The sequence below is a fragment of the Strix aluco genome, chromosome Z, assembly GCF_031877795.1.
Source record: "Strix aluco isolate bStrAlu1 chromosome Z, bStrAlu1.hap1, whole genome shotgun sequence".
Lineage (NCBI taxonomy): Eukaryota > Metazoa > Chordata > Aves > Strigiformes > Strigidae > Strix > Strix aluco.
In genome coordinates, this window is record NC_133971.1 from 12,012,836 (window position 1) to 12,084,924 (window position 72,089).

Below are 72,089 nucleotides of genomic sequence, written 5' to 3' on the forward strand. Positions count from 1 at the left end.
TCACTGAAAAGTGCATTGAACATTAAACTCCTACTAGGACACTAACATAACTTCTCTGAATCTTGCCAATGAGATTTGAATTTGTAATTTATACCATGAAATTTCACTGTATACCAATTTCAACTAGTTCCAGTTGTGCATCTTCAGCAAATGCCATTTGCACGTGTCTGTGAAACAGCTGCCAGCAGCAATCTCTCACAGGGCTGATCTTTGAAGAAATCCAGAGGTGACATGTCAAGGCTAGCACTCCATTTTCTGTAAGATTCACTCATATTTAGACATCCTCACATTCCAGCTTTTTATACTTCTAATCTCCTTCAGCTGAATAGTTTCTATTTATTGCATTGTATAAAATGCCACAGTTAAGTCCTTGGATACATAAATAGAAAATTATAGAATTCCCAAGCTGTCAATGTAAATAGAATTGAGAAAAATACTTTAGTGAATCACACATGCACACAGACATTACACCTAATTATCACACTCACTCTGAATTCTTATTTTGCTGTGCGAAGCAACTGGTGAATAACATGTTTTGCATTTTTTTTAATACCTAAACATATCCTTCTCTGTCAAATGATAAAATACAAAATGGATTATAATTTAAAAATAGGACATGAATTTTTAATGCAAAGAAGGAATTTAGTCAAACAGCTTTAGTTTCCAGTTATAGTGACTCTGTCATTTTTTATATTGTAAAAGGAATTATTTATAAGGGACTTCAAGACTCCTTTGCCAGAATGCACTCTTCTTTTCAGTGAACGCAGAACACTATAAAGCTCAAAAAAATGCATTTCTAATTCATACCACATGTCCCATGGACAAAGTATTGTGATACTGAAAGTTACTTCTGCATGGTATGCTTAGCTTCCTGAACAAAAAATAGTGTGTAATTTCATTATGGAGAAAGTTTTATGAGCACTTGATCACTGCAGTGATGTATTTGACAATAAGTTCAAATTCTGTTCTTCTCGCATGAAAATCTTCATAGGGTTTGATCTCAGTAGTGAGATGGAACAGTCTATTACTGTGGGTCTTTCTGAAATTGTTCATCTCCTGCTGCTAGGCTGTGGAAGCTCTAAATGGTTGGGACTGAAACTGACCAGATAGTTTAGGGAACAGTTTATTTCTCAGTATTTGTCCAGATTCTAAATAGAGTTGCAAAGTTTGCCACTGGCTCATGCTGATGCTTAATTCTAGTTTATTTTACTGTAGTGAAGTTGCAAATACATTGTTTCTTTTAAAGCATGTCTAAAATTTCCATGTCTATGTAATAATAAATACAAATTATTTCAGGCAGTAAAAAAAGGGACCCCTAGTGACGAGATTATGTTGCCTTTTATAAAATTTATGTTCTAAACCCAAGCTTTTCTTCAATAAGAGCAGGATGAGAGTACAACATTCCCAACATCATAGATTAATGCTTTTCTCTTGCACATTAAATAATTTCCATTTAAATTATTTTAGGTATGACATACGCATATTTGAGTTTATGTAAAAGATACTGTAAATATTTGCAGGGGAGTAGTTTGCAGCAAATTTTCTTTGTTACAGGGTTTTTTCCCTCAGTGTTGCTCTGCTAGCAACCCGGGCTCTCTAAACCAGTAAAGAATTAAAATTATTAAATCTACTGTAAATTATTCCAGATAAATAAATATCATGGTGAGTCTTGATTATATTTTCCATCTGTTGCCTAAACATTTGCTGGAGCAATGTACAAATAAACTAGTACCTGGGATGTTCAAGCCCCTATTCAAGTTGATAAAAGCCATCCTTACAAAGATGAACTAGGCAGGAAAGTAAGTGTGACCATTTTGTAAGTGGGTTAATTTTCCCTTTTGATGGAAATAGCTCAGCAGACTTTTTGTCTTTCTTGTCCCCCATTTCACAGAATCACAGAATCAGAATCCTTCAGGTTGGAAAAGACCCTTGGGATCATCGAGTCCAACCATCAGCCCTACTCTACAAAGTTCTCCCCTACACCATATCCCCCAGCATCTCATCTAAACGACCCTTAAACACATCCAGGGATGGTGACTCCACCACCTCCCTGGGCAGCCTGTTCCACTGTCTGACCACTCTTTCTGTGAAAAAATTTTTCCTAATAAATTTCCTTCTCAGTTGTGGCTTTCAGCTGGAAGATTTCTTCCTATCCTTGATTCTTTTACAAAAAGCACAAAAAACCCCCCTAGAGCCCCTGACTCTAACTGTAGTGCAAGTGAGAAATCCCAGTTTTGCAGTGTTCCCATATAAAACATCATCGCTGTAAGCCTGTTTCCAAATTGGAACCCGAAAGGATTTTTCTGGGAGTATGGCTGCATAGCAAGACATTTCCCTGCATAGGAATAGTCTTTAACAATTATTCCACATTTTCTAGATACCCTTCCTTGCTGATGTAAATTTATGGATGCTGTTGTTTATGAACTTGGTTACCAGTTGCTTCAAGTCAGCTAATGTATCATTCTTTGTTAATTCCAAGTTTTGTTTATCCAGTTACTAGGAGCCATTGTGGAGGGTCTTGGGTGTTTAATACTGACAGCTACATAGGCAGATCTATTTGAGTCCAGTGAAGTTAGGGTAAGTTAAGTAACCTAAAGCCCGTCCCGCCAATCTTTCCTTCAGCTCTTCAGATTGGTGGGTTTTGTGACACTGTTTTACAACCATGAGTAGGAGAACATAATTCTTTCTCTCTGATGTCCCATTATGTAAAATGCAAATAATTTAAAGTAAGAAAACAAATAACCTTTATAAATCTGGTTCATTATCTTTTTTTTTTTTTTTCAACAGGAAAAAAAGGCATTTACCAGTATGTTTTTGCACACAGCTCTTGGCAGCGAAGAACTGTTTTCCCTGTCTGCCATGTACCTCAGTCACTCTTGTTTAAAAGAACCCACAATAGAAAGGTAAGAGAAGACAGAGAAGCTACTCTGATTTGCTGGGAATGAAGCATGAAGCAGAAATAGTAACTTTTTTTCATATCTGTATTCATGCTGCAGGGGTGAGCACAGTAAAAGGTTACCTATTATTAAACTGAATAAATGCAGAAGTCACACACTCAATATATTTATGTCACAGAAAAATTCCATTTGTATTTAAAATTAAAAATACTTGCATACATAGAGTATCATTTAAGATAAATAGATTTAATATTTATGCAAATGCACTTCAAATGCTGGTGGTGATATATAATATATATCTTTAATATGAAAAAGCTTTTTGTTTTGTTGCCACTCTAAGGCAAAAAAAGCCTTTCACAGTGTTTTAGCTTTTTTTCTACGATTGGAGAATGATGACTGTGTTAAACCTGAACATCACTAATAAGCTAAGAGCAGACAAAATCAAGTATGTTTCCCAAAAACACCTTTTGGGGAAGATTTTGTACTGTAGCCAAATGCCCCTCCCCTTTTTTTCCTGCTCTTCAGTTTCCGCCTCAGTTCATGCCTGTGGCTCCTACAGGCATCTGTGTTTATTTCTGCTGGTTATTCAGGCTCTTGTTTTTGGGGTGTTTTTTGCTATACTTTCCAGAGGCCAGAAGGTAAGCACAAGAATAAAGCAAGCTGAAAAATCAGTTGTGGGTTAAAAAGAAAAGGAGAATTTTAAGTGAGAATAGGTGAGGGTAGATAAAACAGCAAAAGGGCAGTAAAAGAGCAAGGCAGATGGTGAACAGCAAGGAGAGCCAGGCTGGGTGGGCAGCAAGTGAGGTGTGACCAAGAGACGGATTTTTGGACTGCTCTTGCCTCACCAAACTGTGGGGAAGGGATTGCTGATCCGTGTGTTAATCCTAGAGATGTTTCACCAGTGGGTGCTCCCCTGAATGAAGAGGGAGGAAATTATGTCCTCCTCAGTTTTATCCACTTGGAAAAATAACCGAAATCGACTCCCCATCTAAATGCTGTTTATCTGTTTCTCCTCTTATACCACAAGTAAACTCAAGATGCAAATGAGAATGTCACATTTCTTCTGACCATAAAAATGAATCAATGGCAAAATCTAAAAGGACAGAGGAAGAAGAGAAGATAATGGCAGTAGAAAGGAGAAATAAAATAATGCTCTTGGGAGTGGGGTATTTGCACACTGATGGAAAGCTAGGGGCACATACTACTTACGTGGTCCCTGCTTTTCATTCCTGTATTTATGGCAAACAAGCAGGGATATTTGGTTAAATCAGCATGTTTTATGAGGTCTCTCTTTAGAAAAAAGTGTGCGAAGCCATGTCTACTCTAATTATGTGCCTTTATGTGGTTTTTCTATGGTTAAAGTAATACCACCTTGTGTTGTGGAAGAGCTTCCAGAAGAATGAAACCTTATCATTACATCTATTTTTATACAGAAAGAGAAACACAAGTTACTTCTAGTGCACTTCATACTAATGCATAGAGTGACTCTAGCTTTGTAACTGTTTATTGTCGTTTTTTAAGAAGTTCTGATGCAAGCCAATGCAGTTACATTGCCACAAAACTGGTTTGTTCCTTATGCTCAAGAACCTTCTCTTTCATTATTTGTGCCATTGAGTGCCGTAAAAAGAGCAGAGACTTGCAGCAAACTATGGTGTTCAGCAGAGATGCACTGGCTTGCTGAAGCTGTTTGACATTTAGGAAGATCATAATGTGGTAATATATGAGCTAGGAGAACTTGTACCTAGGAGAAGTGTTGTGAGTCACACGCCTCACCACAAAAGAAAAATAAAAAATAGCTCACTGTTACTGATCTAAGATTCTGCTGTTCTCTTGCTGCTAGAACAAAGCATAATTGTCTTGGGATTTGCTGACTTTACTGGTCAGTCTTGACTCTATACGAGTGCTGTGAGGAGCAAAGCAGTTTTGTTGGGACTCTTTTCCTCCTCTGTTTGTTTAGGATTTATGTGGTCTTTGCAGTAGAAGCCTGTACTACCTTATAGTGTCTGTAAGGCTGAAATGATACTCCCATTTCAAAATGAATTTATGACAAAAATGCTTATAGAATTCTATGAGAAACTGTGAAAATCTATAGGTGCCTGTTAATTTACTGAGTGTATTCAACTTGGCATGTGATATAAATAGTTACTACAAGTCAGTACCTTCTAAACTTCATGCCAGGTAGCACACGGGGAGAAACATTCAGAAAGTTTCTTGTGAGCCAAGTAGAAGAATTGCTAAACTGGAAAGCTGTTGGTTGCCCAAAGTTTCCTGAGTGTGGGGAAAATAAATGGGATTCTCAATTTAGCATGGAAGTGTGTCCTGAAACTAGCTAGCTTTGCCCTCCAAATCGAGCAGACCACTGCCTTGTAAAACTGCTGGCATCACTTTTTTGTCATAGTGGGTAGTCCTTGAAATATGCTCCAGTGTAGCCACAGGGCCTCCTCAGTTCTACTGTCAGAAGGTTTTACATGGCAATATGGATTCCCCTTTTTGTAGTCATTTATGTCAACACTGTAACAAAGACTAAATAATGCCTAACAAACACATTGTTCAATTTCCAGAAGAATATTACATGTCACTTTTTCTATTTTTTGTGTCTGTGTCCAGCAGCCTGCGCAAATTGTGATCACATGTAGCAAAGCATGGCAGTTCACTCAGAGATAGAACCTACTGGAAATGCATTTCCTCTTCTGAATTTCTGTATTTTTTATATCTTTGTGCCTTTTGGGTTTTTGCATGCTCTGCTTGTATATTTTTAGAAGCTCTTTGAATCACTGGTTGGCTCTTCAAAAAAGTCATGAGAATAATTTGCCTGCTGGGACCTACCCAGAGTAAAAGAGCAATGGAGAAACAAGCATTAAAACCCACATCTAGAGATCTGTTCTCTACCCAGCTCCACAAAGGTGAACATTTCCCCTTGAGTTGCTAAGAATTTTTCTCCAAGCTTAGATTGAGCAGAAACTGAGTGAAAGCCGTCTTATATTGAGATCATACACTAATGGAACAATTATTTGGGGTCACCAACAACATAAGAAATTATTTTTTTTGGTCAAGCTTTATTTTCTCTGAGGTTAACATCACTGGAGTCTAAAAAGTGAAACCATGGCATCACAAAAGCACAGATCATCTGTGTGTTGAAATGTCCAAGTATCTTTAGCATTAGACATAAGTGGAGCCATTCCTCTGCTCTGCACACCAGCTGTTACCTTCTGCTGTATTTGAGTTTCAGAATCACAGAATCACAGAATCATCTAGGTTGGAAAAGACCTTGAAGATATCTAGTCTAACCATTAATCTAGCACTAACAGTTCCCAACTACACGGTATCTCTAAGCACTATGTTGACCCTACTCTTAAACACCTCCAGGGATGGGGACTCCGCCACCTCCCTGGGCAGCCCCTTACAACGCCTAACAACCCGTTCTGTAAAGAAATGCTTCCTAATATCCAGTCTAAACCTTCCCTGGTGCAGTTTGAGGCCGTTACCTCCTGTCCTATCACTTATTACTTGGTTAAAGAGACTCATCCCCAGCTCTCTGCAACCTCCTTTCAGGTAGCTGTAGAGGGTGATGAGGTCTCCCCTCAACCTCCTCTTCTCCAAACTAAACACCCCCAGTTCCCTCAGCAGCTCCTCATACGACATGTGCTCCAGACCCTTCACCAGCTTTGGTGCCCTTCTCTGGATACACTCGAGTAATTCAATGTCCTTTTTGTAGTGAGGGGCCCAAAACTCAACACAGTCATCGAGGTGCGGCCTCACCAGTGCAGAGTACAGGGATAAGATCACTTCCCTGTCCCTGCTGGTCACACTATTTTTGATACAAGCCAGGATGCCATTGGCCTTCTTGGCCACCTGGGCACACTGTTGGCTCCTGTTCAGCCGGCTGTCAATCAACACCCCCAGGTCCCTCTCTGACTGGCAGCTCTCCAGCCACTCCTCCCCAAGCCTGTAGCGCTGCTGGGGGTTGTTGTGGCCCAAGTGCAGCACCCAGCATTTGGCCTTATTGAAACTCCTACAGTTGGCCTCAGCCCATCGCTCCAGCCTGTCCAGGTCTCTCTGCAGAGCCTCCCTACCCTCGAGCAGATCAACACTCCCACCCAACTTGGTGTCATCTGCAAACTTACTGAGGGTGCACTCAATCCCCTCGTCTAGATCATCAATAAAGATGTTAAACAGGAGTGGCCCCAAAACCGAGCCCTGGGGGACACCACTCGTGACTGGCCGCCAACTGGATTTAACTCCATTCACCACAGCACTCTGGGCCCGGCCATCCAGCCAGTTTTTCACCCAGCAAAGTGCGTGCCCATCCAAGCAGTCAGTGTCAGTAGGAGAATGCTGTGGGAAACGGTGTCAAAGGCCTTACTAAAGTCAAGGTAGACAACATCCACAGCCTTTCCCTCATCCAATAAGCAGGTCGCACTGTCGTAGAAGGAGATCAGGTTTGTCAAGCAGGACCTGCCTTTCATAAACCCATGCTGACTGGGCCTGATCATCTGGTTGCCCCGCATGTGTTGTGTGATGGTACTCAGGATGAGCTGCTCCATTAGCTTCCCAGGCACCGACGTGAAGCTGACAGGACTGTAATTTCCCAGATCATCCTTCCGACCCTTCTTATAGATGGGCGTCACATTGGCCAGTTTCCAATCTGTTGGGACCTCCACAGTCAGCCAGGACTGCTGGTATATGATGGAAAGCGGCTTGGCGAGCACCCCAGCCAGCTCCTTCAGCACCCTCGGGTGTATCCCGTCTGGTCCCATAGACTTGTGTATGTCTATGTGATGCAGTAGGTCACTGACTGTCTCCTCCAGGATTCGTTCTCCCAGTCTCTGTCCTCTGGCTGAGGAGGCTGGATTCCCTCAATACATCTAGTCTTGTTATTAAAGACTGAGGAAAAGAAGGCATTAAGGACCTCAGCCTTCTCCTCATCACTCGTTGCCATGTTTTCTCCCATGTCTAGCAGGGGATGGAGACTCTCCCTGGTCTTTCTTTTGCTGTTGACATACTTGTAGAAACATTTCTTGTTGTGCTTGATTGCTGAAGTCAGGATAATTTCCAGCTGGGCTTTAGACCTCCTGATTTCTGCCCTGCATAGCCTCACAGCATCTTTGTAATCACTGTGAGTGGCTAGCCCCTTCTTCCAAAGGCTGTAAACTTTCCTTTTCTCCCTGAGTTCCAGCCAAAGCTCCCTGTTCATCCAAGGTGGTCCTCTCTGTCGCTGCCTTCTCTTACAGCACCTGGGGACAGCCTGCTCCTGAGCCATTAAGACTTCCTTCTTAAAGAGCGCCCAGACCTCCTGGACACCTATACCCTTCAGGATCATCTCCCAAGGGATCGTTTGAAGCAGGTGCCTAAACAATACAAAGTCAGCCCTTTTGATGTCCAGGATGTCAGTTCTGCTTCCCCCTCTCCTGGCCTCTCTAAGAATAGAGAACTCTATCATTTCATGATCGCTGTGCCCTAGTCGTCCTCCGACCGCCACATCATCCACCAGTCCTTCTCTGTTCACAAAGAGGAGATCCAGCAGGGCACCTTCTCTGGTTGGTTCTCTCACCAGTTGCGTCAGGAAGTTGTCTCCCACACATTCCAGGAATCTCCGGGACTGGTCCCACTCTGCTGTGTTGTATTTCCAGCAGATGTCTGGGAAGTTGAAGTCTCCCACAAGAACAAGGGCAAGTGATCGTGAGATTTCTCCTAAATGCCTATAGAATATTTCATCCACCTCGCTGTCCTGGGTGGGTGGCCTACAGTAGACTCCTACTACAACATCTGCCCTGTTGGCCTTCCCCCTGATTCTAACGCAAAGACACTGCACCCTGTCTTCACTACACTTGTACTCAAAGCAATCATAACAGTCCTTAACATACAGCGCCACCCCACCACCTCTCCTTCCTTGTCTGTGTCTCCTAAAGAGCTTGCAGCCATGAACTGGCGCACTCCAGTCATGGGAGACATCCCACCATGTTTCTGTAACAGCCACTACATCATAATTTTCCTGTTTCATCATGGCTTCAAGCTCCTCCTGTTTGTTACCCATGTTGTGTGCATTGGTATACATGCACTTCAGATGGGCTGATGTTTTGCCCCCTTTCTTATCTGAGTGCACCTGCAAACCCGAATTGACTAATTTTCAGTCAGTACATTCATCCAAAACAAAATACATAAAGAACCCAATACAAAGCAAAGATTTTACAAGAGATCAAATTCTGCAATCTTTATCTGTGCTTCAACCAGGGAGGTTCGCACATCAGGTAGAGAAACATTTCAGAGTAAATTATTAGTATATATAATATAGTAAAATAATATAGTAAAAATAATATAGTAAAAATAGTTTGTGGCTATAGACAGCAACAATCCCACATCCAAATTTTCATCTGTTTTTAGATTTAATGAAATGGGAGTGTTACTTGAGCAAGGACATAACGATATTTCTTTTGCTCTTCTTTTATGCTGCCTCTGAGAAATTTACAAATGAAAAGGCAATATTCTTTAGCCCTATATGCTTGCATTTATGCAATACTTATATTCAAAATAGCGTTAATTGCCTGGGAAGTATTTAGAGAAGCAGCTCTAACTATCAGGTAGAAAGAAAAATATTAATGCAATCAGTTGCTGATCTTGTGGCTCCATCAGGTCCATATTTCTTGTGCAGAATTGTTACTGAGGCTAGTGGGACTTAGGTGAGGAAAAAAATGGCACAGAGAGTACTCCCCATGTGAGGTAAGGACCACTGTAGCAGCCTTTCCAGACCCTGTGCCTTCATCTTCACTTTTGGTTGTGGTTAAGGATTCAGATATAGAAAATAAATGTATCAAGTTCCAGTATACAAAGGAAACATTTGTACTGTGTAAGTATTTCTGCAGAAAGAGTATTGGTAGAAGAAAAAAGTAATTGTAAATAAAATCGTAGCAGTTTGGAAAGAGACAGTAGCAGACGGCACTTAGAAGAGGAATTAATAAGCCATGGTGTGATTGAATCCTAAAATCCAGTCACATCCAAAGGAACACCAAGTGGTAAATTAGAAAGAAAGACCTTAGTTTCTAATATGGATGGACCTTATAGTATGTAATGAAGTGTGAAAACTCCAAGATGCACTGAAATGGAGAAAACCTGATGACAGCATGTCAGGGATTCCAGTGCTTTCTGATGTGGAGAGCAGTGCCTACAGATAGGGTGCATGGTGACTGAAGATGTAGCACATGGGTGTGATCAAGAGGTGCAGTTAAATATGATGTGGAACAGATGCAAGTAGCGATAAGAAGAAGAAATAATCAGCTGTAATAAACATGAGGGTCCATTGGATGTCTCCGTTGTTCTGTTTCAATGCAGCAGCTGCTCTGTCTTGCCGACTCAGCTCAGTAACTCTAGGATGTGTTCAGAGTTCTGCAGCAAAGAACTTATTTTATGGGATGACAGCAATGAGCACTGCACCAAAAACTGCCCAAATGGCTTCTAAAGGATTTCTCATTTTGGTCAGTGAGGTGATAGGATTCTGGACTTCCATCCAACCTCAATGATTCTGGGGTAATAAATATAGTAACATTGAAATATCATTAAAACTAAACGTTGGCAAATTTCTAAACAAACATCATTTTATAATGAAAAAATGTTTGATAAATAAAGGTCTCAACGGTTTAACTTATTTGAAACGGGTTTGGTTCTCAAAAGTCTGGTTTGCAGTGAATAAGTTATTAATGGAAAAAAAATAATTATGTTTGGGCAAGCTCCCAAATACAGAACTCCAGTGATCTTCTAGAGTGCTTCAGCTGATGTAACTCTTTAGGGAAGCATTGGAGAGAGAATCAGAAATTCAGCTGCCGTAGGGTTTAGCTATTATTTGTGCCAGAAGTACAAGTGAATAATGGTTTCTTTTGCCTTAGTACTATGAATTAAGAAACATCTTTAATAATGTAGTAGTGATGTGGACTGCTCCAACTGAGGAAAGGACAGCCATGATTCCCACAGCATTCACCTGGTGAAACTGGCTGCTCGTGGCTTCGATGGGCACGCGCTTTGCTGGGTAAAAAACTGGCTGGATGGCCGGGCCCAGAGTGTTGTGGTGAATGGAGTTAAATCCAGTTGGCGGCCAGTCACGAGTGGTGTCCCCCAGGGCTCGGTTTTGGGGCCACTCCTGTTTAACATCTTTATTGATGATCTAGACGAGGGGATCGAGTGCACCCTCAGTAAGTTTGCAGATGACACCAAGTTGGGTGGGAGTGTTGATCTGCTCGAGGGTAGGGAGGCTCTGCAGAGAGACCTGGACAGGCTGGAGCGATGGGCTGAGGCCAACTGTAGGAGTTTCAATAAGGCCAAATGCTGGGTGCTGCACTTGGGCCACAACAACCCCCAGCAGTGCTACAGGCTTGGGGAGGAGTGGCTGGAGAGCTGCCAGTCAGAGAGGGACCTGGGGGTGTTGATTGACAGCTGGCTGAACAGGAGCCAGCAGTGTGCCCAGGTGGCCAAGAAGGCCAATGGTATCCTGGCTTGCATCAGCAATAGCGTGACCAGCAGGGACAGGGGAGTGATCTTACCCCTGTACTCGGCCCTGGTGAGGCCGCACCTCGATGACTGTGTTGAGTTTTGGGCCCCTCACTACAAAAAGGACATTGAATTACTCGAGTGTGTCCAGAGAAGGGCACCGAAGCTGGTGAAGGGTCTGGAGCACATGTCGTATGAGGAGCTGCTGAGGGAACTGGGGGTGTTTAGCCTGGAGAAGAGGAGGTTGAGGGGAGACCTCATTGCCCTCTACAACTACCTGAAAGGAGGTTGCAGGGAGATGGGGATGAGCCTCTTTAACAAATAACAAGTGATAGGACAAGAGGTAACGGCCTCAAACTGCACCAGGGTAGGTTTAGACTGGATATTAGGAAGCATTTCTTTACAGAACGGGTTGTTAGGCGTTGGAATGGGCTGCCCAGGGAGGTGGTGGAGTCCCCATCCCTGGAGGTGTTTAAGAGTTGGGCTGACATAGCGCTTAGGGATATGGTGTAGTTGGGAACTGTCAATGTTAGGTTAATGGTTGGACTAGATGATCTTCAAGGTCTTTTCCAACCTAGATGATTCTGTGATTCTGTGATTACTTGCAACTTTGTTGCATAAAAGACAACAGGAGGAGGGAGTGAAAACCAAGTTTGATCTATGGTTATGTTAGAAATCAGGTCTTCAGTCTGTAATCTTATGTCATCTCTTAGTGTTATGATTTCACTGATTTATTTTTCTCGTATTCTAAGTGATGTGCATAGTAGTGTCTGTTTCTGTATGTTTTGGCAGGAAACATCAGAGCTGTTTCAAATAGGAACTTGCTATAAACCCCTGGGATTTGTTTCAGAGAGACTCTCCTCCTGTGCAAGGTGGGAACGGTTGGAAGTTGGGAGTCACTCAGTTGGAAGCTGCAGCTGTGCCTTTGGCATATGCTCTAGCCTTTGTTTTGGTCTGTCCTCCTCCTAGATTTTCTTTTGATCCTCAGGGCACACTGAAGTCCTACAGGTACATACAGGTATTTGGGAAGCTGCAAAAGATGGGGGAACGAGAAAAATTCTCATAATATGTGTGTGAGCTGGACATAAATTGGGTTGCATTTTATTTTATAGATAAGTATTGTATTTTTAATCAAATGTAAATAGCCCAGAGCTTAAAATAGGTGTCTGATCTATTACAGTAAAATAAAAAAGGTAATCCTTCTGAAAAACTTGCATCTAAATTGCAAATTACTTCATGTTACCAGAGATCTGAAGCTCTTTTTTACTTCCATTTATTCTTTTAAACAAAGGACTTCCATTTATCTTTTTAAAACAAAAGACTACTTTTTCCACATTTGGGGGGGATTAAAAAAAGAAGAAGAGAGAACAAAGCAATTTTGAGCCTGCATTGTCCATTTGTTCTCATTAAAGAGAGCAAACTGGTCTTGTACCTTGTAAAAGGTGCAGGCAGTAGCTTAACAAGTGATGCAAACAATGTGCTCAGAGTCTGAAATTGTCAGCCTGGCCTGGATAAGCAACACTGTGGTAGGTGGGTATTTTTGAATAATACTGAATTATAGAAACAATAACAACAAAACAATTAAAAGCTTATGAGTGGTGATTTATCTAAAGCAACTACAACTGTAGTTTCTGTAGCAGAAAAATATATAAGGAATAGTTTTGCAGCACTTCTATTGCTCTCACATGCACGGCAGTATTTTTAAAGAGCGTTGGGGGATTTGAATACCCAAATCCTACTGAAATTACAGAGGAGTTGGCAGTTTAAGAATCTGTTTGAAATCTCAGACTTCTTTAACAGGTACTGAAACCCAAAAGGAAATTTTTAGTGAGAAAAAGTGAGTTTACCTGTTCTTGACAATGATCGAGAAGGAAGAGAGTTTGTAGCAGCCACTGCTCTAAATAGTTAATCAGTTTGTGTCTCTCCTGTTTGGCTGCAGTTTCTTCCATAAGAAATGTCAACTTTGAAATAAGTGGGAGTCCTTGTTCAGTAGCTCTCACCAGTAGTTTTAAAATAGGAAGAGAATTTATAACAGTGTTCAGCATTTCAGCCCTGTGCTGTGTGGATAACTGCTGACAGCACCAACCCCAAAGGACATAATTTGTTTAGACAGTGGTTTTGTGTAACCCCTAGAAAGAGCTGCAAGTTCTTCTGAAATTCCCAATCTTTTGATTATAAAAATGTCACTATACAGGCTGGGTGCTTAGTTATTAATGATAGTAACTTAAAAAAACCTCAGAACAAAGAAGCCATAGATTGCAAATATAGCAGTGGTTTTTTAAGGTGGCTAGGTTCTTGAAGCCATTCACTGCATGGTTTTGATAGAGAAATAAAAAGTAGATTATCTTTCACCTGTGAGACATTCATTGCGATTTCAAAATCATGTAAAGGAAGGGTAAGGACTGTCATGTTTCTGATGACTCTACCATCAAGAAATTCTGGGCAGAAAGGTAAGGGTGAACCACTTTGTACATTCAAGAGTAAGCCAAATGCATCCAGAACCTGACTAGGAATGAGCTGTTTGTGTGTGTGACCTCGTGTTGTGTCCTCTTTTCTTTCCCACAGACTTTCTGTTAAGAAGGCTCTTATGCCTGGATTTACTTTGGTAGAAACCAGACAAATGTAATGCATTCTCCCTTCTGCAGTAACCTCTGTTGACAGGCTTTGTGTAGCACAGAGCAGATGGAGGTATTTGGAGGAATGAAAATGAAAGATAAGGCAAGCTCTCAATTTAACCACTAAGATGATGTATCACTAGGCACTACAGATATTTCTGATGTTAAGTCGTGAATCCCCTTCTTATATCACCCTCCTAATCAGCCAAGCAGTTTTTGATGTATTTTCTTTTCACCTTGTATCCCTCATATTTTTGATCATGTAAACAAAACAGCTCTAAGTCCAGCCAGATTGCAGTCACTTAAAATGTTTCCAACACTTAACACAGATTTTATGAGATTTAAGTTAATTCCTTGTGCTTAAAATCCTGAACATTAACATAGCCTAGGAAAGACTTTGCAAGAACATTTCAAGAGCCCTGAATATATATTTACATGTTTGTCTCTGCACATTTCTAGTAACAACTAAACAAATTCCTATAAACCTCTGGGAAAATGGAAATTATTCTTACTGAATTATTGAGGACAAGCAGAGATAAAACAACATCCACTTTTCCTGTCTCCTCTGTCTTTAGCAACATAGGACAGAATGGTTTGCAATTCCTATTATTTCTGTGGATGAAGTTAGCCATTTGTCTTTTGTCTATAAAGTACTACACAGTTCCTGTAACAGAAAAGAATGACTTATAAAAATAATATACATTTCAAAGCAGTATGGAGTACAGTCCAGTCACCTTAACATGCACAGAAAGAAAGAAAATCCTCTAATGCTGAAACAACACTGCTGATTCCACACTGAATAAAGAAGAGCTGAATAGGATATTTGCACATGGACTCTATTTGAGAAGGTAGATGAATGAATTTCTGCTTTACATTGTAAATAATTTTTAATAAAGGAGGATTTCATAAATGTATGTGAACTCATCTGCCAAAATGTCACTGTAACATGGGGCAATAAATGAATGATACAAAGAGAGAAGATGAAAGAGGAATATTACCATAATCTATTGCTTAAAAGAATGATTTTTAACCCTCCCCTTGAAAGCCACCAGGACTGAGGCTGCTTCTCATAAGGATCCAAAGAGCATGTTGTCCCTGTTTCTAAGCTGCCATCAAATCTCAGTGGTTTTGTCCCAAATGCTGAACACTAGAAAAAAATTGACTTCTTTCTAGTTTTTTCCTTTTTGTTTTTTTGTTTGTTTTTTGTTTGTTTTTTGGTTTTGCCTAAGCAGCTTGTATAATCAATCATTTTGTTTAGTCTGTCAAATTTCACTGACAGCAGACCAAGTCAAGGCCTGTGCCTTTGCTTCCAAATACAAACCTCATCCTGTTGTCTGGCTGATGGTGGTTACCGTGGAAACGCAGACGCAGCATCTCCTCTCTTTTTCATGGCAGAGAGTTTAAACCCAGGTTTCTGGAGTGACAGTACAGAAAAAGAAGAAAAATGTCATTGAATAGTTGGCTATTAGTGGTTAACTGTGTTAAGTAGCTGGGGTTTTATTCTGCTAGAGTTTTTTCAATGGAAAACAACTAATTTCTATAGGACTTACTTATTCATCTTGAAAATCAAAACTGTGATCAGTTGCCATCTGGCCTGTGGTCTTACAGCAGTAAGAAACGATACTGCCAGAGGTGGCAGTAGGCTTTATTTTGGTACTCTGTATCACTGAACAGTCTTAAACTATGACAGATTGCTAGCAGCATTTGTTAGCCCATGGAGGCTACTGCGCTTTAGCTGGACTGTATGGTTTCCAGGCGCTCATCCATCATCCTGCTCAGAGATTAACGAGAACAATGCTTCCCTGTACACACAAGCCACTATACACACCTATATCTAAATCTATATCTATATATCTCCAACATAAACCTTAGTATTTCCAAGCTGAATAGACTGACTTAACAACATGAGGGTGCACGCTGTCCATAGCAGAACCTGTAAGAATTTAAGGTTTGGGCAGACATATGATGTCTCCAGAGAACTCTGGCTGGATGAGTTTCCCAGCACCAGTGTAAGAAGATATTTTCTTTCTCTCTCTCTCTCTATCTCTCTCTCCCCTGCCAGCTCTTTCCTATAGTATTTGTTTATTGTTTTTGTATTAATTCTCCCTTCAGTTATAATCTCTGTTGCAGATGTTACATTAAACTTCACTGATGGATGCAAAATGCGAAGAAATTGGGTGCATTTTGCCCTTTCCTCTCTCTTTCTGCCAGCAGTAGGTGTCTTTTATCCATGTCCAGAATCAAACAGCTGCTCCTGATCCACCAGCAGTCATCTGTGAAATTATGGTGTTGTGGCTTGGACCATCTCACTTTCTCTCCCAGTTACTTCAAGACATGCCAAATGACAAGTGGCGAGAAGCTGGAGTCTGAAGACATCCTGCAAAGGACTGCTCTAGAGAAGAAGAAACAGCAGGATGCCATGCCCACACCCAGGTAATGTCAGAAAGCGGGGGCAGAAGAGTTTTATGAACTCAAGGTGCTGAGAATATGGGCTGGTTTTGAGACCTTCCTGGGGAACGAAAAAACAGGAGAGCACAGGATATACAGACAGAGCACTAGCAATACTGGGATCATAGGTGTGTGAATTATGATTCATAAACTGTTAGGAAGCAAGGCTTCATTAGTTCTGCTCTAATTAAATTAATTGTTTTTAACCAGAAATGTATATTTCTGTTGTTAAGGAAGATGATTTTCTAGGTACACACTTCAATTGTTATGGGGACAAAAGAGGTTTGTAAATGAAGGAAGACAGTGCTTCACCAGGTAGGAAGCAGGAGACCTACACATCTGTGTCTGTCTTAACCTGAGCTAAGTAGGAGGGGAGAGGCAAAACCCTGTGGATGAATTTTCGTGCTTTGGCTAAGCTAGTTTGAAGAATATTTTTTTAATTGAAATGTGAATTACACCACTAACTATCAGGATTTTTGTAAGTACAATTGGCCATGGTGGTGACACTTTCTGGGAGCATGGGAGGCAAATGGGAGCAAGAGGCAAAGTTTTCTATACATTAAAAGAGATCTATTTGATCTTATTATGATTCAGTTGAACTCTGGATCATAGCTTGCTTTAGCAGTCAAAATCATAGGTCTGCAATGGATGAACACAATCTAAAATCCCCAGAGCCCAAAAAAAAGCTAACCACAATTGTACAAAACTCTGAATTCCTGTTCAAAATTCTGCTTTCCTGGGCTGGACAGCAGTGTACAGGAAAAGCAGTCAGTACATTTTGTTCAACCATACACAAGAGGAAAACTCTACAGCATGCCAGGCTTTGCAAAAAAATTAATCCAGCTTCATAGAATCATAGAACAGTTTGGATTGGAAGGGGCCTTAAAGGACATCCAGTTCCAAGCCCTGCCATGGACAGGGACAGCTTCCACTAAATCAGGTTGCTCAAAGACCCAACCAGCCTGGCCCTGAAGACTTCCAGGGAGGGGGCATCCACAGCTTCTCTGGGCAACCTCTTCCGGTGTCTCACCACTCTCACAGGAAGAATTTTTTCCTTATAATTAATCTGAATCCACCTTCTTTCAGTTTAAAACCGTTACCCCTTGTCCTATCACTACACTTGCTGATAAAGAGTCCCTCCCCATCTTTCCTGTAGTCCCCTTTAAGTATTAGAAGGCTGCTATAAGGTCTCCCTGTAGCCTTCTCTTCTCCAGGCTGAACAACCCCAACTCTCTCAGCCTGTCCTCATAAGGAAGATTTCTCCAGCCCCCCAATAATCTTTGTGGCTCTCCTCTGGACCCACTTGAACAGGTCCATATCCTTCTTACGTTGCGGGCCCCAGAGCTGAACACAGTACTCCACTGGGGTCTCAACAGAATGGAGTAGAGGAGCAGAATCACCTTCCTCAACCTGCTGGCCACCCTTCTCTTGATGCAGCCCAGGATACTGTTGGCTTTCTGGGCTTCAAGCAAACATTGCAGGCTTATAGTCAGTTTTCCATCCACTACTACTCCCATGTCCTTCTGCACAGGGCTGCTCTCAATTCACTCTTCACCCAGCCTGTATTTGTGCTTGGGATTGCCTAGACCCAGGTGCAGGACCTTGCACTTGGCCTTGTTGAACTTCATGAGGTTTGCATGGGCTCACCTCTCCAGCCTATCTGAGTCCCTCTGGATGGCACATCCCTTCCCTCCAATGTGTCAACTGCACCACACTGCTTGGGATTGTTGGCAAACTTGCTGAGGGTGCACTCAATGCCATTCTCCATGTTGCCAACAAAGATGTTAAACAGCACCGGTTCCAATACCAACCCCTGAGGAACCCCACTCGTCACTGCTCTCCACTTCGACACTGAGCCATTGACTATGACCATCCAGCTAGTTCCTTATCCACCAAGTGGTTCATCTGTCAAATCCATCTCTTTCCAATTTAGAGACAAGGATGTTGTGCAGGACAGTGTCAAAAGCTTTGCACAATTCCAGGTAGATGATGTCAGTTGCTCTTCCCTTATCCATCAATGCTGTAACCCTGTCATAGAAGGCCACCAAATTTGTCAGGCACGATTTACCCTTAGTGAAGTCATGTTGTCACCAATCACCTCCTTATCTTCCATGTGCCCTAGCAGTTTCCAGGAGGATCCATTCCATGATCTTGCTGGGAACAGAGGTGAGACTGACTGGCCTGTAGTTCCCCAGGTCTTCCTTTTTTCCCTTTTTAAAAATGGGAGTTATGCTTCCCCTTTTCCAGTCAGCAGGAACTTTGCCAAACTGCCACAACTTCTCAAATATGATGGATAGTGGCTTAGCCACTTCATCCGCCAGTTCTCTCAGGACCCACGGATGCATCTCCTCAGGTCCCATGGACTTGTACACCTTCAGGTTCCTTAGATGGTCTTGAACCTGATCTTCTCCTGCAGTGGGTGGTTCTTCATTCTCCCAGTCCCCACCTTTACCTTCTGCATCTTGGGCGGTGTGGTTGAAGCTCTTGCCCGTGAAGACTGGGGCAAAAAAGTTGAATACCTCTCAGCCTTCTCTATGTCCAAGGTGAACAGGTCTCCCTTTCTTCCCAGAGAGGGCCCACATTCTCCTTTGTCTTCCTTTTATCACTGACATACCTACAGAAGCTTTTTTTGTTGCCCTTGATATCCCCGGCCAGATTTAGTTCTTTGGCCTTCCTAACCTGATCTATGGCTACTCAGACAGTTTCTCTCTATTCCTCCCACGCTACCCATCCTTGCTTCCACCCTCTGGAGGCTTTCTTCTTCTGTTTCAACTTGTCCAGGAGCATCTTGTTCATCCATGCAGGCCTCCTGGCGTTCTTACCTGACTCCCTCTTTGTCAGGATGCATCACTCCTGAGCTTGGAGGAGGTGATCCTTGAATATTAACCAGCTTATTTGGGCCCCTATTCCCTCCAGGGCTTTATCCCATGCTACTCTACCAAGCAGATCCCTGAAGAGACCAGTGTCTGTTCTCCTGAAGTCCATTGTAGGGAGCTTGCTGCGTGCCCTTCTCACCACCCTCAGGATCTTGAACTCCACCATTTATATTTATGTTATAGATAATATATACATTTATGTTATATATAATATAAAGCTCCTGAGAGTTACTGGGATGCCCAGGAATTTTGATGGCAGCAGTGACTCCCATGGGCATAGCACACTAGGTTAAATCCAGCTTTTCTGCAGAATTCTTACCAGGTCAAAGTCAGCACTCCAGCAGCCTTGGGAGGAACTGAAACACTGTTATCTACTGCCCTACCTCATTCACTTTGTGGGGCAACAACAACTTGCACTTGCAGGAGAACACTGAGTCTTTGTTGTGTTCATTGTCTCACAAAGCTGATTCCTCTCAAGGGTGTGCTGTGAGGCACCTGAAAACCACAGAAGTATTCAGAAGGTGATTGCTGAAAAACTCCAGAAAAATACTCTTCCTCATTCTGTGCCAGAGAACAAAGCCACCTGTTATCCAGCCTTAGGAGATATGTAGGTAAACAGGCATGCTTGACCTCATGCATACAAGAAAACTTTAACAAATATGTTTTCCCTTGATTATAGCCATTTGAGGCAAAAACATGCACTAAATTCTTCTTACTTTCTTCATACTCTCCAATTTCAAACATGCAAATAAACTGTCTTCTGAGACTCTCATATCACTTTTCACCATCCACTAATTCAAACACAAGCACTTTTCTAGTCTCCTAGCTAAGCCTGGATCTAAGATGCATTTACCTGGGTTCCAGTCCTCCTGTTATGAAAGGTCCATGCTCTCTTCTTATCCTTGATGAATGCAGATCACATTTCTTAACGCGTCATTATAGAGCTTTAGACATACTGCTGTATATCCCACTTAAATATATAAATTTCTAACAAAGCTTTAAATGATGGCTTGTTGACAGTCGTATAAAAGCATGTAGATTGGATATCGATAGTCTGCCTAATACTTCATCTCTGCCCCAAAGAGATTAAGAGACTGTTTATTGGAGTATTTGCTTGGAGTGGAGCTCATACATTACCATTTGTGAGAGGATTTGCTAGATGATCTAGCACACCTTCCAGCACCACGTCACAGGAGTCTGAATTGATACTCAAACACGCACTTCTGTCTCTGCAGCAGAAGAGCATAACTGGTCCATCACAGAGCCACTGGTCATCACAACTGAGTACCAAGAGTCAGATTTTATCAAATGACTGCTTATATTTTCCCTTGGGTTGAAGAAACAAATATTTCAGACGAGCTGCTGCTGTGAATGTGGTCAGCAGCAAGTAATTACTCAAGCTGAAAAGCAAGCAAAACTCATTTGCATGAGTATTGCTAATATGTTCAGGATATTCTCATCTGGTAGAGCACTGTATCTTCAACTCTGAGTTTAATCAGCATTAAAATGCCTGGAAAAGAAAACCTGTAGCTCACAAAATTTCAGTGTCCTGGTTTCAGTGGGGTAGAGTTAATTTTCTTGAGCTGGGAGAGAGCATAGCTGGAGCACCCAACCTGGATTTCAGTCAGGATACAGTTAACATTCCTTGAGCTGGGAGGGAGCACAGCCGGAGTGCCGGGCCCAGATTGGCCATTGGAATATTCCATATCACATGATGTCATGCTTGGTATATAAAGGAGGCGAGTTCTCGTTCTCTCTTCATTCTGTCGGGATTGCTGATTGCTGCTGGGGCAGGCTGGGTGTCAGTCGGTGAGCAAGCACATTGCATGTTACCCATTTGGGCTTTCCGTTATTGTTTTGTTACATTACAATCACTTTTTTTTTTTTCTTTAATTTCAACCTGCAAGTTTTTCCTTTTCATCTCTCCCCTATTTTAACGGTCAGGGAAAAGGGTGAGCAACTGGCTGCGTGGTGATTGGCTGCCAGCCACATTCAAACAACGACATTCCGTCATCAGATTTCTGCAGGCTGTGCTACTGTTTTAATAATACGTATTTAGTCCATACCCAATAAATTTACAAGCAAATCAAAAACTCATGGAACATAAAATATAGTCTCAGTTTTCTCTGTCTTGACAGATATTAACTGCTAAATTAGTAGATTTGAAATGCAAGGTTTGGTTTGGAACACAAATTAACTGAATGTATCAGTCAGCAATTACACTCATATCTAAAATCAAATTATTTCCTAAGGAGTAAGCTAGTAGTTAATTTATTTCAAAACTCAAATTTGTCTGCAATCAACTTAAACAGAAAAGTGTTGGGAAATAGTTTAAGGACTATTTCAACAGGTCTTTATTTTTCTTATTAAATTTAAAGGCCTAAAAATCTCTAAAAAATCAGAAAAATTAAAATGATAACATGAAGGTAAAAAACAAGAAGCAATTAAAAATACATTGTTGCGACTCAGCAAAGCATGCTAATTCCTAAAGTAGACATTTCTCAAATTCAGAAACACACCTGAAGAAATACAATGCAAATGCTTTTTGTTCGCTTTGTGCGGAGAAAGAATACAATCACAAAATGCCTTTTTAAAAAAAAAAAAATTCTAACCAAATAAAAATGTTGGGGAGCACTACTATCATGATCTAGGTTGGATTGCAGTTACTGCAATCCAATACTTAACACACACTAGAAAGACGATGACTAGATTAAAAAATCTATTAAGTAATTTTACATTAGCTTTTTTGTCTCCTCCTTTTAAAGGATGAAGTTGTCATTCTGAAAATTTGCTCCATAGATTATGGATGCCATGGAGAAGTGAAACAACTGTAAAAGGAAGATGCCCATAAAAACAGATGAGTAGAAAAAGTGGTGTTGCAGCCTCTTACTGAATTTTCAAGAATATATTTCAGATAAAGAGTATGGAAGATGGCTAAAAATTCAAATATGGACCCACATTTTCTGGGTTGTTTATATCCAGTGTTTTGTCAGTTCTATTACAGAGACAGGAGTTACCTAGTAAAATTTGCATCTGCGTGGACATGCTTCAGCAAGGTTACTTAGTAAGTTTAATTTCGTCTGCTTCTGCTTCAAAAAGGCCAGTTTGTTCACATTCCTCCCTGTGTCAGTCATGGGCATAATTTACACTCTGTCTCATTTCTATTTTCTTCACATACCCCTGCCTAATGCAGTTATGTGATCTCTAATGAGGTGGAAATATTCATGCCAACTGAAGGAGGAAACAAGACATTAGGCTGCATATGAATAATGTGTGATGAATCAGGTACAGAAAAATAGTGATGTTAGAGCATAAAAGTAATGATGCATTCTCACTTAGTTTACTATTCACTGTTCTGGCCAGCTAACACAAAACCAGAAGGGTTCCAGGGAAACTTCATGGTCCCTATTTTCAGAAGGGTCTAAGTGATGCATGGGCTGAAACTCCATTTAGAAATGCGAGTTCGACATACAAGGTGCTTTAGTGTACTTAGATGCAGAAGCTTAATTGCACTGACATGTGCACCTGATTGGTTTCAATCACTTTCAAGAATGCAGACCTTAAATCTCTTTTGAAGCATGACTTAGGCTCCTAAATGATGTTTCAACAGTACCATGTAAAAACAGCTATTGGTTTGAAGAGGATTTTGTATTCGAAGACATGTAAGAGATTAAGAACAGGATTTTGGGTGTACTTCAGAGAAAGAAAATGGAGTAAGGGATGCAAGGCGAATTCATGAATTTTTAAGGATAAGGACACTGAGAATTATTAATTTGCCAGTGTCTTGTAATGCAGAAATGGATAGAAATATAGCAAACAACACACACAAGCAAAGTTTCACAACCTCTTCTAAAAGGTCCCATGCTCGCTCATGGTACTTGATATTCCAGGTAGTAAGGCAAGATTTGCTCACGTACAGAGGCAGTCACAGAATTACTACATTAATTAGCACAAAACCATGGGGTGGACTATGCCTGGGACCACAGAAGTCACTCTCTTGCTGTTGAGAAAACTGAAATGTGAAGAAACAGACTTCAAGAGATGATCATGATGACACACAATAAATTAAAAACCCCAGTGAAATGCTAGATGTCTGGCCACTGAAGTCTATTCCTCATAAAAATCCTTAGAAAATGCTTAAATCAGGTAAAGTAATCTTTGGTTAGGATTAAAATTCATGACTGTCAATACCTTATTATAATGATAGGTCACAAAATTCCATAAGAATCAATGAAAAAGCTATGTCACAGTGACAGTTATTAGCATGAAAAATGACAAAGGCAGTATGACAACTACAGATTGAACTATAAGCTCCTGGGATGCTAGAGATACATACAGGTATATAAAACCAACTTCAGATAATGTAACTAAAAGCTCTCTTCTTACCCCAAGGCTTGACTTTGAGGGGTTTTAAAAATAGTTTTTTAGTAGCAACTGGCCCCTTGTCAGTAAGTCAGTGATTACTGTATTCAAGAGAGATACTGACTGCATGAATAATTTAGTCAAAACCCATTACTTTTTATCACTCCACAGCTTTGCAAGGGCACAAAGAAATCCCACCAAGACTCATGCTAATACTTGTCCTTTGGATAAAAATCTGGACTCAGACTGTGAGTTTGTAAAAATCAATGTGCCTTTTTACAAGTGAAATTAAAGAGTTAAAATGCAATTCCTGAAATCTTGTTTACATAATGCCAAAATTTGAATGTGACAGAAATAGGCCTACCTGAAAAGTTAAACAATCCTGGGTAAAGGTGGTAACTACTAAACACTTCTGAGAGTTTTCTGCTGTTGTCTTCCTACAGCAAATCTGTATCCCTCTGTAAAACTTTTGGGTATTCTCTTTTTTTAAGTCATAATCAACAGGAACAACTATACCCTGCAGTTCTGGCTTCTCAGATCATCTGCAAGTTCAATTAGCTTGAGCTGCACCTACCAGCTTTCTCTGGAGATACTCAATAGTTCTAAAAAGCAGACCCAAGAACAGGCAAACGCAAACAGTGGATGCTTTTAACATGCAACCGTTTGTTTCACAAATATCATCAAGGTGTCCCTATAATTTGAGATTTTTGAGGAATCATTTCTTTATTTCCAGGAAGGACAGGTTGTTCCTAGGAATCTGCAGTTCTATGACATTTTTTTTTTTTTTTTACATTAGATAAACCTCTTTCATAACACTTTTTCTTTTTTTTAAGGTAGACTTGAATATTGCAACTAAACAGTTGCTAGATGCTGTCAAGATTATTTTTTGCCTTAATATAGAAACGAATGGGACTGCATCTTACAACTGAGTACTGATTAGAATAATTGAAGTATTTACACATGTGGTTTTATAGAAAAGTTTATATAGGACCTATTTTTGAGTTCTTCAAAAGGAGAGTTTTCCATAGACATGTGGTGCACATGTCTTGCAGAAGTGCCAAGCACTGGATCATTCAAAGACTGATTTTTTTTTTCCCTCAATTTTTCTTTTTCTCTTAGAAGCAATAAAAGGTTTAGATTTTTTGTAGTTCTTGTTAATTTGATTATTTGCTGCTTCCTACTGCTTCAATTACATTAGCTTTAAATTTGTTTTGTAATAGCACTGCTGTTATGGTCTAAGTCACTTACTTTAGGTTTAGTTGTGAGAACCTGAAACAGAAGACCGGTTTACCTGGTTGTGCTGCATTTGGCTCGGATAGCATTAATTTTTTTCATAGTAGTTTGTATGGTTCTGTATTTCGGATTAATGACCAAAACAGTGTTGATAACACATCTGTATTTTAGCTACTGCTGAGCAGTGCTTACACAGAGCCCAGGCCTCTTCTGCTTCTCACCCCACCCCACCAGTGACTACGCTGGGGCTGCACAAGAAGGTGGGAGGGGACACAGCTGGGACAGCTGACCCCAGCTGACCGCAGAGATATTCCACACCATATGGCATCATGCTCAGCATATAAAGCTGGGGAGAGAGGAAGAAGCATTTGTTTTTGCAAGTCACCATTATGGGTAATGGAGCTGTGCTTTCCTGGAAATGTTTAAACACCTGCCGACACTGGGAAGCAGTGAATTAATTTCTTATCATGCGCAGCTTTTGCTCTAACTATTCCACTGCCTTTCCCTCAATCCATGAGTTTTCTCACTTTACCCCTCCCCTGGGGCCGAGCTGTCCTACCAGGGTTAATGCACAGTGCTGGCTTTGCACTTGCTGCTTCCCGCAGAGTGGATCAGCCCCGGCGCAGGTGCATCCCAGAGCGGGGCGGGGGTGGCCGCGTGCAGCCGCCATTTCCTGAGCCGGGGGAGCCGCGGGGCGCGCGGAGCCCCACCAGCAGCCGGCAGCTCTCCCGGGAGCGCCCGCCTGAGGGGGCGTGGGCGGGGCCACGAGTAATAGCGGCCACGCCCCGTGCCCACCACAGGCCGCCCCGGGGAGCGCCGGCCGCCAGGGGCGCTGTGAACGGGGAGTGGCGCGGCAGCTCCTGCGGGAGGGCAGCACTTGGGAGGACGGAGATGCCACTGGCCGGGGCGGGGGGGGCTGAAATTCCTGGGACCCGGTAGTGAGGTACCATGCGGTGACCATGTCCCCAGCCAAGGGCGCTCATCGCACCTGACCCTCAGGGCAGGATGGCGGGCGCTCCTCTGAGAGCAAAGGCTGCAGCTCCGGCTGGGGGCCTGCACCACCCACCCCAGCAGTGGCCGATGCCGCCCCCCAGACGAGCGGCTGAAGGGAGAGGCTGCAGCGCAGGCCTCAGGCCGCAGGAAGGGCCTGGACCTCTCTGCCGGGGCAGGGACAGGCAGCAGGCTGCCTGCTGAAGGTGTGCCCGGGGGGGACCTCCTGCGGCAGGGGCTGAGCTGCAGGAGGCGGCGGGAAGGCTGCGTAGCCCGGTGAGAGAGCTGGTTCCAAGCGCAGTCTGCAGCGGACCCACAGCCCACAGCCACACAGACACAAACAGCTCCCCACCAACACACACAGAAGGGAGGGGAGCCGGTAATGCAGAAGAATGGAAGCTTGCAAAGGCAAGGACCTGCACGAGCAAGAGACTTCTCCTGAAGCCCGAAGTGCCCTTGCAGAGCTGCTTCACCGCTCTGCAGAGTGAAGAGCAGAGACCCGTCACATCAGGACTGACCTGGAGCTGAGTAAGGCAGGCTGGTCTGCTCCCTGTGTGACAGCCAGCACAACTAAGAAGAGGTGACAGGTGATAGTGGTAGGGGACTCTCTTCTGAGAGGTACGGAGGCACCCATCTGCCAACCTGACACACTCTCTAGAGAGGTGTGCTGCTTACCGGGGGCTCGAATCAGAGATGTCACCGACAGACTACCAAGATTCGTACAGTCCACTCACTGACTGTTATCCGCTGCTGTTGTTTCACGTGGGCACCAGTGATACAGCCAGGAGCAGTCTGAGGAGTACTGTCTATGTCAGTGACCAGCTGGGGATGGACAGAGAGCTTATGGGTCAGGATTAAAGGGAAGGCAGGGACAGGAGATGTTATAGTGGGGGTCTGGCACAGGCCACCTGACCAGGAAGACCAAGTGGATGAGGCCTCCTATAGACAGATAAGAGCAGCTTCACGTTCACAAGCCCCGGTCTTCATGGGGGACTTCAGCCACTGTGATCACTGTTGGAGGGACAACACTGCAGTGCATAAGCAGTCCATGAGGTTCCTGGAGTGTGTCGATGATAACTTCCTCCTCCAAGTGACAGAGGAGCCAACGAGGAGAGGTGCTATGCTGGACCTTGTTCTCACAACAAGGAGGGGCTGGTGGGGAGTGTAAAGCTCAAGGACAGCCTTGGCCGCAGTCACCATGAAATGATTGAGTTCAAGATCCTGAAGGTGGTGAGAAGGGCACGCAGCAAGCTCCCTACCCTGGCCTTCAGGAGAACAGACACTGGTCTCTTCAGGGATCTGCTTGGCAGAATAGCATGGGATAAAGCCCTGGCAGGAAGAGGGGCCCAAATATCACAGAGACGCTACCAACATTTCTGATGGGCTCATCTTTGGCCAGTGGCGGGTCCTCTTGGAGCCAGCTGAAACTGACTCCATCCAACCTGGGGACAGCTTCTGGCATCTCACAGAAGTCACTCCTGCAGCCCCCTTGCTACCAAAACCTTGCCATTCAAACCCAGGACAGTAAGTTTACTTGTGCTTCAGAGATGAAGAAAATAAAAAATCTAATATTTCTGTGGGTTAACTGTTATCATATGCAACAATTACAGTCATATCTAATACTGAAGAGCTAAACTGGTAACCTGTAGCCTGGTATTCAGGCTGAATCACCAGTTGTAACAAAGAATTGCTCGAGTGAAGCACAGAGATGCAGAGAGAAATGGCATTTCAGAATTATGTTATCAATATGAGGAGGTTTCCGAGGAGTGAAACATACCACTCAGGCTCTGACTGAAATGAAGCTGAAGGCGTTGAGCTTCAGGTGAACAAAAGAGAGAGATAGTAGTGCTTAGTGGGAGACTTGAAATGGTTGGGAAATTAGTCTTTAAATTACATTTTTAATTACTATGATGGTTTAATTATAATTGAAATACTCAAAGCATAATGATGACAGAGCATGGCCCAGTTGCAGATGATTTCTAACAGCACTCTCAGGAACAGTAACACTAAAACCTGGTGCGTCTATCTCTATTCTCCATTGCTTCTCAGACGTTTATCAGTATAGTTTATTTTGCACATATTTGAATCAGAAGGGAACATTGAGATAAAATGGTGTGTTCAGGAGTACTTGTCAGTCAGCTTCAGGCAGTGCAAAGCCATTAATGAAAAAAAAAGGTCACTCTGGAAACAAATAGACATACCTTTCACACTTAAGAAGAACAGCTTACATGATTTAGGCTCAATTTTGGTTTTTTTGTAAAGCAACTAGAGAGCAATCAGTGAAATGGGAGACAAATTTCAGTCCCAGGAAGTCTGCTTTTCAACAAAAAAGCAAGCATAGACATGTATGTATTGAGGATTTTTGGTAGTCTCTGTGTTGTGTGATCATATTTATGTATTTACTTGCAATCAGAGTAACTTCCATTTGTGAGTGTGCTGCTGTTTTATAATGTAGAGGGGGTGTTTTGTGCTTTATATTATATATAATAGTGGCTGTTGCCATCCGTGAGCGCTTTTTGGATTAATCTCAACAGTTCTTCCTGAAACATATAGTTACACTAAAACAAATACATCAGATAATACAACGTATTGTCACAAAATATACCACTGTAACATGGCCTACTGCCTGTATTAACATAAGGTGAAACACGACTTTTTTCTTGGCTTTTTAAAAATGCGAATTATTTGAAAACCTATGACTCCTCTACATTGCAAACCTAATATCCTGCATTTCTGTAGAGTAACTGAGGATGAGGAGAGATTATTTTTCACATTAAATTGTTTTTTGTTGAAATATTTGCAAAAAGTATCAGTTGCTAAATGTAACATAACAATTTAATCTGTGATTTCACTATCATACCCATCTTGAAGCAAAACTTCTGAACTTAAAGGAATGCTTTTCAGGAAGATATCTTAGCACAAAAAATAGCTCTACTATCAAAAAAATCTGGCATTAAATGAGCGAAACAAAATTAGCAAGGCCCTGGAGATTTTCAGAGAAATGACTCAAGATAAATACCCTTAAGAACAGTGATCAGCAATACAGAGAGATAAAGAAAGCATTCATGATCGATGTGCAGTGCATCTATTTGGGTTGAAACAAAAAATACTAGTTTGGCAGCAGCCTGTTTGTTTAATAATGTGGAATATTCTGGTGTTGCTCAGTAGTCCAGAGTAACAGAAAAGGACCTTACTATTACACAAGTGGGATGTAGAATATTATTTTGTGTCCTGCTGCAGTGCCCTGATAAGAAATTCAGGCACAAATGTGTACTGGCATCCCGCTCCTGCAAACCGTATAGACCATGTTTGCACTACAGACTTGAACGCAGCTTGAACCAGTCCTCCAGGCAGTTCTCTGCTAGGCTGGAGTAATTTCTGAAGTAAGAAAAAAAAAAAAGGCAGATCAGAAAAATACTGCTTTTTAGCAATAGTTCCATACAGTGTTCATCCTGCAGTGATTCAGGGACAACAAAAATGGAATATTTCATCTCTATAATAACATCACAGTGACTTATCCCCAAATACATTCTGAAATGCAAAAATATAAATAATAATATTTAGAAATATATTAATGCAGATATTTTAAGATACTTTAAGTATGCTCTTTTGTATAAACAAAATTAGATGTCCATTATTCTGGCAGTGTATTTATTCTTTTAAAGTCATTGCCATAATTAAATATGGGTGTCAGTGAAGAAAAAGAGAAATATTCCCATTAAATGTATTAACATTACAAGAGGATTTTTATCCAATAAATTTCAAAAGTGGGTTGCAGGTGTATAAATGAGGTTATATCAAGAGAAACAATTAAGTTATCCAAATATGCAAAGTTTAATAAAAGCCATGTCGGGTGATGGTGTGGTCAAAATGAATCAACAGGTCTGAAAATATTATTCCCAACTTTTCCCACTTGCGCAGAGACAAATACAACAATGACTTGCAGCACTTTTTTTCCCAAGCTACCCAGCTGTGTTATTTCAGTGGAAGCTGGTACAGGCACACAAGAGGTTTACAATATTTATTGATGGTAAATGGATTCCTGCTGTTAGCTCCAGAACATTTGGCTTTCACTGCTGGTCCACAGAAGTTCAGGGCACAGTTTGTGAACGGGGGTGTGTATTCCAGAGAAAGACCACTCCAGAGAAAACCTTCAATGGTTTTCCATTTGATATTTGTTGCCTTAATAAATATCACAAAGCTTCCAACCCTTAGAACATATAATTTTTGTAGGTGTTTTTTATTACTGAACAATGTAACAGCATTGTAGAAACGAATTCAGCATCTTTCTCTTACCATAGGCACAAATATTTGGCTGAAAGCAAAATGCTGAGTGAGAAGTTTAGCATAGCAAAGGTCTGCCAAATGAGGGATGTGTCTCTTTGTCTTTTTCTGAGCACTTACACTGACCTTTGTAATATTCTTGATGAAACTATATTAAACTCATGAGCTTCAGAGTTACATCAGAATCTGCACAATATGTATCTGAGGAAATATAACCCTAAAATCTATTTTTTTCCAGTGTTCATAGAGGGACATAGCGAGATCCCTGACAGGAATCTTACATGGATGCTGTTTTTTCCTTGGACTGATCTACCTCTTTCAAATAGTAACATCATTAGCAGCAGAGGCACTAAGAATGTGGGACTGCAAAAAGAAAAAAAAGATCAGATCAGGCCTAAATTTTCTGAGCTCTGTACAGGCTTATTTTGTACAGTATATTCAACTGTATCTGAAGGGATAGACAAGGATGAAAATACACGAGTTTCTTCTGGGGCCTTCTGAAAAAGAGCATTGAGAAGTTTAAACAATCACTTTGCTCCAGTTCTTTGATCTCCTTTGGGCTGGTCTCCATACTCCAATACTGCACTTCTCTCCCTTCCTCCTCTACCTTATAACTTTCTGCCCTTCTACCATCTCCTTTTTCATGGGACAGTTTTGCATTTGATGATCCAGTAGCCCAGGCTTCAGCTGGCTTCTGTTCAGCTCACATGGCTTAAGACTTTGCTGAATGGATGAAATGTTAAAAAATAAGATTTTTGTCCTTTTCTCTTCCTACTCTTATTTTGGGGACTCTGAAGAATGTGTAGGTTAATAATATGGGAAAAGGTCCTGTGTAACACTTGAAAACCCATCACATTTGGGCACTGAGAGAAGAGAAGGTCATGGCAATCAATCCTGTAAGAAACTTGTTTTAATGGATGAGACACAATGATTATGAAAGGTCATATATCAAGCATGGCATGAAAAGGTTACCTGTTTGAATTCAGAAGTTAAAAACATACCCAAAATGTACTCTCAGAGCCTGTATGTGGGAGGGGGAGGGATTTTCTGGATGGAAGACAATGGGACATTTGCCCATTGACAAATTATGGGACATTTGAAAGTGATGGAAGGTATAAAGCAATAATCCCTCCACCAGGAACTAAAGAGGAGTGTGTGCACACATGAGTGTATGTTTCAGTTGTGGTTTAGGCCTGTCTGGCAAGTAAGCACCATGTGGCTGCTCATTCACTCCTTCCCCTGGTGGGATGGGGAGAAAATACAGCAAAAGGCTTGTTGGTTGAGACAAGGACAGGAAGGGCTCACTCACCATTTGTTGTCATGGACAAAAGGCAGACTTGACTTGGACAAAACCTCATCAATTTACTTTGAACAACACCACCACTATTAATACACCAACCAAATCAGGGTAGGATAGTGAGAAATACAACCACATCTTAAAAGCACCTTCCCCCCACCTCTCCCATCTTCCTGGGCTCAGCTTTGCTCCCAGTTTCTCTACCTCCTCTTCCTGAGTGGCACAGGGGGGCAGAGGATGTGGGTTGTGTGTGGTCAGTTCATCACTCATTGTCTCTGCCGCTCCTTCCTCCCCTGTTCCAGCGTGGGGTCCCTCCCACGGCAGACAGTCCTCCATGAACTCTCCATGTGAGTCCTTCCCACAGGGCTGCAGCTCCTCATGAACTGCTCCAGTGTGGGTCCCTTTTGTGGGCTGCAGTCCTCCCAGAAACAGACTGATCCAGCATGGGCTTCCCTCAGAGACCCGGCCTTCCTCAGGTGCTGAGTGGGGTCCTCCATGGGCTGCAGGTGGACACCTGCTCCCCCATGGACCTCCATGGGCTTGGTGTTTGCATAGGTATTTCTCTCACATCTCACTCCTCACTCCACTGCTCTGCTTTGTCCAGCAGGTTCTTCCCTCTTAAATGTGTTATCACAGAGGCACTACTACCATCATTGATTGATTCAGCCTTGGCCAGAGGTGGGTTAGACTTGGTGCTGGGGGAGCTTCTAGCAGCTTCTCACAGGAGCCACCCATGTAGCCCCTCCCCTGCTACCAAAACCCAGCCACACACAAACCCTTCACAGTTTTGTGTGGTTGGAAAGGGCAAGGGGGTCTATGTGTGCCTGTAAGAGTGAAAGAGAGCAAGTGATATGGTAAGAGTTGGCCATATTCATGCTCATTCTCCCATTCTTACTTTCTTTTTGCCGATCAGGGAGTGCCAGGAACATTCCCAGCAAGGAAGCATGTTTTTGGGATGGGCAGACCATCTGGTTCTGTCATATGTCCAGATTCCTGAGACAGGACCCAGGTGGTATAACAGAAAAAGTGATGGTTTTCCTTCAGGAAGTTTTCCCAAAGGCTGGGGCGGTCTCCCCCATGGGACTCTCTGTCCACAGTACCTAGCACAGTGGATTGCAGAAGGCTCACCAAATGAGTAAAAAATTTTCCTTGGTGCTCTTTGGTGTAAAGAAAGGTTCTCTGACAGGTGCTTCAGGTGGGATTTTGAGCTTATTTACAGGTGGTGTAAGATTGATCAATTGGGTAACCCAGCCATTAGTGCCAAGACAAGCCTGAGCATCAGTAATACTAAAGGAGTAGGAGAGGGGGATGTTTCCAGTTGAGCCATTATAAATCACCTTAACATATTGCTTTTGTTTTACTTTGATCATGGGAACAGAATGTAACAGGGAAGGAAGTTTCAGTGGCAATAGCAAGACATTGTTTTTAAGGCTGCCCAAGCCATATGGGCTCTCTTGGTTCAGGCTGGGTGGATGATGCCTATAGAGCAGTTTGCAACAGGACCACAACAGGTGAGGTCTTAAGGAGTTAGTTACTGAGGAAGATAAAGGAGGGATTAAAAATCACTAAATTCAGTACCCAAGGAGCTATTAACTGAAGTTCAGAGAACAGCTTGTGGGACCTGCTGTGTCTTTGCCTCCTGGGTGAATGGTTGGTCATTTCTCTGCAGGTTCACTGGTGGGTCTCAGACTGCAATGTGGATGAAGGACTGTCTGTGTACAAACTACAAGAGCCACTGTTAGCCTTTGCGGGTACAGGCTTGTCTCACGGAAGAAGAGGTGGGGGCAGACAGCTCCTCTGGGGACTCACAGCAGTGTCCCAGAGATGAGACAGAGCTGAGGTATGTTGCCCAAAGAATCAACGTCCCAGGCACTCTTCAGAAAACAGACCAGAAAATATGACTGCAGGGAAGCAAGGGATGAAGGGCAGAGCAGGTACCAGCATGATTAATATCAAGGAGGGAACTGTTAAGTGCCAGGGGAATTGTCTGCCCAGCTGATGTACAAGGGAAACTGCCAAACTATTTGGAGATGTCATTTTTATGTCAAGGATCCTGTGCAAGTATTGCAAGAATGACCAAGGAAAGCTGGTGGCTTGTGCTGTGTGCATTACACCCACCAGTGCTCAAGGATAAGAACCCTGTCTGCCTTCCTGAGCAGCTGGAGCCTGGGCTTCCACATTCTGACTGTCCCACTGATGAGGAATGCACACACATTTTATGTTCAGACTTTGTCCTTCCCCACCTGTCACAAGAAGAGCTTTAAACATGTCATTCCAGCATCTAGAAAGACACCTAAGAGTGTATTTGACATTTGCTGTTTTACTGTATCTCCTGCAATGCATCCATCAGTTAAAAGGTGGTACAAAACTGACACACAGATACAGCTTCTGCTTGAGTTCATTTATTTTGAAAAGAGATAGCTTTTTTTTTTCCCCCATAATTGGCTTTTTATAGGAAATGATCTTTAATGTTCTCTTTTAGTAATTGACAACACCGATAGAATTGGCAACACAGAAGGTGACTTATGTTTTAAATGTCAAATATATATAGAATATATTTTAATTTACAGAGGGACAATAATCTTATAAATACTAATCATGGTTAGAGGATTTTTAGGCAATGTCATGTTCCAAGTCACTCCTTTGCTAAATTCTCCTAAACCTGTTAGAGTGCCATAAGACTCCTGTGGGACAAGCAGCTCCAGGTGCATGTAGGAATTTCCAGAGGTGAGAGAGAAATACTGTTTCAGAAAAAGAATGCATGGTAAAGAGATTAAGACTAGAAGGAAATTGGAAAAAGAGTGTTCAGTAAAATGTCATGAAAGATTTAATAGTATTTTGAGATATTTCCTGTCAGAAAGGATTTTTCTTTTTGAGTGTTTGACTCCTACAGTTGCACTGCTATAATCTCTGCTTTGCAGAGATTCACATACTCATTGCGGGTACGTAATTTTCACACCAAACTTTCTCCTCTACTGGGAGATCCCAGATAGTTCATGCCAGCAAGCAGCTGGCTGACCCAGTGCCTCTGTTGGCCCTGCAGGAGTACAAATACCACTAAGCTGCCCTAGAGGAAGCAACTACTGCTCCTGGCAAAAACAAGAGTCCTTTGGAGGATCACCTCAGGTGACAGATCTTTGCAGGCTATGTCATGGAAGAGTGCATCCTTTTCAGGGTAAGACTGGCACTGCTAACCCCATAAAAATCCGTGTGGGATGCAGGACATAATAAACTTGTGAAAGTTCTGTTGGAGGGACCTAGTCAAAGCCATGCTCCAGACTCTGTGAAATTCAGCCTTGGCAGGTAGCTCAGAGCCCTGCTCAGTGCAGTGGTGGCTCAGCCTCCTTAAGCATAGTGGCTTCCTGAATGAACAGATGGAACCACAGCTTTTGTGGAAATGAAACGATGACATTAGCCTAAAATCGGGTTCCATCTGTTCATGTTTTCCTCTGTGTTGTTGGTGTCCAGTAGATTGTAACAGAGCTTTCCATGCTTAAATGGCAGAGTGAAATTTGGGTCTTCTCTCTTAAAGCTGAATGTAGATCATTAAACAGCATTTCCAAGAGCCCAAAGTCTTCAGGCATGAATATATGACCAGGGCAGAACATGCAAAAAGAAAAGAAAAGAAGAAAAAAGAAAAGAAAGGAAAGGAAAGGAAAGGAAAGGAAAGGAAAGGAAAGGAAAGGAAAGGAAAGGAAAGGAAAGGAAAGGAAAGGAAAGGAAAGGAAAGGAAAGGAAAGGAAAGGAAAGGAAAGGAAAGGAAAGGAAAGGAAAGGAAAGGAAAGGAAAGGAAAGGAAAGGAAAGGAAAGGAAAGGAAAGGAAAGGAAAGGAAAGGAAAGGAAAGGAAAGGAAAGGAAAGGAAAGGAAAGGAAAGGAAAGGAAAGGAAAGGAAAGGAAAGGAAAGGAAAGGAAAGGAAAGGAAAGGAAAGGAAAGGAAAGGAAAGGAAAGGAAAGGAAAGGAAAGGAAAGAAGAAAAGAGAAAAGAAAAGGAAAAGAAAAGGAAAGAAAAGGAAAGGAAAGAAAAGAAAAGAAAAGAAAAGAAAAGAAAAGAAAAGAAAAGAAAAGAAAAGAAAAGAAAAGAAAAGAAAAGAAAAGAAAAGAAAAGAAAAGAAAAGAAAAGAAAAGAAAAGAAAAGAAAAGAAAAGAAAAGAAGAAAGTCCTGATTTTTGCCAGAAAACTCATTGAAATCTTTTTTATCTTTCAAGGGTAAATCTCAAACAAAAAGATATGTTTAACTGATAGAATCATATTCAAACCAGCAAGATCTGATGCTCTGCTATCAGATAGGAAAAATTAAATTACATTTCACATATGGAAAGCTTTGATACTTCAGTGGTGTTTTTATTTGAAAATTATTTCTCTTATCCTGTGTAGAATACAATTTTGATCGCAATAGCATATTAAATTGCTGAAAAACTATCATTTTGCCTTTTAAGTTGTCACTTTTCCCTAAACATTTTTAATTAACTGTTTGATATAGTCATTCATTCTCATCTCCACTGTGTCTATTCAAAACTCTTAATCTGTACATCAGCTATAAGCCCCATGAAGTAACAAATACACCTTGATATATGAAGTTGTTTTGGCAGTACAGGCAGACTAAGCTCTACTCCTTGAATTTGGTAGAGAACAAGGAACTTGATTTGTGATAAGCAAGAATGATGTTCTGGATAGTCTTGTAGTGCACAATTCTGAAATACTTTCTCCTGGATCACCAGTTATGCAGATTTATTCCTAACTTCACGTAGATAAGGGTTTAATAACATTTGTCTAGCACAGCTATATCTAAAAAAAGTAACATGCTTTCGTGGGATGACTCACTTCATCGTTGTTTATAACACCTATTGTGAAACAGTGAACTCGGACTTCCTGGGGAGCCTGTATCCTTAGGGAGAGAAGAGGGGAAATAACCTTTCAGGTGCTGAATACAGTTAGCTTCCAAGAGTGATCTGGATGTGAAGAGCACACTCAGACCTCCTCAGCCTCCTCTGGAATTATGAGAATTTCTGCTGGAACTATGCAGGAATATGGGAACCTGCCTGTTCATATTAGTATATACTCTCTTTTCCAAAGCTATCAAGAAAAAGGGTGAACACTTCAGCTCCTTGTCCCTGGCTCATTTTCTGTATCTACCTTCCATACCTGTGTTTTACCAGCTGCTTCTCCTTGTGCTTGCAGTTAATGTAGATTCCAGTAGGTTACAATAGGGCTTGCCCTCCAAGTCCCTCACTAGGTTCATCTACAAAGTTTACAGCTTTAGAGCAGTATGGTTATGCTACCTGTGCTCTGCCTTTCTGCTGGTTATGGTCCTCCAAATTCCCCATTCATCTGGCAGCTCTGCTGAAGCTTGGCTATTGCTTTGAAGGCCAAGGGATGGGGGAAAAAAGTCTTTTGACTCTAGATAGGCTTAACAGCAGAAGGTGGGTCTGCGTTGTCAGCTCCCATTTCCACTGCCTGAGCAGACACAGCCTTGAGGCAGGAAAGGTGAGGCAGAGAGTAGAATTTGTAAAACAGGATCTCAGAGGTGTCCCTCAAAACTTCCCTGCAAAGTGAAAAGACTCCTATGTCTGTGTGTGGCTTTGCCACAGGATTTCTTGTGTAGCCTTTCAGCAGGGCTGAGGTGCACTGCAGAGCTAGAATTTGCTTATTTAACTTCCATCTCCCAGATTTCATTATGCATTTGGTCCCAAGTTATGTGAAGTCTGGTGACCCTCACACTTAGCAGCATTTGCACTTTCTTCAACTGTCAGTGAGTAGCTGCTGTGGTGCTGTGCAGATTAGAAATTTAAGTAGAAGATAAGCATGCAGACTACAAAAGTGCACTGGGCTGTAGAGGATTTGTTGGAGGAGAAGAACCCTACCTACTAGGTGTGCCACAGGTCCAACATGATAACTGGTGAAGATATACTGCTTCTTCCAAACCAAGAAGGAACAGTGAAGATCTGATATGATTTTACTTTCAGATTATCACACCTGCTGTTATTTTACTGCTGCATGTGTACTATTTTAAATGGGGAATCATCTCTTTCAACTAAATGCAGGTGTATATATATATATATATATATATATATGTACACACACACTTATACACATATATAAATGTTCTGCAGTCAGGACCCTGTGCATTAACTGCATATGCAACCATGCAAATAGCTGTATAATTTCCATGCCTATTCTGCCTCCTCCCACGTTATGGAATAAGTTTTCATCTATGTTGCATTACCTTGTACAAATGACTGTTCTGCCATCTTCCATCTCTTCGTATGTCAACAAACTACTTTTGCTTAGCTTTACTTGTAGAAAACCGTGAAGTTTCCTGTGTTTGCTCAGCTAAGAGGAGTCCTGTATCAGCTGCTTCTATCGTGTTATCGCTTTCTTCCATCTTTATTTGTCTTTCTCTATGGAACAAGGCCTTCATGGAGAAAACTGATTTTGCTCATGTATGTGCCTGAACTTCTGGGCATGACTTTAGTACAAATATTCCATAATACTGCTCAAGTGTTTCCTTGCTCTTATAGAGCCATTCCTCAGAGGAGCTTGAAGATACCAGAGAGACTGCTTTCAGTGTGGGGCAACTGCAGACTCAATGTGACCTGGTGTACACCACCATCTCTTAGAATGGGAATGTAAAATCCACATATTTTTTTAAAATCTAGGTAACTGATGTTCTCAGCTTATTGTAAATAAGTTAACCCACAGATTATGTGTTCATTTTGCTTTCAGTAAGGAGGAAGACACCTACCCTGCTTGTTGGAGCCATACAAGTCTGTGTGCTTGGGACATGTCAGACACAAAAGAACTGAAGGCCAGAAGAGAACATTTGATTTGCTCTACATCCTGAAGTGAGAGCCTGAAGAGAGTAAGCTATAGGAGGTAGCTAGATGCCATCTTATGGCTGTAGAAGATGGGAAGAAATGGGAAGATTATTGTTTTGAAAGAGATAAAAGTGTGAATGTTCTCTATGTCCCAAAACCTCATGAACTTCCAATGCTATCTTTACCTGGTTCAGAACATCTAATTGCCACTAATATTATTTAAAGTATGTGTTAACTTTGCAGCTTGGACTTTGCAGAGCCCAGACAGTGTCACTCGTATCAAGTGACTGTGGGAACTCCGCTCTGCAGATGCCCTGGGTGCTACCCTCTTCCATTTTTTATTTGATTTTTTTGTCTAAAACACTGTTTTCCTGTTCTGTAGCCATGTTCCTCTGTCTTTCTGAATCCCCCTTTTTTCTGAATTCCTAGTGATTTTTACTCAGCTTGAAGGAAATTCCTTTCCATCAAAATCTGTATGTTTCCTCTTAAGGCTTCATTGGCTGTGGTGATTCACAAAAATTAGGGTCTTTTCTGTCAACTGTTTTTCATTTGTTCTGTAGCTTCTCCCCAGCAGATGTACCATGTGTGTTATCGCATGGTTGGTTTAGACGTAGAGTTCATAAACTCAAATCTGATTGATAGTTTGTGCATAACATCTTCAAAGTGTCATAACATGGAGTAATATAATGCACTTTTTCCATTATGTATTTGTTAGAGTTTGATAGACCATTTTTCTTCATACAAGGCAGGTCTTGGGATATAATTTAACCTTTTATTTTGAAAAAATGGAGAAAGTTCAGGAAAAAATGAATAGAAAAGTCTTTGAGGCTGGGTGAAGTTCAAAAGAATGAGAGTGTCAAAGATTGTCATTAATAGAAAGATGACAGTCAGTCTGCCTGCTTTCAGTATGCAGTATAATATTTACTCTAGTACTTTTCAGTCCTTTCAAGAGAACCTAGGTGCCAATAAAACTAGAGATGGAAGCCAACACATATTTTTCAATAATAAATTACACCAATGCCACTTAATTGTCTTCCCCACTAGGGTTACAGAGCTAGATGGGCAGAAATGGGCACTGGTGAGGCTCTTCATACTGTCTCATATGACAGTGTAACAAAGAGGGACTTGAAAAATAGATGCAAAAATTAAATCAGGATGAAATGAGTACACAAGTTATGAAACAAAAGACATGAAGAGAGCTGTCTAGTGGAGAATTCAAATAGGCACCACAGGTATCTGCCCTGACTTGTGTCTTGTGAGTGACTTTGAAGGTGACACCGAAGTGAGAGTCCTTCTGAAGTAGAAAAGGGAATAGGGTTTGATGACAGATAAGCTTCATAAACTGGAGAGCTGACATCAAGAAGATGAAATTCAGAGAGGACAACTGCAGTGTGTGGCACTGAATGATGAAAAACTTTGCAGGTGTAGAACTGGGAATAACTGGCTGTTCAGGAGTCCAGCAGGAAAGCATCTGTGGAGGTCTTAGAGGGGCTCTCACACAGTGAGTCAGCAGAGTGTTGCTGCTGTGGAGAACAACAGCTGATATCGTCTTGGAAATAGGAAAGCCTTATTTCAAATAACTCCCCCAGTTTTGAGGAGCACACTCAAAGGAAAATATGGGCAAACAGAGAGAATCTGAGGAAAACCAACAGCAGTGCTAAGAAAAGCTGTCCCTTGAGAAAAAGCTGAATAAACAAACCCATAAGAAGTTGTTTTGTTTTCTGATTTATCAAAGCTTATTATAGAAGAAAAGAATGACTAATTCTTTGTGGGATAATACAAGACAAAACTGAGAGTATTGGGAATAAAAGAATTATTAAGAAAAAGATTCCAACTAGCAGGAAATGGTACACTAGAACAAGTTATGCAAAGAAATTATAGAAACAAGCATTTCTCAGAGGTGGCTTAGTTACAATTTACTCCTGCAGAGGGATGGATGAGATAGGACTTAACGTCTTTTCTGGCCCTGCATTTTTATGATTTTTCTCTCATTGTGTTGCAAAAAGTGACTTATCTGTGACGAGTCAGAAACCAGAGGTCTGACAGACTGGTTTGGTGAAAAGATGACAAAAAGGGGGCAGCACATGAACACTGGTAACAAGAGAAACTTTTCTGCCAGTGAAATACAGGAGGGGTTGGAAACCTGCCCCACTCCGCTCCCCCTCCCCCGCCCACTCTTTTTTACCAGCAGAGCCACGTTTTCACCTAAAAAGTAGAACAATCAGCCAATGGAAGTCCTGTGGCTGCTGCCCTCCTTGGAAAGGCCACAGAAAAGGTCTGTAGGGGACTGTTTGTCGTTGCTTAGAGGGAAAGAAGAGGTTTCCCAGCTTCAGCTCCTGGGGTTGAACAAGCTCTTCCACCACTGTGTCCCGGAGTGACTGCCAAGCCCCCAGGACTGGACACTGCAGAAGAGACCAGATCCTGCGTCTTCTGTTCTGGAGGAGACTGCTTTTTTGGGCTTGATGTTATATTTTCCTGTTTTGACATGCTGAGCTTTGGTATGGTTTGGGTCACCACAGCAGTCTCATCTGTAGAGGGATGTTCATCTCTGCATACACACAAACGGTGATGAAAGCAAGAACAAGGCTGTTGTGGTAGCAGTGGTAAAGTTGAATACAATTTGTGAGGAGAGAGCGGCTAACAACCCAGACCTAAGCCTCCATTTCTTCTTATTTTCTGCTAAGGCCAAAAGTCATTGCAGCTTGTGATACTGAACTGAAAAGTGAATAACAGAGTCAGTGTTGTGAGGCTGCTCTTCTGAGTATCCATACAGATGGCCAAAGCACGTTTTTTTGTGGAATCCCTGAACCAAGCTATATATGATGAACAAAATGAAAAAGATCTCAGCTCGCTTTCTGCCCATTGAAAATAGGTAGCACTGTGCTGTTTGCTGTGATCTTTAGTTTCAATACACCTAGAAACATCTAGGTAATCATCAAATTTAAGATTAAACAAGAGGAAGCTTTCCAAAGTCAGATAGCTATTTTTCTGAAATTGTTTTCTCTGAGACACACCTGATACCTGGAGCCCGTGTTTAAAATGGAAGTAAAAAAATTCACTCTTTGTCCTGTTCGTATAGGGCATAATATTTCCAGGCTGTGTTTCAGCAGAATAATTCAAATTATTCCTACAACCCAGAATACTTCTGACTACTCTCAAAGGTCTTTAATTGCACTTTAATCTTCAGAAAGGTTTTCAGGTGACACTCTGATCTTGATCTCAGAGAAGGAGTAGTCTCGGAAAAGGTAACATGACATCTCTCAATTGGTACTTTCCTTGGGAGAAAGGTGGCTGAAAAAACAAGACTGCCATCAGACTTTAAACTGAGACTTTCTTCTGTATGGAAAGAGCCACTTTACCTGCTCTCACCTGCTGCTGAGCAATTAGCTCTTCTAGCATGACCTCTTTCTCAGTTTGAGAAAACTCTCCTGTGAAAAATCCATGAGAAGCCTCAGTTTTTCAAAAAAAACCCGCTTCATGACCTAGTGATCGTCTTCACTTTCAAGAGTTTTATAGTTTAACTGATAATACCCAGAAGGTTTTTTGCTTGCTAAGAGATGATGTCTGCAGTTCTTGGTGAGCAAGTGTTGAGGCTGTTTTATTCATAGCTGATGTATCCTGGGGATCATAAGCTTGTTTGCTCTGGATAAGGTGAAAATAACTTGTATTCAATTTACGTTAGAATTTAAAACATCTTTTAAGCAACAGAGTAATGATGTGAGTTTGTTGTTTGGTTTTGGTTTTTTTGTTGGTTGTGTGGGGGTTTTTTGGATTGTTTTTGGTTTGGCGTTTTTTTAAAGCAGCTGCCAATGAGCTGCTGAGTACTTAGGATACTTTTAGCTTATCCTATATTCCTTACGATTTTGTCACCTAACATCTCTTATTTCATACTGATTCTGCCAGGATTTCCTTTCCAGAATAAGAACAGCCACTCACTGCAGAAGAATGGAGAAAAAGACTACGGGATTCACCCAGTGTAAATAAACAAGCAGGAAAGGTTGAAGAGTTGAGGACAAAATAACTGCTTGTCTGTAAATAGACTCACAGGAAATTCTGAATGCCAGTGTAAAACCAGTTATTGTTAAAGATGAGATCAGGATAGCATCTGAAAGATGCAGACAAGTGTTTATAGGCATTTTCTTTATTGCTGTTGGGTTTTGCCTTTTAGTGGGAGAGGCAGTGCAAGTTTTTCTTATTTCCTGTAAAAACCATTTTTTGTTGGTTTGCTTCTTTACTTCTGTTGTCACTGACAACGGAATTATTCCACTTGTGATTTTTTCCACTCTGCATTAGTCTTTCCAGGAAACCAAAGGCTGGGCTTTATGTCCTCTTACTAATTGCTTTTCTTGCAGCAGTCGGTTTCCAGTCTCTCAGCAAGGGCATTAGCTTCAGTTAGTCTCAGTAGGTTAAATTAAAGGCTGTGCACACTGGGGTGGATGGTTTAAGATGTTTGATTATTGGTGGGTATATCTAACCGAACCATTCTGCAGGGATTCAGGTTTATTACTGTTCTCTTAATGAGGGAATATTTTTCTCTTCATTTAGTTCTTTGTTTTTTAAAAGTCAGGTAAAACCTCCTTGGATTCAGTCATGTAGAATTACACTGGAAACGGTCAGAAATCTTCAGCACTTCATTACAGCTGACTCTATACCGCAACTCAGTATGGAGACTGAACTTCAGATCTTGAGCTGGGTTAAGTTTTATTCTGGTGCTCTGCAGCACTCGTATCCTGTCTGGTGTCTTTGCCTGCTGGATCTTCTCTACCAGCATGTGACTGACAGCCCCCTCTCTCCACTTGTTCCCCAGCCAAGCTCCCCTTTGGACCCTGAGCCTGACCTGACTTATACCAAAAGTTCTCTGTCCCCCATCCCTGCTTCCTTCCTGCAAGTCACCTTCTCCATTGTGCCTCTTCTGCTTTGGGGGTTTCAGGAGCTGGTTCTGGAGATAAAGCAACTGCTTTTGTACAGTATTTTAACTGATGTACCTCCTGGCTTCAGTTTGCCTGGATCTGATGTGTCTTCACTGGGTGTATGTCCACAGCCTGCAGACCACTCTCATGTGGTTAAGAGCTGACTATAGTGATTTTCAATTGTTTGGTCCAGAAGCTTCCCATAGGCCATATATCTCAACTTTAATAGCATGTTAATGATTTTTTAGCCCCCTAAAGTTATTTTTACATCACTGTTGAAGAATAATTTATATATTTTTGTAATTGGGTTAGAATTTTGTAGGACATTTTGAAAGGAAGCAAGGCACTAGATCTGAAATAATTTGACAAACTGAGTACATTACACCTCAGATTTGTGAACTAGGCATCCAACACATTTAAATTCCCTGTCACAATGCTGGCTCCTTTTCTGTGCTGACACCACTGCAGGGTGGCAATGAAAGGCATGGGATCTTCCTGCAGTTAATATGAAACTCTATTACCAGCAAAATGCCAAACGGCATAGAAAATTTTGGGTTGGCTAAAGTGATTTTTTTGGTGTAACTGAATTATTGTAACATCCATGGCACTATGAAAACAATCTAGCTCTTTGGAGTAATTATTTTTTTTCTTTTGTATTGTTAGAAATACAGAACACTGAAATTCTGCTTCTTTTCATTGTTACCAGAGACATAAGAAGTGTGTCTGTGGCCCCATTACCTAGGACATGTGTCTTTGATAGGCACATTTTGCATTTGAGTGTCACAGAGATTCCCAACAAATAGTCCTTGCACTGCCGTAGTAACTCAAGGGTCCTCAATAAAGCACTCTTTGTATCTGGATGTGTTGGGTTGTGTGTTGCAGGATTTTTGGTAGTGGGGGAGGGGGCTACAGCTGTGACCCCTTGTGAGAAGTTTCTTGAAGCTCCCCTGGCTCCAAGTCAGACCCACATCTGTGCCAAGGCAGAGCCAATTAGTGATGGTGGCCGTGCCTCTACAATAGCATATTTAAGAAGGGGAATCTGGGAGAATGAGTGCGAGTTGTGAGGAGGAGTTGCGAGGAGGACACCTATGTGAACAGTGGAAGAAAGGAGGAGGGGGAGGTGTGCTGGAACAGAGATTCCCCTGCAGCCCCTGGTGCAGTCCATGGTGGGGCAGGCTGTGCCCCTGCAGCCCATGGAGGTCCATGGTGGAGAAGATCTCCCCCTGCAGCCCCTGGAGGACCCCATGCTGGAGAAGGTGACTGTGTCTGAAGAGGGTCAGGACTCTGTGGGAAGCCCCCACAGTTGTAGTTGGTGCTGGGACGATTACACCATGCGGGAGGGATCCACACTGGAGCAGCTGAGGAAGGGCTGTGGCCTGTGGGAAAGACTCATGTCAGACAAAGTTTGTGGAGGACTGTCTCCTGTGAGAGGGACTCCACGTTGGAGCAGGGGATGAATGCGAGGAGTCCTCCCCCTGAGGAGGAAGGAGCGGCAGGACGGACTGAACTCTCCCAGTTCCCTGCCTCCTGCGCCTCTGGTAGGAAGGAGGTAGAGAAATTGGGAGCAAAGCTGAGGCTAGGAAGAAGGGAGGGTTGGGGGAAAGGGTGTTTTCAAGATGTGGTTATACTTCTTGCTGTCCTACTCTGTGAAGTGTTGGTGTTGTTAGTGTTTGAATTAAATTGATGTTCTTTTTCTTCCCCTAATGTGTCTGCCTCTTGACCTTGACCAAAATGGGTAAGTCATCTCTCCCTGTCCTCATCTTGATTCCTGAGCCTTCTGTTGTATTTTCTCCTTCCCATCCCTGAGGTGGAAGGGGTGAGTGAGCCGCAGTGTGATGCTCAGTTGCCCTCTGGGCTCAGACCAGGAGACTGGAGAATGCCTAAATGAATGATAATGCCTTGGCATTTGTAACTCTACCTTTTGTGAAATACAGGCCTTTTACGCGATGCTGGATAAAGATGGAAACACCAACTCTCTGTGATTATGTATATGTGCCATCCGTTCCAGGAAGATCACTCAGTGTTTTCAAGAACTTTTGGCTGGGGACTTGTCCTCCAGAATGAGACTTTTGTGCCTTTATGAGAAGCAGCAAATATTGCTGTTTCCAGAAGCCAGTAATATCATGTCTGCCTTCCATGACAACAAATGCTGAAGGACTAATATGCAGTAGGCTGTTGATGAAAGGCTGTGACTTAGCACTGTATATTCAAATGACTTAATGGGAGAAGAAAAGTAATTGTTTATTTTGAGTGGTTTTCCATATTTGCAAAGCATTTAGCTGATAAGGGAAAACACCAGCATGCTAAGGGAAATGAGAAACTGTTGTTACACAAACACAAACAACTGAGAATCATGCAGCTGGGCTTTGCAACCAAACAATATGTAAAAAAGACCAAAAATGTCTTTATTTTCTTTGCAAGAAATATATGTTAACATCTACTGTAAATGCATTCTGGTCTTCCTGCAAAATGTATGAAAAAATAACTTAGCAAACAAGAAGGAAAAAAGCAACTGAATACAACAATAGTAGTAGTAATAATAATAATTTATAAATTAATTAGAATATACAAAGCAAGTGATGCACAATGCAACTGCTCACCACCACTTCCTGAGCAGCAGCCCCTGGATAGCTTTCCCCCTAGTTTATATACTGAGCATGACATCATATGGTATGGAATATCCCTGTGATCAGTTGGGGTCACCTGTCCTAGCTGTGTCCCCTCTCAGCTTCTTGTGCCCCCCAGACTATTTGTTGGTGGGGTGGTATGAAAAGCTGAAAAGTCCTTGACTTAGTGTAAACACTGTTTAGCAACAACTAAAACCTCAGTCTATTGTCAACATTATTCTCATCCTAAATCAAAAACACAGCACCAGGAATACAATTAACTCTATCCCAGCCACAAGCAGGGCAAAATGATAGCCAGCTTGTGTAAATTTATTCTCTTTAGTTTGGATAAATCAGCATCCCTGAAGAAACAGCAATATGGGGTGAGTACCAGCAAATAAAGCCATGCAACCAGAGAGCAAACACTCAGGAAAAAGGAGGAATGGCTGCTGATAGATGCAAAAGCCCGTGCAAATGCCTTCACTGCCATCAGTGCCTATGCTAATTTATGTTAGCCAATGCTGAAGACAGAAGAAGTCAGCAGATGAACTTGTGGCTCCGAGACTGGTGTTACCGGCAGGGCTTTGGATTTTTCAATCATGGATTAGTATACACGACTCCAGTCCTTTTGGCATCAGATGGGATGCACCTGTCCCAGACGCGGAAAAGGATCTTGGGACAGAAGTGAGCTGGGCTCATTGAGAGAGCTTTAAACTAGATTTGAAGGGAGAAGGGGACAAAACTGGAACTCCCAGATATAAGGGCCAGGGAAGATTACCAGAGTTTGTGGGATGGTGTGCCAGCGACGACCCTCACCCTGTCGTCTCAGTGGCGGCAAGGCATGGAGACATGCAGCACAACAAAGATGCAAGGGATATTGATGGATCAGTAACCGTGGTAACACCTGTGAAAGGTCAGGATGGAATGAGGATGTCTAAATGCAGAAAGGTCTTTGGAACATCAGCCCATCTGAAGTGCATGTATACCAATGCACACAGCATGGGTAACAAACAGGAGGAGCTTGAAGCCGTGATGAAACAGGAAAATTACATGTAGTGGCTGTTACAGAAACATGGTGGGATGTCTCCCATGACCGGAGTGCGCCAGTTGATGGCTACAAGCTCTTTAGGAGGGACAGACAAGGAAGGAGAGGTGGTGGGGTGGCGCTGTATGTTAGGGACTGTTATGATTGCTTTGAGTACAAGTGTAGTGAAGACAGGGTGCAGTGTCTTTGCGTTAGAACCAGGGGGAAGGCCAACAGGGCAGATGTTGTAGTGGGAGTCTACTATAGGCCACCCACCCAGGACAGAGAGGTGGATGAAATATTCTATAGGCATTTAGGAGAAATTTCACGATCACTTGCCCTTGTTCTTGTGGGAGACTTTAACTTCCCAGACATCTGCTGGAAATACAACACAGCAGAGTGGGACCAGTCCCGGAGATTCCTGGAATGTGTGGGAGACAACTTTCTGACACAGCCGGAGAGTGAACCGACCAGAGAGGGTGCCCTGCTGGATCTCCTCTTTGTGAACAGAGAAGGACTGGTGGATGATGTGGTGGTTGGAGGACGACTAGGGCACAGTGATCATGAAATAATAGAGTTCTCTATTCTTAGAGAGGCCAGGAGAGGGGGAAGCAGAACTGACATCCTGGACTTCCAGAGGGCTGACTTTGTCTTTTTTAGACACCTGCTTGAAACGATCCCTTGGGAGACGATCCTGAAGGGTATAGGTGTCCAGGAGGTCTGGGCGCTCTTTAAGAAGGAAGTCTTAATGGTTCGGGAGCAGGCAGTCCCCAGGTGCTGTAAGAGAAGGCAGCGCCAGAGGAGACCACCCTGGCTGAACAGGGAGCTTTGGCTGCAACTCAAGGAGAAAAGGAAGAAGGGGCTAGCCACTCACAATGATTACAAAGATGCTGTGAGGCTATGCAGGGCAGAAATCAGGAGGTCTAAAGCCCAGCTAGAAATTAATCTGTCTTCAACAGTCAAAGATAACAAGAAATATTTCTATAAGTATGTCAGTAGCAAAAGAAAGACCAGGGAGAGTCTCCATCCCCTGCTAGACACGGGAGAAAACATGGCAACGAGTGATGAGGAAAAAGCTGAGGTGCTTGATGCCTTTTTTGCCTCGGTATTTAATAACAAGACTAGATGTATTGAGGGAATCCAGCCTCCTCAGCCAGATCAAAGAGTGGGAGAACGGCCTCCCCGCAATCCAGGAGGAGATAGTCAGTGACCTACTGCATCACATAGACATACACAAGTCTATGGGACCAGACGAGATACACCCGAGGGTGCTGAAGGACCTGGCTGGGGTGCTTGCCAAGCTACTTTCCTTCATTTACCAGCAGTCCTGGATGACTGTGGAGGTCCCAACAGATTGGAAACTGGCCAATGTGACGCCCATATATAAGAAGGGTTGGAAGGATGATCTGGGAAATTACAGTCCTGTCAGCTTGACATTGGTGCCTGGAAAGCTGATGGAGCAGCTCATCCTGAGTACCATCACACAGCACATGCAGGACAACCAGATGATCAGGCCCAGTCAGCATGGGTTTATGAAAGGCAGGTCCTGCTTGACAAACCTGATCTCCTTCTACGACAAGGTGACCTGCTTATTGGATGAGGGAAAGGCTGTGGATGTTGTCTACCTTTGACACCGTTTCCCACAGCATTCTCCTGGTGAAACTGGCTGCTCGTGGCTTCAATGGACACACGCTTTGCTGGGTGAAAAACTGGCTGGATGGCCGGGCCCAAAGAGTTGTGGTGAATGGAGTTAAATCCAGTTGGCAGCCAGTCATGAGTGGTGTCCCCCAGGGCTCGGTTTTGGGGCCACTCCTGTTTAACATCTTTATTGATGATCTAGATGAGGGGATTGTGTGCACCCTCAGTAAGTTTGCAGATGACACCAAGTTGGGTGGGAGTGTTGATCTGCTCGAGGGTAGGGAGGCTCTGCAGAGAGACCTGGACAGGCTGGAGCGATGGGCTGAGGCCAGCTGTAGGAGTTTCAATAAGGCCAAATGCCGGGTGCTGCACTTGGACCACAACAACCCCCAGCAGCGCTACAGGCTTGGGGAGGAGTGGCTGGAGAGCTGCCAGTCAGAGAGGCACCTGGGGGTGTTGATTGACAGCCGGCTGAACAGGAGCCAGCAGTGTGCCCAGGTGGCCAAGGTGGCCAATGGCATCCTGGCGTGCATCAGAAATAGTGTGGCCAGCAGGGACAGGGAAGTGATCTTACCCCTGTACTTGGCACTGGTGAGGCCGCACCTTGATTACTGTGTTGAGTTTTGGGCCCCTCACTACAAAAAGGACATTGAATGACTCGAGCGTGTCCAGAGAAGGGCAACGAAGCTGGTGAAGGGTCTGGAGCACAGGTCGTACGAGGAGCGGCTGAGGGAACTGGGGGTGTTTAGTCTGGAGAAGAGGAGGCTGAGGGGAGACCTCATCGCCCTCTACAGCTACCTGAAAGGAGGTTGCAGAGAGCTGGGGATGAGTCTCTTTAACCAAGTAATAAGTGATAGGACAAGAGGGAATGGCCTCAAGTTGCACCAGGGAAGGTTTAGACTGGATATTAGGAAGTATTTCTTTACAGAACGGGTTGTTAGGTGTTGGAATGGGCTGCCCAGGGAGGTGGTGGAGTCCCCATCCCTGGAGGTGTTTAAGAGTAGGGTCGACATAGCACTTAAGGATATGGTGTAGTTGAGAACAGTCAGTGTTAGCTTGATGTTTGGACTATATGATCTTCAAGGTCTTTTCCAACCTAGATGATTCTATGACATACTTGCATTCTGCTATATGTACATGTATTTACAAAGGAGCATAGCATCACATGTGTATCACTTTCTTGGGCTTTTGCTGTTAATATCCCTGCCATCACTGAAGAATAGTTTATATTTTTTTTCTTGCATGTTACAACTTGTACTGGGCAATTGATTTTGGACAGCTTGTTTACCAAATTTGAAGTGGTGGAGTACTGAAATTCATTTCAAATATGTGTAAAAATTGGCTTATGGTCTTGGATACAGACAAAAATAAATGTATGAAAAAAACGAAACCTTTTCATTATAAAACCTTTTAATTATAAAGGCTTTTTCAAGTCCAACAGGAGTTTTCTTCCATTCCCCATGAAAGAGTCAAGTGGTTTTTGTTGTCCAGATGCTGCCAAGGACAGCAGAGCTCGTGTCAGGAGGATGTTTTGGTTTTTCCTGAATAGCTTCAGGCTCTGACTGCTCCAGAGGAGGCTTCCATCAGGATGCCAGAAGGGCAGACATTCAAACATGGGCTGCTCAGGCCCTCCAAAATCTGCATGCAGTCTTCCTTGAAATCCAGGCTGTGCTACCCATGCCTGAGTGCTTTTCTGAAGATATACTTTGGGCTTTGCTTGTACAGCTCCCCCTGAAGATGTTTGCTTCAGCCCCTGCCTCGGTCTCCCCATCGCACAGTGGGGACTGGAGCCTCCCTAGGATGGAAGCTGTGCTTTGACATCAGCAGGACAAGAGTTTGCATGTCACTGTGCTGAGTGGCACAACCTGTGAGGATCTGATCCCCAGGGCGTCTGAAAGAGATACACCAAAATACTGACTTTAATGTGCACACATCTGGTGATACAGATTTGATGTGAGTTTTGTAATCAAGTTTTTAGCTCACTGAGGGTAATGTAACATTTTAGGCAGATTGCTTAAGAAAAGCCTCTGCCTTAAAAAAAAAAAAAAAAAAAAAGAATGCATAATCAAATATGCCAATCGCTTTCCTGTAGGGTATTTTGCATTAGACCACTATTCCCACTCCTGGGGAGTAGTAATCATGCAGTATAAATATATATAAATGGAATTTCTTAAATCAAGCATGTTGTGCAAGTTACAACTGTCATTAACATATTCTAAAGATCATATGCCAGGAAGTTGTCATCTGAATATACATAAATTATGATTAAATACGTACATTCACTAAACTTACTAAACTGTGGAGGGGCGTTGAGTTACTGACAAGCTGAAGTTGTTAGAAAACAAGACAGTAATTAAGGTTTCCACTGCACACTTCCACTGTTTCCTACTGAGATGTTCTACAACCATCAGAGATGATGTGGCATTTTGCAGACATGATGTCTGTAGCTGTACTTAAGTGAACCTGGGCTTGCTTCGGTTATGGTAGGCTCTTGTTTCTTGTTTGCAGGTTTGGGAGAAGAGGGAAGTTGCCAAGCCACGTCTAAGACCCAGACAAGCAGGAAAGTCTGCGAGAGGCTATGTGAAAAATGAATGCATTTTGTGCCAAGAAAAAGCAAATTTGGTATTTGTGAGGAACGTGCGGCTTCTCATATTGAAATGGGGGCAGCTGTCACTGACCTGGCCAAATATGTCCTGCAGGGGTACCTTTACCAGATAGCAGAGCTCTAACTGCAGCACTGCGCCATACCTGGAACCAAGGGACTCCAGTGCTGTCCTGCTGCAGGTTAGTGCTTAAGCCCCTTTAGTGTAATCTGAATGACATGGCCTTTCTCTCGTGTTGGGAAGAAAATATTGGAGGCACTTGGGGTTTGATTGCTTATGAAACTGTGTTATACCTCCCAGTGATGTGACAGGATAATCCTTCCTCAGTATGCAGAGGAATTCAGTAGAGAAATAAACCCTTTACTGAGAACATATGGTCCATTAAAATTACTTTGAAAGACAGTGATGGAAATAACTGCAAAGCCAATTGCTGCTCCTGAGTGCCTTCGGAGAGGTGGCTGAGCACTGAAAATCAGCATCAAATGCTTCAGCTTACAGAAAGATTCAGAGGGAGTTACATGAGTGATTGCTGCGTAACACTGCCAAAAGGATTTTGTCAGTCTAAATTTTAATCTTGCTTTGCATTTTGTTGTTTGTTTGCTTTCAAAAGTTGTTTCATGTTGATTGATAGCTATAAAGATATATAGATTTCAAAGTAAATACTTCCTTTATATATAACTGCTTATATAGGTTAATATAGAATCATTATAGATTTACTTCAGCAAATATTTATTGGGGTTTTGAAATGTCTCAGTTAAATTGTGTTGAAAAATGAGAAATTGAACATTTACTTTCTAATTATTAGTGTTTTATTTGGTCATTATTTCTCTGCCTACATTTGTGTGGATGTTGGAGATCAAAATACCTTGAAACTAAAGTTTTAAAATAATTGTAAGAACTTCCATAAAAATATCTTAAATATGATAGAGAAAAAGGTAAGCTCATCAAAATGAATGTTGCACATAAAACTAGTAGGCATATTAAATAAAAATAACATCTAGTTATCTGGCAAATATTACTGACTGCTTGTTGTCACCACGCTGTTCAGATTTGTTTTTTAAATTATGACATTTCTTTGTTTCCCACGTTTTTAGTCAAAACTGAAGTGGAGCAGTAGCTTTCCAGTGTTCTCATTCCCTGGTGAACTAGTTCAAATGAAGCAACATATACACCTCCCTGTGAGTGCACAGACACAAAGACAAAACCTTTTTGCCTGGAGACGATGTGTTCATTATTTGCCCATCAGGTACAGAAGGTATAAATTGCAGAGCACATCATCCTCACACACAGCTTGGTGGGGAGTTGCTCCCTTACAACCAGAAGAGTTTCTGTCTGTATGAGCTCCTTGATCAGCCCAGGATTCATTCCTGTGACGGTGCCACTCTTTCTCATGTCTCATGTGGGTCAATGCTGTTTTCACCTCTGGCATTGTACAGAAGCTTTGCTCTAGAGTTAACTCAAGAATGGTCTGGGGGTGAGTACTGAAATCCTTAGGAGTGACCTCAGCCTCTCTGACTGAGCTGGTTGGAAGGAAACCTTGCGTTCTCCTCACAGCTTTATCTGGAGGCTCTGTGGTGTGGACTGCCTATAACTCAGTCTCAGCTCCCCCACTTTCCTTCAATGAGGAAGGCAGGCAACATCTCCTGGAGTCTTTGAGAGAAGAAGAGAAGGTGAAGGTATGGTCCTAGCCAGTGTACTGAGTGGTGGAGAGATATTACTGCTGGCACAGAATATCTCTATGGATAAGCACATATTTCACAGAATTTCATAGAATCATCTAGGTTGGAAAGGACCTTGAAGATCATCTAGTCCAACCGTTAACCTAACATTGACAGTTCCCAACTACACCATATCCCTAAGCGCTATGTCAACCCACCTCTTGAACACCTCCAGGGATGGGGACTCCACCACCTCCCTGGGCAGCCCACTCCAACGCCTAACAACCCGTTCTGTAAAGAAATACTTCCTAATATCCAGTCTAAACCTTCCCTGGTGCAACTTGAGGCCATTCCCTCTTGTCCTATCACTTGTTACTTGGTTAAAGAGGCTCATCCCAGCTCTCTGCAACCTCCTTTCAGGTAGTTGTAGAGGGCAATGAGGTCTCCCCTCAACCTCCTCTTCTCCAGACTAAACACCCCCAGTTCCCTCAGCTGTTCCTCGTACGACATGTGCTCCAGACCCTTCACCAGCTTCATTGTCCTTCTCTGGACACGCTCGAGTCATTCAATGTCCTTTTTGTAGTGAGGGGCCCAAAACTCAACACAGTAATCAAGGTGCGGCCTCACCAGTGCCAAGTACAGGGGTAAGATCACTTCCCTGTCCCTGCTGGCCACACTATTTCTGATGCACGCCAGGATGCCATTGGCCACCTTGGCCACCTGGGCACACTGCTGGCTCCTGTTCAGCCGGCTGTCAATCAACACCCCCAGGTGCCTCTCTGACTGGCAGCTCTCCAGCCACTCCTCCCCAAGCCTGTAGCGCTGCTGGGGGTTGTTGTGGTCCAAGTGCAGCACCCGGCATTTGGCCTTATTGAAACTCCTACAGCTGGCCTCAGCCCATCGCTCCAGCCTGTCCAGGTCTCTCTGCAGAGCCTCCCTACCCTCGAGCAGATCAACACTCCCACCCAACTTGGTGTCATCTGCAAACTTACTGAGGGTGCACTCGATCCCCTTGTCTAGATCATCAATAAAGATGTTAAACAGGAGTGGCCCCAAAAGCAAGCCCTGGGGGACACCACTCGTGACCGGCCGCCAACTGGATTTAACTCCATTCACCACAACTCTCTGGGCCCGGCCAGCCAGCCAGTTTTTCACCCAGCAAAGCGTGTGCCCATCCAAGCCATGAGCAGCCAGTTTCACCAGGAGAATGCTGTGGGAAACGGTGTCAGAGGCCTTACTGAAGTCAAGGTAGACAACATCCACAGCCTTTCCCTCATCCAATAAGCAGGTCGCCCTGTCGTAGAAGGAGATCAGGTTTGTCAAGCAGGACCTGCCTTTCATAAACCCATGCTGACTGGGCCTGATCATCTGGTTGTCCTGCATGTTTTGTATGATGGTACTCAGGATGAGCTGCTCCATCAGCTTTCCAGGCACCAATGTCAAGCTGACAGGACTGTAATTTCCCAGATCATCCTTCCGACCCTTCTTATATATGGGCATCACACTGGCCAGTTTCCAATCTGTTGGGACCCCCACAGTCAGCCAGGACTGCTGGTAAATGATGGAAAGCGGCTTGGCGAGCACCCCAGCCAGCTCCTTCAGCACCCTCGGGTGTATCCCGTCTGGTCCCATAGACTTGTGTATGTCTATGTGATGCAGTAGGTCACTGACTGTCTCCTCCCGGATTGCGGGGGGGTCGTTCTCCCAGTCTCTGTCCTCTGGCTGAGGAGGCTGGATTCCCTCAGTACAAGTCTTGTTATTAAAGACCCAGGCAAAAAAGGCATTAAGGACCTCATCCTTCCTCTCATCACTTGTTACCATGTTTTCTCCTGCATCTAGCAGGGGATGGAGACTCTCCCTGGTCTTTCTTTTGCTGTTGACATACTTGTAGAAACATTTCTTGTTGTCCTTGATTGCTGAAGCCAGGGTAATTTCCAGCTGGGCTTTAGACCTCCTGATTTCCACCCTGCATAGCCTCACAGCATCTTTGTAATCACTGTGAGTGGCTAGCCTCTTCTTCCATAGGCCGTAAACTTTCCTTTTCTCCCTGAGTTCCAGTCAAAGCTCCCTGTTCAGCCAAGGTGGTCTTCTCTGTCGCCGGCTTCTCTTACACCACCTGGGGACTGTGCTGACAGACATATGCTGTCTTATGTGCAATAGGGCGTCACATACTAAGCACTTCATGTGACTTGGCAACACATCTCTAAAACTTTTCTACATCTGTATGTTCTTCCAGGTGAAGTTTAGCACTTCAAAAATCTATCATTTCAAAGTCTCAGTTACATTTCAGGTGTCTGATTTACTTTAAGGTTTGAACAGTAAATACCACATCTCCTGAACAGTTCTCCTTGATCTGTGGAATTTTGTTGTGATCGATATGACTCCAGGATGATACTTAACTATTCCTACTTTAGTACTCTGTACCTCTTCAGCAGTTGGCCTTGTACTGTCCTTCTTTGAGTGGAGAATAGCAGACTGAAAATAAGGCAAGGTGTTTGCTACACCTATGTCTTTATTGCTCTGATTTTACTTTCTGGTTGAACCTTTCTACACTGTTTCTCAGGTTGTTTTTCTGTTTGTTTTCTTTTTTAATTCCACATCACAGTAGCAATCTTCTTGTCTTTTTTTCTAATCTATGAAACTATTTTCAGTATATACCAGACATTTTCTGTGTTAATCTGTAGCACAATAAAATTTATACTGGAATTGCTGATCATTATTAGTTTCATAAATCCTTCTAATATACTCGCCCCTCCCCTCCCTCAATCCACTTCAGTATCAGATTTGTGAATCTTGTCTTTAAACTTGAGATAAATGTTTCAGTCTCTTTTATAGAGAGAAGGGAAGGTTTCCATATTGAGGAATTTCTTATGTACAGAGATGATCATGACTATTCAGGAAAATCCACTGGGATTTCCTAGAACAGGACTCTCTGTGTGGATCTAGTTTATGAGAAATTGTGCATACAAATATTATGGTTTTATATTTATAGAAAATATACTTTATAAATTTGGTAGAATTACTTTTCTCTCTGTAGTTAAAAAAATAGTTACATTTTCCATTTGAAGAAACAATGCCCTTTTAAATTTGCTGTACCTTGGAATGGTAGGATACATTACATCCTTTCTACACTGTAATATACAGACTATTAAGTAGTCCTGCACAAATTCAGTAACTTGTGCAGTGTTATATTGCTTTAATTGTGTGAGGCTTAACTTGAATTCTTATTGACATGCAGTGAATAAAAATAAAGCTTTTTTTCAAAACTCATTACAAGAATCCCATCCCATCTCTCTCTCAGGATGGACAGGTTAGAGCTAGCTCAGCTACATCTATTCATAATATATAAATGGATTTACTGACATCTTGATATTTGTTAATGGAAATTTTAATATTGGAGAGTGCTGATTCATTTCTGTGCCCAGTTTAGTGTTCTTCTTTTCTGGGGATCGTTTGATGACTGCTTCTTTTTTTTTTTTTTTTTTTTTTTAAACACTGTTTGAAAATCTGTATCTCGTCAAGCACATCAGCACATCTCTGTTGCTAAGGGTCGACCTCTTTGGTACCTTATGCAATCCTGCTAAAATGGTTCTGTGTAAGAAAATAAAGCCTTGTCACTTTTTTAAACATTGACATTTCTGTGTTGTGATATTGCCAGTTATTACTGGGTTAATGCCGTTATATAATTGTTGTTGTATATATTGTTTAAAGCTGATAATTTCAGATTATAGCTAGTGTTGCAATTCTGAAATGTTTCTTTGATCTCACATTACAAACCAAAGCTGAATTGCCCACTCTTGTGGCAAAACTTGTGGAAGATAGATCAGGAGAGGAAATCAACAGAGTGTTTTTCAGGACTCATCTGAGATTTTTTTCTATATCCAGGAAAACAACAAGGTAGGATTTATCTTACCTAGTTTTAGAAATCTACAGACTGAACCTAGAACTAACTGCATCTAGAACTAAATCCTTAAGAACTGTGCAGAATACAAAATTTGCTTTACCTTCTTCCTAAGAAATATATCAAAATTTTTTGCAGAATAAAGTTTTTACCTTTAAAGGAATTTGTGTTTTGGAAAAAAATGCATTTTGATTGCAAAGTTATTGTGATGGAAAGCTTTTGAAGAGCTGTAGGATGCAGTGCTTATTAGAGAACATAGTCATTGGGAATTAATTGCCGTCACAACCAGTCCAAGCTAACTATAGCTTTGCTTTATTGTAATGTGGCTTCCAGTTAAATTCTCCCATTCCTCCACCTAAATAAATTTAATCTTGGTAGCATCACTTAAAATTAACAAGGTTATTCCCAGTTAAAGCAACAGTACACAAGAATGCAAATAAACCCGTCTTTTAACATCCTTTCAGCACCATTTGGACATGACAGATGTCTCCTGTCAGCATCAGAGCCAGCCACCAGAGCTGGAGAAATAATTTTAATGGTGTCTGGTTTCCTACCCTTAGAAGAGTTTGTTGAGATCTGCTTCAAATCCAGCATGACTTTGGGAAGCTGATTCGCCAGATACATGAACTGCAACAAGAGATGTAACTCATGTTGAGAACCTTCTCTGTCTGAAGATAAAGCCCATTAAAAGTTCAAGGGTAATGTTTGTTGTCCTTAGAGAATGCAGTCATATTGTGAAACTATCACAGTCAAGCATACAGTGAGTAGAGAGCAAAAAAATTTGAGGACAGCTTTAACTGGTCTGTTGCCAGAATTGAGGCTTTACGTACGGGTGCTGGGGCTGTGCTAGGAGATAATCCACTGCCATCACAGGCCACTGAGGAGAGAGAATTCCTAATTCTGAGGCTCACGCTTGGAGACAAGTGGATACACTGGCTCAATAGCCGCATCGGGGTGATGCACAATCTACCACCCCCACTACCCCCACAATGCTGGGGTAGTCCTGGAAACATCTAGATGTAGATAACCTATGTCTAGAGCATGCTTAGTCAAAACATGTGCCTTTTCACCCCAATTAATTTGAAGCGTTATTTTTGATCTGACATAGCCATTATGAATGGTCCACCATATTCATGCATTAAGGGTGAATCTGAAGTATTTTTTTCACATTATCATTGGGTAGTGCTAAGATGTGTGTATTGTAACAGCTGCCAAATTCATAAACAGCCTCCAGAGACGAAATGTTCCTCATAGCTGATGTAGCGTGATCAAGGTCAAGGTTTAAAGATGCTCACTTTGAGGCATATTAGAGGTCATTAAAGACATGTCAAGTGGTCATAAAAGCCTGAAACACTCAATTAGTAGTTGTTCCTTTCAGTTGCTCTAGTAATAAAGTTTTAGAGAGAAAATCTATGATTAGGACAGTTTGCACCATTCAGAGTTATACGCTGTTCAGGTATGCAGTTTTTCATGTTTAGGTTATACTTGCAGCTGAGACACTACTATAGATATGTTTATTATGTAGAGATATTAAGTTTAAAGGCTTGAACTCTGGGAAAATGAAGTTGGAAATGTGTCAAGATATTCTCCAAATCCAAGAGATATCCATAATTCAGATGCACTAAAACAGGCCCAGAAAATTTAATCATCGCCTCAGTATCTTTTAAAAATATTATTCTGTACCTATTTTGCAGTCTACTGATCTACCTCACATTTTGTACCAAAGGTTTTCCTACTCAGGTGGGAATGGTGGATGTCTACAGTGGAAAAGGAGAGCGTTTTAGATGGTTTATGTAGGATTCAGACTTCTTTTTCTAATGTTGATTGCCCATATTTAGTAAAAATCTGGATGTACCAGATTTGAATCTAAATGCTTGTGGTATTAAACCTTGTTTCTTTATAGATTGTAGTATAATAACAATTTAAATATAAAAAATCATATTCCACTGTATTTATAGGCTTGGAAAGGTACTAACATGGAAAAATCAAATTTGACATTTAAATTATAATATCATCCAAGGGTATTTTAGGAAAGCATATGCGATAACTGGTTTTGTTCTTCACTATCATGTTTGTATTGTATCATGTTCACTTTTTCTGTTTTCTGCTTTGTTTTAGACCCTAAAATCTTCTGCTGGTTCCCACCTGTCAGAGACACACCTGGAGATCAGAGATTATCACTGAACATTTTCCAGGGTAGGTATTCAAAGGGAGGACAAATCTGAGTGATCTTTAACCTTTCTAAAGTATACTTATACTTTGTATTGCACTGCCAGTCTGTGAAAGAGACTTTTGAATCTCAGAGCTTTTAAACTTCCGTTTGCTTGCAATTCTACATATTTATGAATGTCATATGCCCTGTTCAGGTTTTAAAGTGTTTCAGAGCAGTCTGTAATTAAAGGAAAAGAGGATATCTAAGACTTCAAATACATATATTCTTGCAGTGAAAAATGAGATTAAAGATACTATTTTTGTCTCTAATCTTACTTTCTTCATTTTCAAGCCAAAATGGTATTAGCTTCTTTATGTGTAGCTGACTCACTAAAGCAGGAGCACTTCTGTGCTCATATTTTAAATAATCAGCAGTCTGTTTTCATTAATTTGTCAAAAAAACCTGAGAGATATTTGCCATAACAGCAAAGAGTTTTACTTTAAATATTTAATACCTTCCTATGACTCATAGTTGGGACAAATGGCCAGAGGAACTGAGCTTTCATTTATTTTTTTACCATCAGAGAAGTAAATTAAAAAACTCCAAGTGTTGCTAACACATAAATCAGTATAAGTGGTAATCAAAGAGTGCTTCTTGTCTGACTGCTGAAGATGTGACAGTGTCCCTCTTCTCCAGCCGCAGTCTGGGGGCTGGATGGGCTGTAGGGCCAGGGCAAGTTGACTGCAGCTGATACACAGTGACCCATGAAACAGTTTCACTTGCATTTTCTTTTAAAAATATGTGCTGGCCTGCAAGACTGTTTAAAGGGTTACAATGATCTTAAAAGTTTCATTTTCAGGACACAATGATTTCAATGAGGTTTAATCTGATGTGTTTCTTTTCATGAAATTCAAGGTGACAGGGTTTTTTTCCAATTTAAAGGGGGTTGTTGATGTTACCTGGTGATTCTCTCTTTCTGGGTGTCTCACATATTTCCATATTAAATATGGAAGTGCTCAGGCAGTCGGACTGGATGTTTGTTGTAGGTCCCTTCCAACTGAACCATTCTATTCTAAATTAAATCAAGTTTTTACTTATCACTTAAAAATCTAACCCTGTGGAGTCAGCAGCTATTCTTATTTTTATATATTTTTTGTCTTTTCAATTGTCATAGAAGAGAGTTAGTAAAATAAATAACTGCTGATTTAAAGTCATCATATGTGTTTTAAAATAGTTACATTTTAGAACAAGTGGAAAGAACAGTTTTCTTTGCAGCAGTTCTGTTACTTGTGAGTACCTCTGAAATGGAAAGTATTAAGCTTGACTGTGTAGGTATACCTCATGTTGTTAGGTCTTTACACTGTCAGGGATGACCTGACAACACCTTTTTTTTTTTTAATTTTATGGATTCACTCCATTCTGCCAGAAAAGCACTGCAGATAATTGTTCTATTATGTCTATTATAGATGGATTCACTGCACAGGTCACAGGTCTTCTCTTATCTTAGAGAACTAGAATGTATATTATATAGCAAACTACATCATTTGTAGATACCAAATATTAACTGAATAAATGTTAATCTCTCATTCCTGAAGTTTTTATTCACAAAATAAAAAGTTGCTATTGTAAGGTCAGCATATTACACAGTTATAAGATCCTAGCTCTTACTACTGTGAATGCCAAGTTTTTAGGACAGCCCTGAATTCCTTCTGTATTCTTTGTTGTACTTACCTAATTACTTACCTAATTTTCGGCATAAACTCCTGGGATCAGATCTTACCTGTAGTACTGTTATAGTACAAAAAGGCATGGTGGATTGTTTCACATACTGTGAATAATCCCAGAGATGTTACACAAAACGTTATTAAGCCTGTGGAAATGGTGGAAGCTGTATTTCACTGTGTTAGTGAGGACTATCACACTCTTACGGTAATCTGCAAGCAAGTTGAGATACAGGGCAAATTTATGCATGTTACTGTAAAATAAATGAGCGTTCTGTCTAAAATGGTAAACTGACTGTAGCTGAGAAGTGGTTTTGATGCCTGTTTGCAAACCAAACACCCTTCTTGCAAGAGAAACCTTTAATCTCTGTAATGGTCCGCCATCGTGGGGTATAAATTCCTTGTTCTTATGCTGAGATGTAAAAGGATCTGCCAGTGCTGCCTCACACTGTACCTGGCATCTGCTGAGGATCAGAATAGCCTGACTCTATACAGAATTAAAATGAAGCTGAGTCAAAGACAGAAGCTCCTCATTTCACATGAAACCAAGCTGAACAGATGACTTCAAGGCCAGTAACTGACACGGGTTTAAGTTGCCCAGGACCTCCATGTGTTTTATGCTACTTACCTCATTTTCTTCTTTTCCCTCTCCTGCCTGGAAGTTAATTTGCCCACTATTGCCATTGTGCCAAGAAAATGAAAGAGCAGCTCTTTTCCCCCCAGTGTTGGATGGAGAGTTAATAATGTGGATCAGATGGTCAATTATCAAGACCCTTTATCAAGAAACTAGATGTGTCAAACTACTCTGGCGGACCAAGGCTTGAGGATAAGCCCTGTTTGTCATCTTGGGTCTCTGTCTCATCATTTTTCCCCATCCTCTCTGCTTGTTGTGAGCCCATAATGCTTTGTGGATCAGCTGAGTAAGCAGTGAAGGTAAACTACGTGGACCTACCAGTGTGACCATGGAATGGGGGAAACCAAGTGCTTCATGTGCCGAAATTGTCACATTCACTTCTCACTCCTTTATCTCGCTGTTTTGTTGTTAGGTTGATCAGCACTAGATTAGAATCAATTGAAGAATACTGAAACACTGTAAAAATCAGGGAGAGTTTCTAATGTGTTAACTTTGGCCTCAGAGGGATCTTTCTGATAATCACAAGGAGCAGTATGAGTAAAGTTGGCAGGAAATAAATTCTGAAATAAGAAGAAGAGGAGCAAATGAAATAACAGAGTAATTGTGCGAGGACCAAAAGGTAAATAAATGTTAAATCAGCTGTAAAGCAACTGGTGCAATGGCAGTGAAAAATGCAAGGCAATTTCGGTCATGAATAAGATTATTACTTTCTAATCTCTTTCTAATACCTTACTCACTGCAATAGTATTAACAGAAGGAGCTAAGGAAGTACTTTTCTTCATTTTAATTGCTTCACATATTTGTTTTTCAGCCATAGGTTGTACCTCTCCATCTCTTTCTTTCAATCACTCATGTCTTGTTTTCTGCCTCATTTTATTTCCTTTGGGTCAAGCTTTGAAAAGCACTGAACATAAGCAACTTCCACTGGTCTCATTGGATTTGTCTAGTACTCAGCAAGGAGCTGATCTGAAGTTCATCGATGTTACTGTCAAGTTCAGCATGGGTCTGGTTCCTACCCAGTGCTCAGCAGCTTTCAGAGCCTGTGATCCACTGTTTTAATAAAGTGCTGCAGCTGTATTAACGCTGTGGACAGGAGACCTGCCTATTTCCATGTCTTATTCAAACATTATCAACAATATCTTTTTATAGCTCTCTACACATCTTTCACACACAAGTTACCATGGGACTTGCTGAAGCATTGATGGGTAGATATAATCATCTAAGAGTCTCCTAAAACATTAACTAAGAAAGGTTTTATAAAAGTCGTGACTGTTAATGTACAGTGTATGTAAGAACGTGCTAGTGGGGTTGGGAGAATGGTATAAGATATAAAATCCTGTGAAAAGAGGATAAAGAAGATACACTTAATGAATATAGGGTGGCCTCTGGTAGGGATGGGATATGAACATCTGTATCAGCATGCGTATGTGTAATAGGGAAATTAAACTCTGTGTTAATTCTGTATTTGCCAAAGTGACATAAATTTTGGACCAAGTCTCTTCATGGGCATTCATCTGTTAACACTTTGCTGAAACAAATATGTTAGAGCCTGTCTTTCAGACTAGGCTCTCACAAAGCTGCTTCGTGAGAAGACCTTAGTGCTGGCAGTTCTGGAGAGCAGATACGCCTCCTCAGAGGTCTTTGGGAACACAGTGTTGCTAATATACGTTTGCTATTAGAGGATGGCAGCAGCAACTATGACAATAGATTTGTGTCTCATCTATGTTTTGGGTTGACATAGCACTTAGGGATATGGTGTATTTGAGAATGGTCAGTGTTAGGTTAATGGTTGGACTAGACGATCTTCAAGGTCTTTTCTAACCTCTATGATTCTGTGATTCTGTGATTTTCTGAGATCCAAAAAAAGCCAGAAAAATGCTGCTGAAAATAGCCGACACATTGCAAATTTGATTCCAGGTATTGGTTTTGCAAGAGTTTTCCCTCAAGAGGATGAGGAATATTGGAAAATAACATTAAATGTCTGTGTTCTCTTGTAACCAATATTATGTAAATATAATATATAACCCTGACTGAGTAATTAAGGTCCTATTGTTGCTATGGGGGTGGCTAGTAAATTTAGTCCTGGTTTCTTTCACAGATCTGCCACAACTGAAGCTAATGGTTGTAGCTATCCCACTCCCCAGGTATTGGCAGCCCATGCAAGTAACACTTCAATGTTAACCCTTAGCATTGCCAGGACAAGCTGGCAGGTGGATCACCCTGTGGCGGTGGAGGAAAGTCAAGTAGGGAAAAGAATGAAACAAAGCTCTAGAGAAGCCTATCCTCTAGGAGACAGAAGATCGGGAAGAAAGTTCATGGATGGTTGAAAGTAATAAGCTTATGGTATGACAGGATGTGTGTGCGGACCTGTGTTATAGTAGCATTTCCAGTGACTGTAATGCTATGCATAAAGAGCCAGTCTTGATGTCTCTGTGCATTCATAATGTTCACAGCTACTGATGGGATGTCTAGGAAAGAAGTGAAATCTGGGCCAGCCTGGGAGATGCAGTTGCCGAAGCTCAATACTGCAGTCTGGTGAGCCAACCCACAGGCAGGGGAAATTGCAGAGCTCAGCTTGAAGAGGAATGAAAATAGCAGGTTTGACATGGCAAGATGGAGAGGCAGTGGGAGGGTTCACTGGGAGATCTTGCCATTCCTCTTGACAGACCAATTTTGCCAGTGTCTCTTACTCTTCTATTTTCTATCTCTATCCATTTAAATGTCTGAATGTCTTTAGTTCATTCATTTCCCAGAAGGGTCTAGCCATTCTGATAAAGTGATTCCTGTCCCAATTTCTGCCAGGTCTCACTTCATTTTCTTTCACAAAATGAAAACTGAATTTTAACTGGAATATGTCTTGCAGGGTATTACTAGTTAGAACACAAATTTGGCAGAATGGGAAAAAGTCTGGGGCTTATTAGTTTAGTGGGGGTTGTTGGAAATATATTTAGAGACAGAAAATCAGATGAGACAATTTTATATTAAACCATTTTGAATTGCAAACACTAGAGCAACCTGTATGCACTACTTCCAATTCAAATACACTATCCCAGGCATCAAGAAACTTGAAAAGCCTGAATGTTTCTGTAAGCAACAGAATACTTGCATGAAAACTATGTATCTGATTTGCTTAGGGAAAAATGATAGAAAGAACCCTGAATATTTGTTATGAAAGTATTGAAAATAAATTACATGAGATTTTTGTATAGTTTTAAATAAGGAGCAATCCAACCTCAAAGGCATGAAACAGTTTGTCTAATACATATATGCAAATAATCACTTTGAAAATAGAATATACTTGCACTAATTTTTTTTAAAACAAAATACAATTATTTTAAAAATAAAAAGAATATGTTCAAAACATCATAATTATAAAATTTTAGTGAAGCCTAAATGTAGTTAAATAATAATCTTCATATCTGATAACCCTTAGCATATTCCATTTAAGAATCTCAACACATCTGTGAGCATGGATTTAACAAGTCCATTTTATCTGCTGTCCTAAATTGCCATGTTAAGTAGTTGAGGTTCAGAGAGACCATGGTCAAATGTTCTCACTTATCTTGGATGATGTTATTGTCTGTGTTCAGGATGACATAAGACACTATCTATGCTTGAACAAAATATTCAGATACATTACTAATATGACTGGTTTGCTCACAGGAATGCCTTTGCAGTGTTGCATCACCAACTGCTAATCACAGTAGGAGAAGAATTCAATCTTTATTATGCTCAAGGTCATCTACAAAGCCCATGGAAGGCCTATGTGTGAAGGAATCAGCAGGAGGTTTTCATTCCCCATCAGGCACATCCAGTTGCAATACAGCTGATACTGCAGTGGCATTAAAAACCTGAGCTATATTGTAAGCTCAAAGTGAGTGACAGGACTGGGATGTCTCTAATAGTGAAATCTACATTGAAAGAATAATTCAATCCTTAAATTAATAAGTCCTCAGTGATATATAATGTGAGGCCTCTAGGCACCAAAATGATAGGAACATAATTTACAGGGGAATCCTGGAATCCTTTCTCGGTGTTTATAGAAAAAAATGTGAAGGCTATTAGTGAAAAGTAAAACAGTTAACTTAAAACATGCCATCAGGAGAAACACTAGAATTTAAAAGCAATTGTGACAACTGCATTACTAAAAATTAACTTTCCCATGGAAATGAACTGATGTCAATCAAGTTGACCTGCCACTATAATTGGAATGTAGGGCACCCCTTTTACCAAAGGACTGTTGTCTTTTATTATTCAGGATCTATATTAAGGGCAAAGAATAATAAAACTTAGTTTAGGGCAGTAGGGGATGCTTCAGTCCAATCCTTTCACCTCCCACATTTAGGTAATGTTCTACTTCGTGTGCTGAGGAGACATCAATTACAGTTTACATGTTCATTTAGCAAATGGAAGAAACACATACTATACTCACAGCACTGCTAAGCACAGATAAAGGCAGGTTTAACAGGTTCCTAACCTACTATATGGATAGATATTCCATAGCATTTCTTCTGTTCATGTAAGTCCTTACTGTTTATGTTGTATTTGTGCTGGTTTGGTTGCTTCTGAGAATGGATATTTCATTTTACTTTAATCCATCCCAGATGAATGAGTGGTGTAAATAATAGACCCAGTGCCAGGAGAACACTGAAAGCAAGCAGGCTGTGAGGGCACACTCAGCAGAGCCACTGCATTCACCTCCACTCAGGTATGACATAAATATTGTTCAGTACAGTGAAAGTGGGAGAGTGGCCAGCAGCCCCCCATCACACCCATGGGGTTGTAAGATGACCCATGGGGTTTGTGCTAACCATACTGAATGTCTTTGTGTCTTTAACAAATACTAAATCAAAAATCACTGACAACAGAGAGTAAAGCTGCTCTGTAGCTGCTATGCTCGTTGTGTCCTGCAGTCTCAACTCAATTTAAATGCGGAATGTGTCTCCCCAGTTGCCACCACCAGCTACAGAAATACTTCAGACACTCAGTGATTCAAATTTTCTGGCTTTTCCTTTCTTGACTAGTCTTTCTATTTCCTAGTATAAACCCCTGCCTAATCTTGGACAAGGACAGACAAAGGTGGTGGAGGACAGGAGAAAGGAAAAGCCTGGCTCTTGGCAGCTCTCACCCCCACTCCCACTCCTGCACCCCAGTGGAGAGGCAATGGACTGAAGGCACTGGGCAGATGAGATGTTGTTTTCTTGTGAAGGAGCAGTTAAGCTCAACATCTTCTGGGCAGCAGAGAGTCTCATGTGTGGACAGGGATTGCTAGTCTTTCTCTGGCCAGCCCCAAATCTCTCTTGGATCTCTCTGGTCGTTCTCAGACTCCCCTGAGCCCCCACAGCCCCTCAGGTGCTCTATGATTCCCCAGTCCTCTGCCCTGGCTCTCCCACAGAGCCTGCTCAGCTGTCTCTGCAAAAATGCATCTTGCCTTCAGTTCTGGAGGTGCCTCTGACAACTTGGATGTATGGAGGCTTGAAGCAATGTGAGAGAATGCAATAACTATAAAAAACCTGAAGGGCAGACAAAATATCTATTGTCACAATAACTAAGGAAACAGATTTAAAGGGATTTGTTTAGATTTAGTGAGCTATGCTTTAATGCTTGTTGTAACATCAGGAATGAAATGTTGAAAGTCAGCATAGACTTGATAACTTCCTGCTATTCTCTCAGACAGTATCTTGAAAAAACATGCACCAGATTATATCATCTAACTTGCAGCATATGGGTACAGTTATTCTTGTTTTCTTTAAGTGCAAATGAAGGAAAGATCAGATGTGTAGTTAGCTGCAGAAGTTGGAAATAGTAGAGATACTGTGAATATATCATAAAGCTATGTGCTTTATAAAAATGGCCAGTGGTTTGATCAGATAGATGAACCAAATGCCTTTTTCTTTTTTTTTTTTTTTTTTGTCAGATCAAGTATTTTGAAAGTGGTATGTATCAACAAGCCTCACTGTATGGCAGGAAAGCTCTTTCATGTTCCTCAGTATTTCCTATTCTGCGAGATCAGTTACATCAAAATCACAACACTGTTATGGGATCAGGCTATAAACTGGGGTTAAACAGAGTACAAAATGACTAGGATATTGGATCTGGCATGGATGTATTCACTTTGAATTAAGCCATAGATTCCCAGCATGACTTTTGGCAAGAGAGAGACTTTTATCAGTGCTGGAAACCAAGCCCTGCCATTAAACATGAGGATATTACAAAATAAATTTGGAGATTAGAAGAAAATAATGGATAAAAAATAAGAGAAAGTCAAGAAATGATGCTTCCAAAGTTTTAAAAAAAATATGGGTTTCATTATTTTCTTATTTTGTTGGAGATTCCTGAACATCTTAGCTGAAAGCCTCCATCTGCCATCGATATGAAGGAGGGGCTGCAGTGGTTGACAGACAGTCCATCTCCCAACTTGGAGGCCATGTGTTGCTCCCTTGGGAAGTGATGGCTAGAAACCCCATGCACGTGAATGCAGAACCCATACTGCAAAATTTAAACCCCACAAAGAACTTTGTTCATGCCATTAGACCTATGGGGCAGGCTATGCTGCTAGTGAGCAGAGGTATGGATGTAGTGGAAGCTTTGCATTTCATACTCCCTAGCCATGTTCAGCGTTCAGTAAATAATTGGTATCTTCATGCAAACAGGGTGAGGTTCCTCTGTCCATGCCTCTGTGAAATTGCAATAAGGATGCATTTCCCTACCTGATCAGGTGCTGTAGGTCCTCCTGTGACTATAGTGTTGGAGGCTACAAAGGTTTCCAAATTGGTAAGGAGATTATCCAAGCAATCAAAGAGAAACACAGTCTTTAGGATAGCTGACAGAGGTCAAGATAAGACTTCAAGAGCTGTCAGGGGACTAGCTGGAAGCAAGTCATTCAGTTTCTGGACAAGGGCTTAGCAGTAGAGATACAAATAGGGGGAACAACCCTGGGATGCTGTGTACAGGTGGGACAGTGTCCCGACTCCAAGCCTGAGTGACATGTATGTCTGCTTTTCCTCTCTGCCCTGATTCCCATGGCAAACATGATTACATAGGTCTAGAGGAAGCCACAACACATCCCAAAAGGTCCCAGCTTTGCTAGTGGGGAGACCAGAGCTGTGGGATGCCTCTGGTAGAAGAAAGCCAGAGAGTGGTGGTGGAGTGATCAGCTAACTATGCCCAGGAAATGTGGAGCAGGTGCTCAACAAACATGAAACCTGAACTCATGGTGGCACTAATTATACCAGCCATGTAAAAGTGAGCAGATCTTAGTGTTTAGCTTCTCAGCAGTTTGTGCAAACTCACTCAGTGCATTTTTCTTTTAATATTTTAACTTTGAATACTTGTCTCCCCTACCCTCCCCCACCCCTTTGCTTTAATCTGTTTACTCCTTTTTGTTACAGAGGCAAGTAGTCTTCTCCTAGCACTTGCTGGTATGCTCTGGCAAGCTGCTTTCGTATATCGTCCTTTAAAGGAAGCTTTTGCCAATTGAAAGAGTAGCTGCTTAACTTCTTGGAAGGAGAGAGGGGCATGGAAGCATAACTAACAGCTTGAGAGCAAACTGTGGGTAGTACAATCTCCAGACTGGAAATGGTTCAAAACTGCTTGCACAGTGGCACTGTCACTGCTTTGCCACTTTCCTGGTGTTCATGTGCAAAAACATTTATTGTCCTAAATTTACTTAAAAACAAATTCATTTGGAAGATCTAGAGATTTTAAACGTGTTAGGTCACCTAGTCTGAGGTTGTAATGAAAATTTTGCAGCAGTATTTTTTCTTCGTGTCCATTTTGCAGATTCTCGTCTTAAAAATTAATTTGAGACTAATTTAGTATAAATAGTCATCCACCATACACCAGGACTATTTTAACAACCTCTGTTGTCATGTGACAAATGCAAAACCTTCAGTTTTCTCTAGCAATCATAATTTAATTAGCAGATGATATTTAGGGAGTTCGCTGTCAAGTTTTTCCTGCCTCAAGCTGCCATTGGTAATTTAGCAAAATGTTGAAAATGAAGGATAAAAAACTGACATAACCTTAACATTTCTTAACATATTCTCATTTAATTTGCTGAGAAAAGTTATTTATGTCATACCATTAGTATAGTTTCTTCCTTTCCTGGCCTGCTGACAGTGGGAAAGTCCTTGGCTGCCCACATACTGACAAGAGGAAGAGTTACTGCATGTTACAGAGCTACCAGCATCCAAGGGGAGAATTGCCAACATCAGCAACTTCCCAGTTTTGCCCCTTCCTGATCTTCCAGATGGCACTCACAGTAAAACACCCTGTGCACATGCCCCAAATCATGCACCACCTCTTACCCGTGGTGAGAGAATTGGGTTCAGCATCAGTCTGGCAAATCCACTGGGAGGATGTGCAAAACTGTTTGTCTGACGTACCAATGAGATTATGAAAATAAATGCTTATCCATTTTCCCCTTATTAGCAATCTCAGCCTGTTTTAAATGTTTTGTGTTGCTGTCCATCACTGTAAAATTTAGAACAAAGCTGTCTGAGAGCCGCCTGAGTTAACAAAGGCATGAATGTTCACCTTAAATCCTATTCTTCTGAGGGATTTACAAGGACTCCTTCCAGGCTGGTAGAAAAATAGCTGGAGCTACATTATTTTGTGCTTTGTTAGGAAAACAAAATTGTTGTCATGTAGTCTAGGAAAGACTCTGGACATTTTGTTTTTCATGATTTTTTAAAGCAACCACAAAAGGATGATATGGCTCCTAATTATGGAATGTATAGAGAGAAAAACTGTGGACATGAAAATATGGTGACATCAGGAAGCTTAAAGCTCTTGCTTGGCTGAATTGATATCAATATTCATTAGCTGAGAGGAGGAGGCCAGCACATCCACATTTCTTCACCTTTAGCGAGCCATTCCCCAGAGCAAGGCACAGAAGGACTGCTTAATCTCGGGTAGGTAACACACAACACACATACCTACTCTCTTCAGGGATGATGAAGGTCAGTAAAAGTGTGGTTTGTGAACAAGGATACTTATTATGGTTTGATCAAAAACTCTGTGGCCATGCATAACATGTGAGCTTGCATAACATGCAAGCTAATAACCACTGTGAAAGGCAGAATAAATTCATTTGGTATTAAAATAATGCTCGCACAGTTATTGAGCTTCCTATTGACTTCAAGTGCAGATGTGAGCTGCAAAAGACAATATACCTAGTTCCTGTTACTCATGTTGCATGCATAACTGTTTCCATGCCCCTGAGTCTGCCTCTATCATCCTTGAAACTTTGGTATATCTTTGAAAAATGGCTTCCTTCAAACCTCAATTTTGACAAGTAAACAAAAATATAACATCTTAAATGAAGTTGTACTATGGTAACATTCCTTCAGTTTAACTGAAACATGATCTAAAACCCTTGGGAGAGAAGCAGCTGCATCTCTCTAAAGATCCATGCATGAATAATGTATTTTTTGGTTTTTGTTTTTTTTACAGAAGCACCTTTGTCAGTTGTTTCTCTGCATGTAAGGTAGGAAAACTTGTACTGACTCCAAGTACTGCTGTATATCCTAGCTGGGTGGAAAGACATGAAGCAGTAATAATTAGTCCAATAAATTGGAAGGACTTTAAGGGTTCTCAAAGATAAAACAGTTAACTGCAGAATATGCACACTCACACACCATTCAAAGTCTGCATTTTCTTCTCACATGTGTCTGCACTTTTTTCTGCTGGCATAAGCTGAAAAAATGTGATTTCAGTTTCACAACTGCAAATGGAACTGCGGAAAGCCAGAATTTTTGAACAGTTGTTGAAATAAAATGAGGTTTGAGAGCTCATGGATGGGGTTTTCGCCTGAAAGAAGCAGCCAGTCTTACAAGAGAAATACCACAGCCAAAGAAATTATATCAAAGCATCCATGGCAGATTCTCCCCGGGTGGATGGTTTCCAGCATGGGCAGCAACTCAGTGGTTTCCTGCATGGTGTATGACTGTACTTCAGGAGCACCCCTCCATGCTCCCCACCTACACAGCCTCCCCATGATGGACCCTGGCTGGTGGTTTGGGCAGTTTGTGGGGCTGTGCCAGCCTCCTCAGGCACACTGCTGCACGAGGGGAGAGACCCCTGTGACGGGGTAAGTGACCCAGACACATTTCATGGGAGGGCCAGCAGTCACAGAGATAACACGTTAGGGGTCCTGGCATGAATTTGGTTTGGTTTTGTTAGTAAAAAAGTCAGTACCTATACTTGTCATACTGCATTTAACATGGATTGTTTGTGTATATGCACACACACAAATATGTGTGTATATGTATGTATATATAATGGTATCTGTCTTTCAGTGTGTATTTTTCATGCTTTTTTTACTCCCCTTTTTGCACAAATTTTCAGACTTCCTGCTGCTAAGTGATTTGATGCTAATGTAAAAACATAGATGCAATTGCACCCGAATTAGACCTGCAATCACAGTGGTACACCAGTTAACACTAAAGTTAATTTCTTCTTCTGAAATTAAAATAATGAAATGTAATTTCTTTACGAGGTCTCTAGAAATACTCTTGTTTTGGTGCCTGTTGCTTGTCTCTGCAAAATTTTCAGTCATAACTGTTTTAAGACAAAAGTATCTGTTTCTAAGTAGTAGATGTTAATCTGAAAATGCTTCGGGTTTAACCACCTTCTTCGTCCTGGTTTATGATGGTATTGCCAGTTTTCTGAGCATCTTCTAAATTTCAAACAGCAGATATTTAAATTGGCACATATCTTAACATTGCAAAACAAGAAAAGCTATATTCAAGTACACACAGGAGTTTTCCAATAAGCTTTTCTGACTATAAACAGCACCAGATGCACTAGAAGAAGGTGTAAAACAGTGAGCATAAATTGTTGTGTAATATATTACTTATTGGGAAAGTTCCTTTCCCATCAGAAGCAGTTATCTAACTCACAGATTTTCAAAATTTTGTTGGCTATAGTTGCATATATTATTATCC